The sequence below is a fragment of the Theropithecus gelada genome, chromosome 5 (assembly GCF_003255815.1).
Source record: "Theropithecus gelada isolate Dixy chromosome 5, Tgel_1.0, whole genome shotgun sequence".
Lineage (NCBI taxonomy): Eukaryota > Metazoa > Chordata > Mammalia > Primates > Cercopithecidae > Theropithecus > Theropithecus gelada.
This window is the reverse complement of record NC_037672.1, coordinates 133,788,224-133,860,312: the sequence shown is the minus strand read 5'-3', so window position 1 is coordinate 133,860,312 and position 72,089 is coordinate 133,788,224.

Genomic DNA, 72,089 nt, shown 5'->3' with positions numbered 1-72,089 from the left:
GACTTGCTCCTTATCAACAGAATATAGCAAAGGAGACGGGATATCACTTTCTTAATTAGTTTATACAAGATATGAGTTCTGCCTTGCTATTTTGTTGGCTTCAATAAAGGGAACAGCCATATATATGAGGTCTACATGGACAAGGAAATGAGAAATTCCCTGAACAACAGCTAGCAAAGAACTGAGGCTCTCATTCTAACACCTCGCAAGGAAATGAATCTTGCTAACAACTGTATGAGCATAAAAGCGGATTCATTCCCAGTCTAGAGTTCAGTTGAGACCCCAACCTTGGCTAATACCTGTATTATAGTCTTGTGATAGACAGAAACAGAAAAGCCAGCGAAGGCATACAGAGAATCCTGATCCACAGAAATTATGAGAAAACAAATGTGTGTTGTTTTAAGTACCCACATTTATGACAATTTGTTACATAGCAATAGATCAACAACATAAGACCATGTGTGACCTTTATGCCTAAAAGATATTAGAAGTGTCAGCAATGACACTTATGCTGGATGGAGCCTTTGGCAAAGGCCAATAAGTACCACCTAGTAGTAGTCACTAGAAAATAATCTGAGGCTGCCTTCATGTCTACTCTCCTTGAAAGGGAAATAATGGCCTTTTATTGGGGTTTAATGGAAACTGAAACATTCATATGAGGATTTACATAAGAACAACATTCCAGTACAGAGAAAAAGGTACAGAGGAACCCCCTCATCAGATGAAAATGGTGTATTTAAGAATATACATCAGAATTGACCACAGGCAGTATTGATCACATCTATCAACAGGTAGCTCAAAAGTCTTTGGGTCCTGTGTTAAATTCAATTTTAGATGTTAACCCCATAAATTAAAAAAGCTTAAAAGCTCTCTTGTATAATCAGTTATTAGAGGACTTCCTAACAGGCGGCATTGCTCAGATGGAGACTCCACATTCAGTCTGGAAGGCATCTACATTGTGTCCTGTGATCTGGGCTTTTTACTGAAGAAGAAAAATATGTATCTTCTAAATGAGCAGAATTATGAGGGTGTTTCCATTGCCTTAGAAAAAAATACATAATAACAATAATAGCCAGGTAAGAGTTTATACAGTTTCTTAGGTAGTAACTGAGAGACTGACAATATGGTAAGGAAATGAGTCTTGGATGACTGGAGGATAAAAGAAACTCTACCATGATGGTTAAGTTGAGGTGTCAACCTTGCTGGCCTAAGGGATACATAAATAGCTAGTAAAGCATTGTTTCTGGGTATATCTGTGGGAGTTTCCAGAATAGNAAATCTTCACTCATTTCAGCATTAACCCAAAACTACAAGTCCAACAGGTGTCTTGTTGCTATGTCCTCCATAGGGGACAAACACTGTATGCTCACGTGGTGGAAGGTGGAAGGGCAGAAGAGCCTAGCCAGTCCCCTCCCTTTTAAGACTCTAATCCCATTCATAAGTGTGCAACTTTTATTGTCTAATCACTGCCTGAAGGCTCTACCTGTTAATACTAGTGTATTTGGGATTTGATTTCAACTTGGATTTTCAAGGGAATACAAAAGTTCAAACCACAGCACTCTATGCTGAAGTTCGTAGGAATCCTTAAATAGTATCTTTACATCTTTAAAATATAAGTTGAGTATCCCTCATCCAAAATTCTTGAGACCAGACATTTTTTTGGATTTCAATTTAAGAAATTGGAAATATTTGCATTAAACTTACTGGTTCAGCATGCTAAACCCAAAATTCTGAAATCTAAGATGCTCTAATGAGCTTTTCCTTTGACCATCATATTACTGCTCAAAAAGTTCTAGGTTTTGGAATATTTTGGATTTCAGATTTTTGAATTTGTCATGTTCCATCTGTAATGCCACTTTTCTTAATCTAAGTTTGGAACTCAAAGAGAGACAGACATTGGAGTTATTCAAATGTATGTAAAAATGTCAACTTTGCTACTACTAACAGTCTGTGTCTTTAGATGTGTAAGCCAAGGAGGATCAATCATTGAATAAAAAGATGCAAACAACCAGACACTGTATTGTAATATTTCTCTTTTTGTCTAATTAGTATTACCAAAAAGTTACTTTAATTTTCCAAGGATAGCTCCTCATTATTTAACATCTATTATTTTACAAAATGCCAATAAATACTTATCCCGATCTTAACTATCAATATGTAAATATATTCAGTATTCACTTCGTTGGAATACAACCTTGAGTAAAAGAAAAACTATAGTAAAAGTTAAGTAATTCAGATTCAGAATATTTCTATTATTCCGTTATTCTCTTTCTAAGAGAATCATTCTTTTAATATTTCTATGACAATAGACATAGTTTCCTAATTTAACCCTTAGCTTCTATCTTTGTTGTCTATGAATAGAAGTTGAAGGAAGGCTTTGGTAAGATGAGGTTAAAAAGTCAACAAAAATAAATAGTTTTAGTATAAGTGTATATACTTATTATATTAAATGACCTCATTATGTGCTAGGCTACTATGTCTTAAAGAATACAACTGTAGATAAGACAAACACGACACTTACCTTCATAGAAATTAAAGACTAATGTAAAATAGACATGTAAACAGGCAACAGTAGTATTGTAAAGTTAAGGAAAGAATTAGGGGAGTTATAGGGTGCAATATGAACACATAAAAGGTGGTTACTTAATCCTCAGGAGAATTCGTTCCTTTTTTATATGGTTTATTCTATCATTTGACACTGCCATCACTTGGAATCAGAGAGATTAAAGAACAGTTTTCTGAACTAAGTTTATTTTCCTTGTGTATTTTATTCCAACTACTGAAATAGTCCCGGCAGAACACTCATACAGTACTTATCCATTCTTTAAAGATTCATTTTAATCTAGTAAACCTCCTATGAACCACTCATTTCAACATCAGTCTCATACTAAGCAGAACAAATGCCACATTGGTCACTCTTCTTTTGAGACACTACTTATCTTACACAACTTTTAGTTTCTAATGTATTGTACCTAATGTTAAGTGCTGTGCAGCCCAATGATTGAGAGTACAAACTTTATCTTATTACTTTTAATGACTAAAAGGCAGGTGCTTGAACTTGAATCCTAACTCTGTCATTAACTAGCTTGAAATTAGGCAAGTTTTATTTTAAAAAATGTGTCCAGGCCTCCCTAGCTTGAGGTTACAATGGAGGGCATGTTACCACTAAATGCTAGAATTTTTATTGATTTTGAGCTCCCACTTGACCAATTGGTAGAACACATTGCATGTTTCCAGACTTTACATTTTCTGGTACTTCTAAGGAATTCTAGGACATTTACACATATCCAAAATCAACTACAGCTATCATAACCACTTACCAGTGGAGAAAAAAATGCCAAAGTGACCCTCAAGGATGTTGGATTCCTGAACATTTCAGTTAATGTTAGTTTTCTTCACGCATATGATGCTTACTATCTGCAGATGCTAATCCAGTTTTAAGCCTGCCCGAACAAGAAATGTCAGTGAGGTTCTTTAAAGCAGACAATCAGTTTCCAATCGCTCAGAATGAAGAAACAGAAAAGAATAGGGGTAATGAACATTCAAATAAAATTCCTTGATCCCCTACATGTCAGTGCCATTCAACAGTAATGTTCTTCTTGCCACTGGGACTCGCTGGTCAAAAAGCCATGTAATTCCCAGAGACAAGCGTTCTAACCAATTCATGCCGTCTTGATGATCCCAAAGCCATTGCTGCTAATCCATCTGTAAAGTCAGAATCTACAGGGTAAAATCTGAGGTCCATATGGGTATGTTTCTCACCAAGGTATGTATATAAATGAAGCAGGTTTTGGTTGCACATACTAAAACACTCAAACTAAAATGAGTTAAATATTAAGAAGACTTACTACAAAGCCTGGGAATAAAATTATTTCTGCTTTTGTCAATTTAGGTTCTTTACATCATGATCAAGGGTCCATATTCTTTTCACTTTTTACTGGTGATTCATTCTCAGCACATTGGCTCGCTCTCATTTTGCTGAAAAATGGTTTAAGAATCCCCAGGCATTCTAATTTCACACACCAATGTTTGGAATCAGATCGTCTTTTTCTAAAGTCTTACTTATGACCTAATTAACCATTTCACCACTAGAAGATTTTTAACTCCTCACTGGCTAGAATTGAGACATAAGAACATGTCCATATCAAATAAAAAATGTTAAATATATCTATGGCCATGAGTATTTTATAACAGGGCAAAATCTACTACTATTATTTACTAGTGGATCTCTCAGGAACACTTTGTGATCTACCAAACAAGTGTCTGTTTTGTCACTCACAGGTTCTGTTATGAGAGGTTTATTATATTCTTATTGTACTATAATTTATCCTTAGGAAGACTTAAAGTTTTTAAATAATTTCTGTGGATATTTATTAATTATTGTAGTGATTTAATTTCTCCATAAACAGATCCATCTACTTCAAGAAATTACACCAACTTTACCCATAACTGAGGCCAAAGGAAAAAAAAAACTCCTGCCCACTGATATCACTCTTTGACAACATGACAACATGGCTAATTGTTTATTAAACTTAAAGCATGGCAGTTTGAGTGGGTCATGGCCCAGTTTAATAACATGTAAGTTTTGAATATGCCTTTCACTTTGGTTGAACTAAATAAAATTGATATGTCACTTGAATGTGGTGTCTCAGAGGACAGATTAGTTGAGTATATTTAATGAGTCCTGTTGGACAGTGGAAGGAAACAGCAATTTTAAAGAGCATCTAGGTTATTACATACTAAATTTCGTTTTAGTTAACATTGAAGAGGATGATTTTGTATTATTCATGTATTCACTAATTATAAGACCCCCTTGCTAATAGGAAATACATTATACTTTGGAATGTGTGTTTGTGTTTACAGCTAGCCTTGCAGTAAATATCCTTGAATGTGGTTGTTAATCTTAAAGAAAATATCTGATAATTTTAGAGAAGCCCACCACTTCAGCTACAGGTCCATGCCTTCATTATTGATGAGTATAGCTTTATAGTAGGTTTAGTGAAAGAGCTTTAGGTGTCATTATTTTAATAGCATCACTTTTCTAAAGAAGGTACATTTAGCAAAATGTGAAATGTTAGTGATCATGGGTCTCCTCTCTACTGAGGATAGAAAAGTTATCTTCTTTCATCTGAGACACTGAAAGCACTTAAAAGACATTATCTTATTATCTGTATAACATCCTCTGACAGAATTGGTTTGTAGTATAATTCCCATTTTATTGGTGGATAAAGTCATGTGCATTATGGTTTTATAATTTAGCTAGGCAGCTGGTCTGCCCTGGCAAGAGAGCTTTCAGCTTTACTTCATCTTGAAAATTTGTCTCATTTATGTCTTCACATTTCTAGTGCAGACATGACCTTAATGTTCCCAGAAACCAAGTATTTAAGTGGTCATTTGTCCAATAACTCTCTTTTTCCCTGAAGAAATGTTGCCAAATTATACTTCATTTCATTTTGACATGAAAGGAGAAATGAATAACATTTTGGATAACTGATAGAAATTGATTTGAGTCATTTTTTAGATTAAAATAAATAATAGAACTCTATAAGTAGTTTTTTTCATTTTGTTAAATGGTTTTGGCTACTTTAAAATGGTTAGTTTAAAATGTTTAAATGCACAACTTTTAAAGAGTGAAAGATTTATATGAACTGAAGAGAAACCAGAGGATAAAATGCATAACTTTTAAAAAGCAATCTCATGCAATTCTTTATCAGACATGTGCAAGTTAAATCCTTGATACATATACTTCTTGTGCATTATTCCCCTAGAAGGCAATGAAAAATATCTAAAATTTTGTCTGATAAATAAACTAAAGTCATGATGACATAAGAAGTTTAGCTGGCAGAAACATGCCAACGTAATGGAAGCCATTTCAGTGACTCAAGACAGAGGACTGAAACATGCTTTATCAAGTTTTGCAGTTTTTCTATTGTTTTTCAACTAGAAGTAAAAGATGGCCAAATCAAAAATACATTTTTATAATGCACAGGTTTGCAACAGATATGAGGGCATTTGTGGAAATCTGAATCATGAAATTTCCAGGAATGATCAGAGAGACTTGATAGTTCATATTAGATTAGCATTATTAATAGGTACATAGTATGAGGGATAAGAGAATGAGTAGAGAAAAAAGGAATATGGAGCTTTAATTATTACTCTATTCATCTTTCTTGTCTTACTATTAAAAAGAAATGTATTAAATATCTTTTTAATATGAGGTCTACTTTAGAAACTGGATATATACAAATATGTTTCAAACGTGAGCCTGTCCTTCAAATAGTTATATATGAATATTACCATAGAAATTAAAAGCGAGACCTAGAAAACAGAGTGAAAAAAAGCATAGATCAACACATAATTTTTGTACTTCAAATATTTTTCTAGTTATCAGTGTTCTCACAAATCTATTGTGGCTCAAATAAGGGCCATTGCATGCTCCAGTATGACAGGAAAATGTGAAATGGAAAAGGCAAAAGACATTTTGTTCTTTAAAACTAATGTTGGAAAACAAACCTTATGATGAAAGCTCTGGACCTCACTAATGTATGAAAAAGAACTTTTAAAAGATGTTTAATTTTGACAGATAAATTATAACAGAATTCTAAAAACTGAGATTTTGATCTATTATTAGAGAACTGATATTAATATTTTCAGTACATGATGATGATTATAATAGATCATTTTTCTAATCTAGAGAGACATCTAAATAAAGTTCTAGTTTCAAAAGATTATAAATAACATTTTGATTTAGGTTCAGAATAAGCATATTCATTTTTTAAAGTTTATGTCACAATAAGAACCATTCAATACAAAAACAGACACATAGACACATGGAAGAGAAGAGAGAACTCAGAAATCAAGCTGAAGACCTACAACCATCTTATCTTTGACAAACTTGATAAAAATAAATATTGGGGAAATGATTTTTTTTTTTTTTTTTTAGTATGTGGTGCTAGGATAACTGGCTACCCATGCAGAATAACGAAATTGGACTCCTTCCTATTACTACATACAAAAATTAACTCAAGATGAATTAAGGTTTAAATGTAAGACTTCATACTGTAAAAACCCTAGAAGGAAACCTAAGAAACACCCTTCTCAGTATCAGCCTAGATAAGGAATTTATGGCTAAGTCCTCAAGAGCAGTAGCAACAAAAACAAAAGTTGGCAGTGGGACCTAATTAAACTAAATGACTTCTGCACAGCAAAAGGAACTATTAAGGGATTAACCAGACAACTTTCAGAATGCGAGAAACTATTCAGAAACTATGCATCTGAGAAAGGTCTAATACCCAGATTCTTTAAGGAACTTAAACAAATAAATGAGGAAAAAGCAAATTATCCCATTAAAAAGTGGGCAAAAGACATGAACAGACGTTTCACAAAAGAAAATATACACACAGCCCAGAAACATACAAAAACAAACAAACAAAAAACTCTCATCATCCCTAACCATCAGAGAAATGCAAATCAAAACCACAATGAGATACGATCTCATCCTAGTCAGAATGACTTTTGTCAAAGCATCAAAAAAAAATAACAGATGTCGGTGAGGCTGCAGAAATAAAGGAACCCTTATACACCATTGGTGGGAATGCAAATTAATCTAGTCACTGGAGGGCAGTTTGGAGATTTCTCCAAGACTAAGAGTTGAACTGTCATTCAATTCAACAATCCAGTTACTGAGGGTATACCCAAAAGAAAATAAATTGTTCTACCAAAAGGCCACATGCATCCATATGTTCATGAACATCCATATGTTCATAGCAAAATATGGAATCAACCCAGGTGCCCATCAGTGGTGGATTGGATAAAGAAAATGTGGTACATATACATCATGGAATATTATGCAGCCATAAAATGAATGAAAATGTTGCAGGACTTTTCCTTAGTAAGCTAAATATGGGGTCTTGTCCATCCCACAGCCATGAAAATTTAGGCTAGCAGACAACTTAAAGGGTAAGTAAAGCAGGGTTTTATTGGGTGAAAAGGGAAAAAAGGGGAAAACTGACTCTCCCTAGACCAGATTCCCTCCACTAGGGCACTTCCTGCCTGGGCAATTTGAATCTCAGGTTCCACACAGGAAGAGGAGGGGCCAGGCTCCTCCCTGCTGCAAACGTCGTGAACTTCCAAGCCTCCACTTCAGTGGGCAGGCTGGTTGGAGTTTCTCCAGGGACACCATTCCACCTGGCTGTCTCAAAATCATGTCCTTTAAAGAAACATGGATGCAGCTGGAGGCCAATATCCTAAGCAAACTAACACAGAAATAGAGAACCAAATACTGTATGTTCTCACTTCTAAATAGAGGGTAAACATTGAATACACATGAACGTAAAGATGGGAACACACACACAAAAAAGGGATGATTAGAAGGGGAAAAGAAAGAAGTGGGCAAGGGCTGAAAAACTGCCTATTGGCTTCTATGCTCACTACCTGGGAGACAGGTTCAGTCATACTCCAAACCTTGGCATCACACAATATACCATTGTAACAAATGTGCACATGTACCCCTCATTCTAAAATAAAAGTTGAAAAAAAAAAGAATCATTCAATTTATTTCCCCTTTCTCTTATTATAAAGGTATAATTTGATCTTGTCTTTCTTAGAAATGAACCAGAATAAGGCTTTGATACAACCCCAAATAACATAAAAATAAGTAGAGCTCTGCCAGTATACAAATTTGACTTAAATTGTGCTCAGGTTTTAGGATGAGTTATATGACTTTAGTGGAAGAATTGCTTTTGAACCAGAAAAACTGAACTTTTTTAAAACAATTAAAATGCTATTCTCTTCTGTAATGTTTCACAGTATGCACAGAAGAAAATATAATATTCCTTGAAATATTCAAGTAACAAATATTCTGTGCAGACATTGCACTGAATATTGCCTGCACTGAAGTAGATGCACAATGTTACACAATGTTCTGTGTCTTAAACCAAGCCAGTTTGAAAGAAATGTTTGTTTAGTGCCCTGAGGGTCAAAACCCCTGGGATTCCTGTTCAGACAAGGACAGGCAGGGGATTCCATAGATGACTCCAGGGCTTCAAAGAGTAAATCCAGGAGCATTTTGACAGAAGTACTTCAGTCTTGACCTTAACTCCTGCTGAATGCCTTGTTCCTGTGAGAGAAAACCTCTCTTCTGCTGAACTGTTCAAAATTCATTTCCAATGTGCATTTGCTCTGCTCCATTCTGTTTGAAAATATATGCAGACAAAGTTGATTGACAGCCCTCTAGTTACCATACCATGAAGGTTGAAACCAGAAAGGCTACAGCTTTAATTCACTGACAGCTGAAAGCTACCGAACTTAATTTCTTAAGGTTCATTCATTTTTTTTTTTTTTTTTTTTTTTTTTTTTTTTTTTTTTTTTTTTTTTTGAGACGGAGTCTCGCGCTGTCGCCCAGGCTGGAGTGCAGTGGCCGGATCTCAGCTCACTGCAAGCTCCGCCTCCCGGGTTCACGCCATTCTCCGGCCTCAGCCTCCCGAGTAGCTGGGACTACAGGCGCTGCCACCTCGCCCGGCTATTTTTTGTATTTCTTAGTAGAGACGGGGTTTCACCATGTTAGCCAGGATGGTCTCGATCTCCTGACCTCGTGATCCGCCCATCTCGGCCTCCCAAAGTGCTGGGATTACAGGCTTGAGCCACCGCGCCCGGCCAAGGTTCATTCTTAAATCGCTACTCATTGTCCCAAAAGGAAAACAAATAATAGACGATTACATAGGACTAATGGAACTCTGTATAGAAGGATGCAAATATGGAAATTGCAGTCATGAATTCTCTGCTCTTCTGAGAAGAAAAGAAAGCACATTAGTCAAATAATTGTCACAAAGATGGCTGATGAAATCATTTCATTTACCAAAATATTTATTTTTCAAGTAGGAAAATAGGGTTCATTTAAAATATAAATATTTTAAATAATTTATTTTCAAATTATTTTTAAAGAATTTATTATTTAATAATTTAAACATTAATAAAATATAAAATTTTCTTATAATTAAGTATTGAAATTGTAGAATAAACTGTCAAATGGCTCACAGAAAATTAAAGTTCAATCCCATTCTTCTTTTTCTATCTCTAAAATTCTGGCTGTGCAAACTAAATTCTCGCCCTGTATCTCTTGTATCTAGAGATAGTTCCAGTTAACAAACTACACTCTGAAGATAATTCCTGCTTTTATTTTCTGCTTCCTTTCTCCTTCTACTAACATGAAATTGGATGTGACAGTTAAAATGCAACAAGTACCATCAATATGAGAGAAAGGCAGAGAGAGATGAGTGTGAACATTATTGATTCTTTGTATTCTTATTTCTCAATATGTCAAATAATTTTCCTCACCCATCTCCCAAAGATGCTCACATCGTTATCCTCAGAACCTGTGAACATGTTACCTTACATGGTAAAATATACTATGCAGATGTGATTAAATAAGAATCTTGAGATGAGAGCTTATTGTAGATTTTTAAGGCCAGCAAAATAGAATCACAGTAGGAGGCAGGAAAAAAGGATCAAAGTCAGAGAGAGATTTCAAGATGCAACATTACAGGCTTTGAAGATGAAGGCAGGGGCCATGAGCCAAGGAATGCACACATCCTCTAGCAATTGGAAAAAAAAAAAAAAAAAAAAAAGGAAACAAATTCTCACCTAGAGCCTTCAGAAGAAAACACACTTCCTGACCTATTTTAGATTTCTGAAGTCCAGAATTGTAACTTAATGAAATTTGTATTTTCTTAAGCCACTATCATACTGGCAGTTTGTTACAGCAGCAATCAGAAAATAATTCAGCCATTAATTTCTGTTACTTGCAATGTAACTCAATTATAATAGAAACAATTGCACAAACATTCTTATATCTTAAACAAACATTCCAGAAAAGCGCCCAAGAGAAAGCTTCAAAGTCAAGTGAATCTCCAATGGGAAGTGGCACTTTTGGTTCAGGGATTCATGTGTTTGATTTATTTAATAAGGAGGAATTTTTTTAAAGCAATATTGTCAAAAATGATATAACTTATTCATCAATTTTTCCTTTTTTTTTTTTTTTTTTCTTTAGCAAGAATGATAACCTTTGCAGAATCCCCCCTTGCATGTGGGCATAACCTGTGATTTGTTTCTGTCAATAGAATATAGTAAAACTGTTGAGGTGTACCTGATTACATTAAAGAAGATGGAAGCATTGGTCTGCTAGAGTGTCTCTCTTTCCCCTGTTGGCTTTTAAATGTCCAGTAACTCAGTTGGCAAGAAACTCAAAATGATTCTAGAAACTGACAGTGACCTCCTGAGGACAGCCAGCAAAAAGCAAGTTCCACAGGGACTAAAGTTGAGAAAGCGCTGCAGTGATGCACCTTTAGCCTCTGGGTATTACATACTTGTGTTTTTTTATTAGCTAAACACCAATACTCTTATTTCAAGGTCACTGCTAAGATAATAAAAGAATAGAATCTAATGCGATTATACAACCCTGACTCAAGTCCAGCCTGACTCCATTCATCCAATTATATATTAGTCAATCCATTAATCCATCGATTTATACATACATAAGGAAGATGAATTAAGTGTGTGTCATCTTCCAGGTCCCAAACCAGGTATTCTTAAAGATACAGACAAATGACCGAGCCCAGCCTCATTGATTTATCATACTCTGCCTTACCCTAAATGTTCAGGTCCAAACTGGACCTAGGGCCCCTAGTTTGGGGGGCATATCAATCAACTCTGGCCCTATATTGTGCCACTAAGTAGCCAATTACTCTATGGCTAAATTTAATACTAATGCAGTTATACAGTTGGATGCACTCACTTTAGTGAGTACTTTTAAAAAGCACAAAATAGCATTTAAAAAATTGAATATATATTATAGTAGTGAGTTTTGTCACTGATTAAAAACTCCTCTGGAGTCTAACCACCTGCACTGAAATTTCAGCTACACCAATTTCTAGGTTTGTTCCCTTAAGCAAACTACTTGTTTTACACTACTTAGTGTCTATTTCTTTATCTGTATAGTTGAGGAAACAACGATACCTACATAATCAAATTGTTGGGAGATTTAAATAAGATAAAATATAAAAACTACCAGGAACCACCCCTATGAAGTGTTGAGTAGATATCAGCTATAATTATGAAAACAGTTTCTTCACGATCACCCTAGTCTATACAAGTAGACCTTATCCCTTAAATTCTCAGCCTTTTCCTGCTCCTTTTTGTCAATGGAGGTAGAGGGAGATTTCTGTTGGCAAATGTTGGAGCAGAAAATGTGTATTCTTGACCAAGTATTTTCCTCCTTCTCTTCTCCTGAGGATCCGGCTGTCCACAGAAAGTAACTTTTCTGCTTCAATGCTTGGTGCTATATGTATCCCAAAGACAACCCTGAGCTCACGGCAGACCATTTTTTGACTCTAGGTGTTACTGGATAAATCTGCCCAATAATGAATTTCAGTTTACAAAACATGTATTTCATTTTAATAAATTATTATAGTATATTAATTTTACTATTTAGGAGTCTATTTCAGGAAAGAGAGTACCCATTGGAAGATGATTTTTTGAGGTAATAAAGGGAGGGAAATAATATTTTTTAAATTGTTCTATGGTTTATCTCAGTAAACTTTAGACATATTTTGTCTCAAAAGAAAGATAAATAACTTTTTTGATTCTCAGATAAGGAAATCTTGGTAAATATTCTTCATATGTACTCTAAAGAACCTACAGGATAATTTTGCCTATATTACTTTATGGCTAATATTAAAAACTAGATTATCTGCATATAATTAATGACTAGTATTCTGGAAGTTAAATTTAAATAACTTTTATTTTTATTTATACTTATTCATTACATATTAAAAGTTCAACTATTAAACTATGAAATTTAGATTTGAAAATTTTAAAAAGGTTTAAGTATTTTCTTTTTTTTTTTTTTTTTGAGATGGAGTCTCACTCTGTCGCCCAGGCTGGAGTGCAGTGGCCGCATCTCAGCTCACTGCAAGCTCTGCCTCCCGGGTCTACGCCATTCTCCTGCCTCAGCCTCCCGAGTAGCTGGGACTACAGGAGCCCGCCACCTCACCCGGCTAGTTTTTTTTGTATTTTTTAGTAGAGACGGGGTTTCACCGTATTAGCCAGGCTGGTCTCGATCTCCTGACCTTGTGATCCGCCCGTCTCGGCCTCCCAAAGTGCTGGGATTACAGGCTTGAGCCACCGCGCCCGGCCCGGTTTAAGTATTTTCATGCATCACAACTAACTGTGTAAATTGTTTTCTGTTTAAAAGCAGTTGATGATGGTATTAAGTATCTCAATATACTTACACACTTTAACCAAATACTTTGTAAATATATTTTTAAATTATCCTTTAAAAAATTAGAAATAAATATGGATGCTTAGAACATATATGTGTATTAAAACTTAATTTGAGCCAGGCATAGTGGCACATGCTTGTAGTACTAGTTACTTGAGAGGCTGAGGCAGGAGGATCACTTGAGTCCAGGAGTTTGAGGCTGCAGTGAGCTATGATCTTTCCACTCTACTGCAGCCTGGGGGAGAGAGGAGAGAAAAACCCTGTCTCTGAAAAACAAACAAACAAATGACAACAACAAAACATTCAATTTGAAATTGTGAGAGACTGAAAGAAATTTTAATAGTTAGTGATAGGGAAAGGCTTCATTATCTTTGCTACAGCCACAGATTTTTAATGAATCAGGCCTTAGAGTTAATGGTTGTATATTTTAGGTAATGGCATGGATTTACAGATATGTAATAATATTAAGTGAAAGCAAAGTTTGTGAAATTATATGGACAGTGTGTAGCAGCTGAGTTAAAACAATACTAATAACAATAACAATGGCAATAATCCACATAGAGAAATTACTCTAATTTCAAATAGGGATAATTTTGAAGAGGTAGTTTTTGATGTTCCTCTAAACTGTTTCCCACATGCTTTTGTATTTTCCATTTAGAAAAATCTGTATTTGTTTTACAACTACTTTTTTTAAAAAAATTATTACCTTGTTATTTTAAAAAGCGTTTTGGTTTTGTTTGAAAATTTATTAATGCATTCACTGGTCAAAATTTTACTTAGTATTTGAATATAAATTCAGGTTATTGTTATTACAAACTCTTTTATCCTAGTTTGTAATTCATTACAAATCTCCATAATAGATTTAGAATACTTAATGAAGTGATTTAATTTTGAGATGAACTGTAGTAGGGTTTCCTTATGCAACCCTCTGTCTCAACTGGATCACAGTATGAGTTCATATTGGTAATCCAGGTCACCTTAGGCAATGCCCTACTGTATACCACTCCCTGAGCACCAACTTCAATCTCATATCTAGCTGCATCTGCTGATTTGCCAAGGCATTAGGACTGTGTTCTCTCTTGGGATTCAGCTATGAACAGAAGAACCTGGTACACACATTATGGGGAGTCAGAGTCAGAATTGGAAGGAATCCAGTACAATTCACCAGACTGAGCACAGGAGCTAGAATGGAACGCTCAGTCCTCACAGCTGTGCATCGCGAGGAAGAAAAGATTGCTCATAAAACTACAAGTGTTTTAGGATCTGGGCTGTTAAGTAACTGTGCTGTGGGATCTCCCTAAAATACTCACGCACAGGAAAAAAAAAAAAAAGAAAGAAAGTATTTCTACTAGTCAGGAGAAAAGGAAACTTTTTTTATGTAAAGCAGCAGAGTATATCAGTTGGCAGTTCATGAAAGCAGCAGTGATGGAAGCAGGGCAGTGTCTGGGGCAGATTTGTGTAAAGCAATGAGGGGATGTGATCTGAGCAGGGTCCCCACACCTCCTAACATAAGTGGGTGTGGCTCCAGTATCTCCTGAGTAAAAGGAACAGCCCAGGGCAGATTTGTGCTTTTTGAGAATAAGCTAAGTGGTGCACAAGTCTGAGAAGTGTAGCGCCAGGGACTGTTCTCAATTCAACAGTGTATTGAAAATGGAATGTTTAAAAAAAAAAAATGAGAGAGAGAGAGAAATGGAAAGAAACCTCAAAAGAGAAACCAGCATGCACATTTATGAAGTTAAAATATTATCCTTCTAGCACATTAGGAATCTATTAATGTGAATTAATTAGTGTGGTTAGGTTTAGAAGCATTCACATAATATTCTTTTACTTTTTTTAATCTATCAAATATAAGTGAAGAAGTATGTGTTGTAGTTATGTGATTTTTTGCAAGATTATAATTAAAAAATTTTCAAGACATTTGCAGTTGCAATACATTAAGATAGTCTATTTGTATGATGATATAAACCTGACACAAAATACTTGTTACACATTGCATTTAGTTTCAATAATATTTTAAGAAAGATTTGTGAATTTGATAACTATCCCTTAAAATAATTCAAAATGTTCTTGAGTGTCAAAAGGTAAAATAAAGTTGGAATTTTAGAGCACATGTAAGCTATGATAGGTTGGAACTGAAAGATACCTTAGAGATAATATAATTCCTATCTCTCATCTTATATACAATATTCAAGCAAAGGAATTAATTTGACCAAATCGATAGCTGCTGACATGCCGAAAGTCACATATCTGGGCAATGACAGTCAGTAGTCCTGAATCTGGGTCTCCATTACAAAGAGCTGCCAACACTAGTTTAGTTTCTGCTTTGTGATAATACAGATAAATTTTCACTGAAAAGGAAAAATGAAAATTGACCTGGTAATGTAGGAAAAATAGGCTTCTTAATACATCAGTGAGTCAATTAAGTGAATGTAGTCTTAATCAATAAATGGAGTGTGTCAAACTGTTCTCACTGAGGTAGTCAATGATTCTGGAAAGTATACCCATACAAATCAGGCTGCTAGGCAATTAGGGATTTTATGTATTTCATTTCAATTTCTTTTTGTTGTATTTAGAAAAAGTGTTCCTCCTAAGAAATTATACCTTATTTATATTCTTGATTATAGGAAAGTGGCCCATTTTCTCTTTTCCCAGATAAATGTTTAAACATTAAATTATTTGTCAAAAATATAAAATATTGCTATCCAAATGAATATTATTTTTGTTTATGCAAAAATAAAATCCCATTTTATTGGTTAAATAATTCATGTGGGTTTTTTTTTTTATGAGTACTTTTGCCCATGTAGTTGGACATATTTCTCTGAAATTATTATACTAAAAAAAAAATTGAAAAATTACATTAACTTTTTAGGAATAAGAGTTGAGGAAATCTGGGCTATATTTCATTAAAAAGGGAAAATTTGCAAAAAAAATATTTGATAATGCCATGGTAATAAGACCTAGCATGAGCCAGCCCTCACAATGTGCATTCACTACAGCTGAGAACAAGCCATGTGAGAGAAACTCTCATTATCTTCTGATTCCCATTTTGCAGTTGAGAAAAATGAGGTACAGAAGGTTAGATAATTTGACCCAAATCAACACCTATTAAGAGATAGAGGGTAAAAATCAAACCTAAGTATAGCTAGTGTATCAAATCCATTACAATTTCCAAGCAGAAGTATTAAATTCTTTTCATGACTTTGTTATCTAAAATATTTTAAATAATATCATTTCCCCTTCTGAGGAAAACATGGTCTAGAAGCACTCTAGTCTCTGTCTGAAATATTGTTTTCCCTTTTCTTAACCTGGGCAGAATTTGGAATAGAAGTCACAGACCCTAAATTAATAAAAGGAGGAAAAAAGACACTATCGGTTATACCTGCTGCATTGCAAGAGCAAAACATAAGAAGTAGAAAGTACTCCCCGAGCAAGGCTTGGGAATAATGCAGCCAAGGTTTTTTTGTTTTTTGTTTTTTGGTTTATATTTATATTTTAACAGTTTTTTTTTTTTTTTAGACGGAGTCTCGCTCTGTCGCCCAGGCTGGAGTGCAGTGGCGCGATCTCCGCTCACTGCAAGCTCTGCCTCCCGGGTTCGCGCCATTCTCCTGCCTCAGCCTCCTGAGTAGCTGGGATTACAGGCGCCGGCCACGGCGTCCGGCTAATTTATTTATTTATTTATTTTTTTTTTTTTTATTTTTTGGATTTTTAGTAGAGAAGGGGTTTCACCATGTTAGCCAGGATGGTCTCGATCTCCTGACCTCATGATCTGCCCGCCTTCGCCTCCCAAAGTGTTGGGATTACAGGCGTGAGCCACGGCGCCCGGCCCCAGGTTTTTAATACATCAAAGGAGCAGGCTTTCTTTTATTTCTGGGTATTATCAACATTCCTTTAAATATTTGTGGCCAGCAAGAAAGGAGAAATCTCATGTTGTGCAAATTAAGAAAGATGGTACATTATACTAAGACTCAGCAGGAAAGTGGAAAGGGGACTATGTGGTCATGAATCGCCAAATTTCAAGATGAGTTTTTCAGAATGAGGGTGATAATGTACATTTGAATGAAGTCAAATATTTGTCCAATAAATATTAGGGATCTATAAAGGTGTGGTGGTATTTGTCTAGAGAATAAAATAGTTAGATCAATAAAGTGGCAATAGTATTTATCCAAGCGTGAGTTCTGTTATTAGAGATCTCTGTTAGCTATATGTAGAGATATCTGTTCGTTCAGCATTTAAAGTTTAGAGTATGTGAGATTAATTCTATTAATCATGGATGGGCAGAGTTTTTAACCATTGGTCCGCCTTGTCCTCCAGTCCTATTACCAAGACAATGAACATTTCCTTATAGCTTTTATTAAATTTGTAACAAAAATGCTTTTAATGTACTCTTTTATTTTCTTTATTGCCCACCATATTATAATTCCATGATAACAGGAATAACATACTGCTATTAATACTATTATGAATCCAGCATCTAATATGGCACCTTACAATAGTAGATTCTTAGCAAACATTTGTTAAAATGTGTTAAATGAATGAATAGTTTACTGTATAATATCAAAATATGTAACCTTTTTTAGGGAAACAAGGATAAAATGTTCCTAGGATAATGTAACAAGAAATAAATTAATCTTGTCTCTAGCCTAATGGATGATAGAAAATTTCAGATTGATTCTATTAGTGCCACCTTAGGTCTCTTGTACAGCTGAATTCAGCTGGTAGGTTGGCTGGAGGCTGTGGTCAGCGAGAAGAGTTGGGATGGCTGGGAATCTCTTTTTATCTTGTCTCACATCTTATGCTTGTTAATGACATGATGTTTCAGAGCACTGTTGTAAGGAGGGGAAATCAATGTTTAAGTCTCTGTTTGTTTCACATTTGCTGATTTTCAGTTGGCCATCACAATTGACATGACCAAGCCCTAATTCATTGTAGGCAGATAGTAAAACAGGGCATGGGTACTGGCAAGACATGTTCACCGAGAGCCATTACTATAACAAGCTACCACAGTAGCCCATAAAATCTAGCAAATGATTGAAATCTTAAAAAATGTACTTGCATAGGGAATTTTCAAGGTAAACATTTGGGATACAATTTCACCAAAAGAAGAGGAAATGGCATTCATTTTCATTTTTCCCTGATTTTGAACAAAACGTTTGATTGTCAAAGAGGTATCAATTAAATAATTCTAGCATGAAATTAAGTTTCTCTTTCAAAAGATACTATTATTGGTATTATTGATATAAGAGGATGAATCAGTGAAACTGTGAAATCAGAGAGCTTAAATGGGTGTTAGGAAGAAAATACCATCCATTTTCCTTTCTAGCAAGATATTACAGTTAACTTGTTTTAAAAGATTACAATTTATAATTTGCTTTAAGCATTTCTATAAAGGGAGATTCAGTTTCCCTTGAAAGTATTTTACTTCAGAATTAGAAATGGAAAAGTAGAAGGGAAAAGGCATTATATTATAGAGAGAAGGCATTACATCAGAGTCAATACCTTGAAGTTAGATTTGGACTTGAGTTGCAGGTTGCCCTGTATAGTACAGGTTTGCCTTCAATCAACAGTTTAATACTTCTAGGTCACAATTTATTGCTGTGTAAAGTGAGACAGTCTCACTCGCTTTGTTTTGAGTTAAATTCAATAAGCTCTTGAGAGCATTTTCACAAAATGCCTGCTATGTAGTAAGCACTCAATAAAGCATAACTTTGATTATTATTACTTGATATTTTTAATAAAAAGCAAAAATTCCAAGAATCCCTTAGGCCAAGTATTTCCTACTTAATTTTTCATTCACTTTTATGGTCAAGAATAGTGCAACACTAATATATTTCAGGCATTTTTTTTCCATTTTCGCTTAGGTATAATCATAAACATAAAATGAATACTAAACATAGTATCCTATAGTTTAAATATTAAATAATGTCTATCAACTACTTATATAAGTAGTTATATAACGTTTATTACTCTTTGATGCACTTACACATGTACATATGCACACTCACATATATAATCTGTCTTTCAAAACATTTTCGTGGATATTGTCTGTGATTGTAAATTTTATATAAATAATTACTGTTAGTTTTGAAGTCCAAAGGTATTTAATTCAAGAGAACATATCTGAGTTCAAGTCATTATTTAGTAATGTGGTTTCATTTAACTGGTAATGGTAAATTAATATATTTCTTTTTCTGTTTTTTTGTTTGTTTGTTTCTTGGGTTTTTTTTTGTTTGTTTTGTTTTGTTTTTGAGGCAGGGTCTTTCTGTGCTGCTCAGGCTGGAATGCAGTCATGCAATCATGGCTCACTGTAGTCTCTGTCTCCCAGGCTCAAGTGACCCTCCTACCTCAGCCTCCTGAATATCTGGGACTACAGGATTGCACCACCAATCCCAGATAATTTTTCATTTTTTGTAGAGAGTGCATTTGACTATGTTGCCCAAGCTGGTCTTGAACTGCAGGCCTCAAAACATCCTCCCACCTCGGCCTCCCAAAGTGCTGAGATTACAGATGTGAGCCACCATGCATAGGTCTGATTTTGCTTTCTTTGGGAAAGGAAAAGATGGGAAAGGTAGAGAATATTTAAACTTATATTAGTCAAATATTTTGGATTGCACAAAACCAGAAATTTGCTAGATTAAGTAAAATATGAAATATGTATTGTAAGTATTCAAAAGTGTCTCACTAAACATAAAGAGCAGAGATGTAGATTGGAAAGAATGGTGCCTAAGTGGCTCATGCCTGTAATCCCAGCACTTTGTGAGGCCAAGGCAAAAGGCTCACTTGAGCCCAGAAGGTAGAGACTACAATAAACCTTGATGCCACTGCTGCACTCCCACCTGGGTGACAGAGTGAGTTCCTGCCTCAAAAATAGATAAATAAATAAGTAAATAAATAAATAAATACAAAATTGTCAGCACTTTCTGTGACTCAGCTGGTTTTTATTATGTATTTCTTTCATTTTTCTTTCTCTTTGCAGGCCTATCCTCATGGTTTAAGAACAGGATGTTCCTATACCTCTCTAGTTTCCTGTTAACAATTTCATGTTGTAAACACAATATGCTTTATATCTTCCACCTGTTCATGCTGAGCCCCTCTCCAACCTTTTTCTCCCTGAATCCTTCCTAGGAAGTGGAGCTGTATAGACTGCATCAACAGAGTTCTCATCTTCTCTGGCTTTTAGTTGGATTTGGCCAATGGAGAGCATCACAGACATTTTAAAAACTAATAATAGGGGGACCATATTTTAATGCAGAGAGAATTCTGATGGAGACTTTCAACTGCTCCTGGAAGCCACACAGAAGACATTTTGAACCTCCCTCTGTTATGCATCCTGGTCCCCGAGAATCCAGAGCTTGACTGCTATTCTCCTCTTTATATTTTCTTTCACCAAGGTATAGAATCTGCTTGCTACTAGCTGGCCTGAATCTGATGATAGTTTCCATGTAGAATTTCAGAGCCAGTGTCAGCAGATAGCCTGTTTGAGAGGTTTCTGTTAGCTCTGCTTTGACAAGCCAGGATCTCAAAATGAAATCAAGTTTTTATTGATCTAAAGATGAACAGTGAAAAAACTCTACTCTTATGTCTAGAGAGAGACTTCCAAACAAACTGGTATATTGTCTTCCTTACTGCAAGTTCAACTGAGTATGCTCTGCTTTGCAGTGATAGCTGGAAACATCTAGGTTCAGCTGAGAAATTTACTTAAATAAAGCATATAGACCTGTGCCATAAATACTGTAGCCACTAGCCATATGTAGCTAATTAAATTAAGTTAATTAAAAGTAAATGGAGGCCGGGCATGGTGGTTCAATCCTGTAATCCCAGCACTTTGGGAGGCCGAGAAGTGTGGATAACAAGGTCAGGAGATCAAGACCATCCTGGCTAACACAGTGAAACCCTGTCCCTACTAAAAATACAAAAAAGAAATTAGCCGGGCGTGGTGGCGGGCACCTGTAGTCCCAGCTATACGGGAGGCTGAGGCAGGAGAATGGAGTGAATCTGGAAGGTGGAGCTTGCAGTGAGCAGCGATTGCGACACTGCACTCCAGCCTGGGCGACAGAGCAAGACTCAGTCTCAAAAAAAAAAAGAAAAAGAAAAAGTAAGTGGAATTAAAAGTTCAGTTTTTTGGTTGCTCTTGTTATATTAAAGTGTCCAGTAGTCACATGTGGCCATTGTGGTGGTGGTATGGGTTAACACATATTTCTCCTTCCTTTCACAACGTTAGATTGGTGAGTGCTAATATAGACAATACACTAATTCTTGAAATATATAGCACTGTATTGTTTCCATTATGGAGACAGATTTATTCAAAACAGTTTTAGGGTCAATTGATGTTTATTCTCTAAATATGCTGGAGGTTCTTTGAATTAATAAAGCAAACCAAAGATAAGATCTACAATGGAGGTTCTTTGAATTAATAAACCAAAACAAAGATAATAATTGGTAATATTTATTGAATACCTATAAAGTACAGGTACTATGCTGAGTTCTTTTCATGCATTAGCTCATGTGATCCTCAAAAATACATAATACTCGCATACTATTAGTATCTCACACTCTGGAGTCTTACAACTAGGCATTGGTAAAGGCAAAATTAGAATCCAGCCAATTTGGCTCCAAAACCTATGTCTTAACAGTCATGCTCTACTGCCTTCCTAATAGTTGGGGAAATACTGAATTACTTGGACCTTTTTTTTTTTTTTTTTTTTACTGTGAAGGAGAATGAGCAGGTAACTATCATCAAGGAAAATGAGACCTTGTTCATTACCCTGTAGTCATACAATACTTTTCAACAATATTTTTAAATGCATCTGCCATATGAACTGAGTATCATATGAACTTGTTTTACATTTATAAAAAACTTCTAGAATGTTTTGTTTCCTTTTATTCAAAGGGATTTGATCATTATTAAGAGCATACAGTTAATTTTGAACAGATTTCAAAAAATATACTCCTAATACAGCATTCTTTCATAATCAGTAGAACATATATATGTTGTTTTCTTTTCTTCTGTCTTTTTTTTTTTTTTTTGGAAACTAGCTGTTTTAAAAACCATCTCAGTGACAAAAAATAGTAAAGAAATATATTGAAATACTAGTGGATGGTTTAATTCCCTTAATCTCAGTCAGTTCAACCAAAGTCTTTACTAGAGAAAGTTAAAGTATATAAATAAAAATTTATGCCTACAGTATTTGCATAGCCATGCTGAAGAAACTAACATTTTATTGATGAGTTCTATCTTTAGTACAATTATTAACTATGTTCAAAAATGTATTTTTATTTTTGAAAAATATATATTTTTATTTCACAAACATGACATGGAAGCACTTCAATGTCCATTATATTCACATAGTATAAAAACATACAAGGGAAAAACAAATTAAGTAAGTAAATATTTTTTATTTAATGTCTTAGAGCACAAACATATGAGTTAAATAGCTGAAATGCATTTTACATTTTGCATACTTACAAAGTGTGAAAAGTATCTCAGCATATTTACAAATATATATTTAAAACAATGAAACACCTCTTGACAATAATTGTGTCTTTTGCAAATACAAAACTCCTCAATTTTTTTTTTATTGGCAGCAGTTTGGTTTGCATAAGTTAGTAATTCCTGCTGTGCTAAACTAATTCAGAAAGGATGATTGACAGCACCTTAGGTATTCAAAGGCCAAATTGCATAGATCAGACCAGATTGACTTCCTCACTTCCCAATATTCAAATAGGATATTTTCCTGATACCCTCAAGAGGTTTCTGAAGATTGCACTGCATTATTGCGTCTACTAATTGCTCATCATGTTTCTCAACTTGTATGGAAAATGACAAGTGAGATTTTTTTCAAAATATGCCTTCTCTACTGTTGGAGAAAATTTGTTTTTTAAAATATCAGGGAAATAGTGAATTATTCACTGTGGTTTTGAAATTTGAACATTACCCATGATTATCCTTTCAAATACTTTTTATAAATTTATTTTAGAGCATTAAAAAGTAGAAAGCACATTTGGTTGGTTTTTTGGTTTATACGTTTATTTGTTTCACAGTCTTGTTCCTAATTAGTATCTGTGTAATCACCATTTAGTTGACAAGCTATGCACTGTGTAGCTAACGATTTTCTCTGCAGGTCTGTGTTGTGTAAACTCTGCACATTCCAAAGAAAAGATTAGTCCTTGACCAGTTTCTAGGAAATAACTTCTAAACCCTTGGAATATCATGCTTGATAAGAGTATTCGTGTTTACTTGGGACCTAGGGCCACACCAGGTAGTCTATGCTAACTGTGTAATTTAAGGTGGGGGTCTTGGTTCATGAGGTATCACTTTGACCTTTGGAGGGACAAGAGACTGAGTAAATGAAGCCAGCTGTGCAGACTCAACATGACCAAACCCACAAACATCTGGTCACCAAGCCTTGGATGAGCTTTCCTGGTTGGCAATACTATCTATGTGTTGTCGCACACAATTGCTGGGTGGATTAAGTGCTGTTTATATGACTCAACTGGGAGAAGGCGCCTCTGTGCCTTTTTCCTTTCTGATTTTAATTGACTTCCTTTTACTGTAATAAAACATTGCTGTGAATGTAATAGCTTTTCTGAGTACTTCTATTGAATCATTGAACCTGAAGATGGTCTTGGGGACCCACTCAATACATACAGGGGTGTGTGTGTGTGTGTGTGTGTGTTGAAAGCACTTGTAAGATCTTTGTGTACTTCACCTCATAGAATCCTAAAATCATTGATTTAAGGTCACATAACATGAAAACAAACATATTCTTTTTGCCAAAACTTAATAACTCTAGCATGAGATCTTCACTTTTTAAGCATGTAGTCTAAATTACATTACCATTTCTTACTCAGGATTGTAATATAGATCCATGTTAGGTGCTATGAAGTAGTTTTATGTAAGTTACACTGACAGCAAGAAAATCTGTGAAAATGTTGCATTTTTTTCTAATAGATTTTCTATAAAACTGCACTCCTGCTCGCACTTAAAATCTCAATTATCCAAACTACAATAAGCTATTATTATTGTTTAACCTAAAAAAATCTTGACATAATACAAATCCTCTTACTTAATTTAGAGCTTAACAGTTGTTTTAATCATATTCAGGTGAAAAGCTATTACATGATAAAGGTAAAAATTTAAATCTGTGCAAAAGGAGTGAACTAGAAATGAGAAATGATGTTCAGAAAATAAGCCATTCTTTGTGGGAAAAGAAAGAAAGCAAACTAAAAATAATATTCTACTTCACCTGGTACAAAAAAATCTAGGTGACTTAAAAAAATATATATATATAGTTTATATATATAAATTATATATAAGAATATACGCACACATATACATATGCATATATACATATATGTAAAAAAATTAAAAATAATATTTTATCAGCTTTAAGTAGGAAATGGCTTATAAAACAAGCAGTAGCCTTAGAGGAAAGAATGATAACTTGATCCTGTAAAACTAAAACTTTTTATAATAACAGGACCATGAAATATACTTCTAATAAAATTCAATTGACAACGTAGGCAAAAAATATTTGCAACAGATTGGGAAAACAATAAAGAAGCCTTGACACTTAAAACTGAAAGTAAGCAAAAATTATATATAGCTGTTTCACAAAAGAATCACTGCTAATGGGCAATAAATGATAGGAAATTTGCTTACTGTAGCTATAATTAGGAATCTTGAACAATGTGTTATTTTTCCATCAAAGAACAAAATGTATAACTCCCTTTATACAGAGGAAAATATGCAGGTTTACATGGACATATATATACTTGTAAATACATACAAAAATCAGTTTGAACAGAATCATAGCATATGGTTAATAGTGATTCTATCTAGAAATGAGAAAACAAGAGCAGGAGTGATAGTCATACTGGGTAGCTAGGGATGGGGAGTAAAGTGTATTTAAACCTTTTACTTCATATATTTTGTTATTGTTTGTATATATTACAGTAATTACATACTTGTGCTTTTTTTATTTTTAATTTGAATACAATTTATACTCTACTATCTATTTAATGACAGTCTTTAAGTAGATCAATTTGAAATAGAACTTAAAGAAAGTGATAGTATTTTTCTTTCACCTGCAGGTGAGAAAATAAATTTCAGACAAAGGTGAGATACAAATACAGAGTTCATGTTGATCCAAGAATAAGTTTTCTACATAAAATTTCTCAATTAAACTTTAGTTCTGTTTCATGACTTCTGTTGATGACTGGCTAGATATGATCTTCCTAATCTCAAGAAGACTGCTACTTTATGATTGGTAGATATTATTGTGCTTTCTTAAATTTTATGAAGCATAAATTGCAGCACATGGAGCAAATTTTATAGTATAATACTCAAAAGTGTCTTCTATTACATTATGAGCCTTCAAGCACTATTGAAGTATTTAAATGCCTTTGCAACTTACACATATATACACACACATATACACAACACTCCATCTGATTTTATGGACTAGGAAATTGAGGTTTACAATTTACAACTTCCAATTTGCTGAAAGTCATATAACTATTTCTATAAAACTATAATTATCATTGGTACAGTTCACTCTCAGTCCAGTACTTTTTCTAATACAAACATTGTAATTCTAAAGTGCCTCATGAATTGGCACTAAATATTTAGTATTGGTGAATCACTAGTTTTACTTCTGAAAACAGGAATTCACTTTAAAAAAAAAAAAAACCCTCTATTTGAAATATCAGTTAGCTAAAATGTTATTCCTTTTGGAAAATGTTCATAATACATGAAAAATAAAACATTACACCATTTATTACATACCGCACAGTTCTAAGTATCTCACATTTCTTAGCTAATTTTATCTTTACAACACCCCTACCAGGTAGGCACCCTTATTATCATTTCATTCCCTTTTCACACATGAGGAGGATGAAGCAATGAGACATCAAATGTCTTGCCTAAGGTTAAAAGGGGAAGTAATGTCCAAACCCAGATACAAACCGAGGTTTGAGTGATCTTATTCTTAACCATTTCACTCTGCCTCTTGGAGAGTAGCAATCTCTCTGAACTCCCCATGTGCTTTTCTAAGTTCTGTTTTATGCCAATGTGTCTTAGAATTACTTGCTTTACACAATGTTCATCACATGGTAAAAATTCAATTTTAAAAACTCATGTTCATTTGAATTTTCTCCTGTTTGTAGTCTTGTCTTTTCTGCTATAAAGGAGGCCCCACAAAGATACGAGCTAGGTCTTACTTTCCTTTAGATCACCTCCTATTGGCTACAAAACTGTGGTTTACTTAAAGCAGGTGCTTTTAAAATATTTGTTAAATGAAGAATGAATGAATGAATGATGAAAAGATGAAATGAATTGTCCTGACTGAATAAATAAATGAATAAAGTATCATTTATAAAAAATAAAATACACAATTCAATAATAGAAGATAATTTATTAAGAGGTTATTCAATATTTCCTCTGAGAAAATAGCATCAGTGAGTTTTTTCATTCTTGCTGAGTGAGTGTGTGTGTGTGTGTGTGTGTGTGTGTCTAATGAAACTTGGGATGTTTGGTCAGTGCTCAATGTGTTTGTGGCTGCTTCAAGATTATCATATTCAGAGTTTAGTTAAACTAATTGTCTCCCTGAATTTAAATGTGGATGCCTTCTTTAGGTATTGTAAGTGAGGTTAATGAAACGTTAACTTCCAAGCCTAGTTGAGACCATTTATATGCTAATTATTAAGCAAAGACAGTCTAAGAAACAAATATACAACTGCAAAGCACTTTTAAAAACTGTTGTCCTTATGGTCACTGTTATTTCCTCACTCATCTAGAATGACTTCTTTTATCCAGTTATTCCCTATGCCAATTTTTCCAACTTAGATGACATTGCAAAGAAAGTAGGTTATCTAACCTTCTCCCTCTAACTTTATGGCATTTACTTCAGAATACCCCACATTTTGTATGACAAAGTCAAACAGAGGGAAATATCTGGTGGTTAATGTTCTAAGAATCTGTCACATAAATAACATTGAATAAACAAGCCCTTTGTAGTTAAAGCCTTCATAATAATCATAATCATGCTCCTAATCATGGCTATTTTACTTTTTAGCAGGCATCTTCATTTTATATAGCATTTTTAGGTACCCGTGAAAGGCATAATATTGTAGTCCCTTCTTACCCTTGGTTTTGTTTCACTTGATTTCAGTTACCCACAGTCAGCTGTGGTATGAAAATATTACATGGAAAATTCCAGAAATTAACAACTTTTCCTTTTTAAATTGTGCACTGTTTCGAGTAGCATGATGAAATCTCGCATCATCTTGCTTCATTCTTCCCTGGACCTGAATCATGCCTTTGTCCAGCATAGGTATGTTGCAAATGCTATTCACCTGCTGGCCACCTAGTAGCCATCTTATGGCTCATGGTACTGCAGTGCTTGTGTTCAAGGTCAACAGTAGCCTAAGACTATGTCACGGTGCCTACATCGTTCACCTCACTTCATCTCATCATGCAGGTGTTTTATCATCTCACATCTTCATAAGAAGAACCGTAAGTACAGTATAGTAAGATGCTTTGAGAGACAGCATATTTATATAACTTTTATGACAGCATATGGTTATGTTCTATTTTATTGTTAGTTATTATTATTAGTCTTTTACAGTGCCTAATTTCTAAATTAACTTTTATCATAGGTAGGTAGGTATGTATAGGAAAAAACAGTACATATAGGTTTCAGTACTTTGGCATCCACTGGGGATCTTGGAACGTATCCCCTACAAATAATGGGGAACCAGTGTACCAAATACATTGCAATGCCTCTCAAAACAGATGTACTATTAAATCATTGTTATGATTGGGGTTTTTTTTTGAGAAATTTCTTCTTTAACTAAGAAATGTCAGTGTTATAATGTCTGTATTAAGAGAGCTGCTAAAACGGAATCACTGAACACTATTCTAGTCACAGGCAGAAACAGAACTTTACTGTGGTTAAGACGTGTCTCATTGCAAGTTTTTGCTTAAAAGCTATGTCTAGCATGGTCGTGTGAATAAGAAATTGTTGATTTCAAGATAGACATTAATTTCTTTCTAAAACTTGCCCCTTTTCTTTAGCCTCACAGTTTATTGGTGAGGTTTGTCATTTCTTGTCCATAGCAGTTGGAATATATTTTTTCATTAAATGCTAGAGCCACTGATAACTTGATAACACATGCTTGCTCTATTTCTTCACTCACTCAGCAAACCCTTTATTAAGCAGTGATCATGTGGCTGGCTCCAAAGCAGCTGCACTACTTTAATGTGTCTGTAACCGTGGGACCAGCCTAAATTTGATCTGCTCTGTTAAAAACAAAATGTAGAGTTACCTTGTAGGTATGCTGGAGTAGGCAGATAGCCAGCAATGGAAACTGACCCAGTAGTTTCATAGGCAATTATGATTATTCTTTTGTCATTTTATTATTACATGACTCTTTTGACGTCAATATTACTCAAATTGACATTTCTGGTGTTAAAGCTTAAAACTCAATAGATCCAGACAATGAGATATCAGGCTTCTCAAAGGATATAAAAGAACAGAAATTCACCAGATCATCACATCCAGACAATGAGATGCCAAGCCCCTCATTCATCATGATTGCTTCCTTGCCCCTCCCAAGTTCCAGTTTTCATATATAGTTACATTTCTTTTTCTTCTTTGCTATATAAACCCCTAATTTTAGTCAGTCAGGAAGATGAATTTGAGACTGAGCTCCCATCTCCTCAGCTGCAGCACCCAATTAAAGCCTTCTTCTTTGGCAATATTCATTGTATCAGTGATTGGCTTTCTGTGCAGCGAGCAGCAGGATCTAAAACAAATCCCTGGTGTGTAAGTAACAGATTTTGATTCCCTGACTTGGAACCCACCTTGTGGCTTGGTTGTCATGGGCAGGGAGTCTCAGAAGCCCTCCTAAGCAGCTGCTTGCCCAATTTTGATTGGAGGTGAGTTTCGGTATCTCTCTGTTCCTGCTGCAGCTGGCCCCAGACACATTCCTGATTGCCTAGGAAGAACTGCCTTTGAAATCTGGCATCTGCATCTGTTTAGGTGAGCATCCTTTGTGGGCCCAGGCACATGAACTACTCCCATCACCTTGAGAAATTTTTTAAAAATTTTCCATTAGTTGGTTGAACAAGCCCAACTGACTGAGAGAGAGAAGTGCCCAACTGTTTCAGTATGAACACTATGTGGAGATTGTTTGCAGTTGTGTGTCATGTGTCCAGGAAAGTGAGTGTCTTTTGTGGGTACCAGACAGTGGGATTGGCTCCTCTCAATCGAGAAATTTTGAGGGAATTTTTGTTTGCAAGTTGATCAAGCCCAACCAATGGAGAGGGGAAGCACCCTGACTGTTTCAGTTTCGACACTCTTGAGGTTACTTGTTGCAGCAGTTGGAATGTGTTTTGGTGATTGATTTTATATGTGCTATGGAAAATTAGAATTCAGTAAGCTGATACTCCTTTGTAATACTGTTTGGCCCCAATACTTTTAAACAGTGCCAGCCCTGGTTAGCATGTGACATTCTTCTTTGGTGCTATTTGGCCCTAGTGTTCTGTGTAACCTGGGAAGGTTTAGCCTTTAAAAGTCAAACTGCCATGGAGACTGCTTTACCCATAATTTTGATCTACAGTTTCATTGGATTAACTCTCAGGGCAAACAAAGTGTAGCCATGCAAACTAGTTAGTTTGTATTGTTATCTCATGGCTACAGCTCTAAGTTAAAATCTATTGGATCTTTGCTTACGTGTATGTATACATGTCTAGATGTGTTTATGTATTTACATTTATAATGTTATATGTTGTGTCTACCAAATTGGCTTAAAAATAAAAGTGCAGATATAAATTAAGCCCAAAGTATTTCTCAAATTCACATGACTTAAGTAAACCTTTAATAAATAAGCTGGCTTTAAAATTGTTGGTAAAATAAAAACAGAAATTCTTCAGAATTGTTAGCACACATTTTTTTTCTGGGTTTATTTTTATCTCTGCTAGATATTTTGAGGTATCACAGTTTAGTATAAAAGGTTATAAAACTATGAACCCAGCCAAACAAAATAATCTTTGTGTAATTTGTTTTTGGATAAGTAAAACTAACGTAATGTTGTTAGTTTAATGAAAACAGCTGAATCTTCTGAGTTATTGGTGAAAATGCCCATGTAGTGAACTTTAAGGGTGTTTCTATGTTCACTGATGTTCACTGGCTATGAATAAGATAAATAAATAAAGGTTAACAGAGAAATAACTATTTTTAAATGATGGCTAGCTATGTCTAATATATTAGTTTTTAGAAATAATCTAATAAGCTGTTAAAAATGAAAGCATTGAGAACATATAAGTGAGATAAATGCTGTAGGTAAACTTTTTGTGTAATTATACACTTTAAATTATTTTTGATGCTCATTGAATGTCTGAGTCATTTCCAATTAAAACATAATTATATGGGGAAATGTGTTTCTAAAAATTATGGAATGATTTTCATCTATAAAATGCTAATATCTGATAGGCAGCTGAGGATTTCTTGCTTCCTACATTTTCACTAAAATTTGAGTTTTCTAAGGATAGGAATTATAGATAATATAGAATTCTGTATATAAAATGGGCCAAAGAAGATGCGTTTTTAGTGAGAAAAAGAACAATTTTGTCTAATTCAGAAGTTATCTAAACATTAATTCAAATTACAGACTGAGAAAGGTTATTTTTGAATCAAGGTAGAAAGGAACCAGGGAGTAGAGGAGAAAGATGTGAAGAAAGCTATGGATAGGAGCTTGCATTTTTAGTAAGGCAGATTATAAAAAAAAAGAAGATTTAGGTCAAAATAGAAAGTCCAAGCATGTTATAGTTAATCTGGGTAAGTCATACACAGTTTTTTCTTGTTTCTCTGTATGTTTACTTTGTGCACAAACAGAGAAAAACAGAAAGTTAAAAATGTTTACATAGTATTCTTTAAAACATGATAGAAAATTAGAGAAATTAGATTAATTAACGTGTCATAGTTAAACTTCTTAGTCTTAATGAAAGTGAAATAAGAACTATTTTTAAAATGCACTGGAAGTTTGGTAATTATGTTTTTAAATATAGTTAAGCATGAAGCCAGATTTAACGTGGAACCAAATTTCACATACATGCTTGTATTACTTCACACTATATTTACTATTCTGTATAGATAGTACTAATACTAAAGTACTTACTGGTCATGTACCTAAAGTGAGTTTCTTAATTGTACAAAATGTTAGGGGTATTGATGGATTTAAAGGTATTACATTTTGTATCAGGAACAAAATATTCATCCTGGGTTTTTTTTGTTTGTTTATGTGTTTTTGTTTTGTTTTTGTTTTTGTTTCAGGTTCTGGTTGACACTGTGGCCTACAAGGTAAACTAAAGAGGAGAAAAATTTGGGGTTGGTTTCTCATTTATTTGTAGTTTTTTGTTTGTTTGTTTGTTTGTTTTGAGATGGAGTCTCGCACTGTTGCCCAGGCTAGAATGCTGGAGTGCAATGGTGCGATCTCAGCTTGCTGCAACCTCTGCCCTCTGGGTTCAAACAATTCTCCTGCCTCAGCCTCCTGAGTAGCTGGGACTACAGATGCCCACCACCAAGTCTGGCTAGTTTTTTGTATTTTTAGTAGAGATGGGGTTTCAGCATATTGACCAGGCTGGTCTTAAACTCCTGACCTTGGGATCCTCCCGCCTTGGCCTCCCAAAGTGCTGGGATTACAGGCGTGAGCCACTGCCCTCGGCCTGTATTTGGTTTTAATTTTTATTTATTTGCTGTTTGTTCCCCTCTCGGTTTTACCTATAAATATAAATATATATATATATACCATTGATTTTTACAGTTTCTAATGGAAGGCTTTTATTTCCTTCTATGAGTAGTCATTTTGTTTCCTATGCATTTCCAACAATGTATTATTTCTTTATTTATCCGAAGTTTCTAAGCTACCTTTGTCAAGCCTCCAATAATTGATAGAGGACACCAGCCATTTAAAATTTGATTGGTTTTTGCTTACCTCTGATATTCTTCAGAGCTATGAGAGATCTAACATGTCTAAAAAATTACATAGAAGACTTACCTTTATAAGTTCTGAACGAAATTTTGCATTATGTACTTCGTTATTTGGAAAAGTACATGAGAATAGAAGTTTTTAAATGTTGTTTATTCCCAAGATAATTCAATTACATCTATAATTTGAGTTCATTTCAGATCTTTTCCTTTAATGAATGAAAAAAAGCTGTGATATGAGAACGAAGTTTTAATGTTCAGGAAAGACTGGTCTTGTCCTTAAGGAAATGATATTGATTGGGATTTCTCTCAAACTGCTTTAATTGTGTTTACTGTTATTAACATTAAGTGACATTCCCTTGGATTAGGTAGTTCATTTGTTTTTTAAAATGTGAGACTTCCTAATGATTTTTGACTCCAAGCCATTTATCACTGATGGGCCTTCATGTAAGTATTTGAAAACAAAATAAGTACAATTGTTGCACCGATTTGAAGATTTTACTGATGAACATTACCAGTCAATTGTCAGTTCTGTATCTAGAAACCAATCTTGGAAATTTGTGATGACGCTGTTTTAAATAGCTGAAAAGAAATTATTGTGTGTTTGTTCTTACTTGTCCTTGTTTTATTGTACACTATTTAAGTGAATTTAAGTATATTACTTATCCTCATATTAAATTTCCAAAACTGATATTTGCATTTACCATTTTTTGATGTTGGAGAGAAAAGTTTGTTGTCTTACTTTGATAAGTCTGGAATAGGATGCTTTTGGTCACAGTTCTGTCACTGGAATGCTAGCAATTAGACATATGGAATGAATAACCTAACTACTTGAATATAGTGATTTGAAGTGCTGCAGGTAGTGACAGCTAAAGCCCAAATTACAGTGTTCTAATTTGTGACATGTTTGAGAGAATGACAGGGCGGTAGTATAAATATTCTATTAAGTAAACTGTGTGCTGGTAAGTTATAGCGCTTTGAGTGCTGGGTCTGGAGAAGGCACTGACTTCTGCTCAATTTTGAGCATTGACACCAAAGTCTCATCTTCAGTCACAGGAGAAAATGAAAACCAAAATGAACTGATTTTGTGAGACACAGGGCCGGAAATTAAAACCATTCCATCTCTCTAGGCCCAAGGACTATCCTGGAAGATGTGGGCATGTGAGATTGTAAGGATTGATTTTGAGGGATAAGATTAGTTCAGAGTTTTTGTATAAATTAAACATTAATATCAAAAACACACTAATGCAAGGCCAGCATCTAGTTCTATGTGTCAGAATAACAGGGATTTCTTGGATCATTGATCTGCTCTTTAATAGAAAATTATAATAGGTTATAAAATGTTTATGAAAATCTTATGGTCAAAATGATTAAAATTGGATAGATTTGTTCATATGGTGTTATAAAAATTAGCTTTAACTTGAATAATATACCATAAAAAGGTAAAATAGATTTTTGTTTACCTTTTGAGTAAAGTACAGGAAAAATATGCAGTAGAAAGAGACTGATTTAGTTGCCCTCATGCTTTCTGAAGTATTAGGTCTTCTTATTTGGGAAATTGAGTATCCTCTCTATCAAAAAGTAAATGTTTTTATTTTAATTAATGATTAGTTTATAGTGGCCTGTGATCCCATTTTATGATAGTAAATATCTTAAAACTTTGATATTTGCCAAACTTTTCAAGAACAAAATTTTAAGTTCCAAATTAAGTCCTTTGGACCTCAAACTAGCTTTTTTGTATATTACATTTCCTGAAGTCCGAGAGAGACATATTTGGCTTATTTGGCTTGTTATGTTAGAATTATGCAGGAAGCATTGTCAAATCTGTGGTAGTGTTTAGCTTCCTTTGGGTTATATTTATATAGATATATCGTTAATATGTTTTCCAGGATTATGTGTGACTCTTTAAGATTCTAATGTCTTAATATAGGTTGTCAGTAATAATAATTTTGAGCATTAGGTTAAATTGTTGTATGCCACAGAAATAACCAAGTTTCTTTGCCAACTGTGTCTTTAATGATGATTGTCTTAAGGCTTTTGTAATTCATGACTGTTGTTTTAGTTTGATCCTTCTCAAAAAATGATTTACAATCAGCTACAGTCCAGGGCTTATTTCTTTGGAAGAGTACAAGAAAAGGGCTCTTGAATGCAGGTTTCTGGTAACTTTGGAGATGGTATCCTTGGATTAGAGTGAAAATTTCCAGGGGATTAATTGTAAGGCTGATGTGTTCATAAAGATTGCTAACCCAATATGAAGCAGAGAGCAGCAATTTCTTGCATAGACTGAACTAATAAAGGACTAAATTTTTTTTGTTGTTTTTTTTTTTGTTTGTTTGAAATATTGCTGACTGGTTTGTTTTGTTTTTCAAAGTCTGGGGAATTTTTTTATCTTGAGGTATTTATAACCTTTAAGTATACTTAAAGTATATTGTGTAGAGTATACTTTTGAGAATGGAATTTGAGGCATATTTCTCTCTCTTCTTAATTTCTCCATAATTTGTAAACTATTTGTGAGTATTCTTAATTCATGGCAATATGTTTTTTTTTGCATATGTTTACTAACAACCTGTTTACTTTTATCACAGAACTCAGTTGAAGGAACTGGTTATTTTCTCAGAGCTTTGACTGAAATGTCTTGTGAGAGGTTCTAGTGAAGCCAATTTAGATGAGCCTAAGTGGACAATGATTCTTGATGCACTTTGTGTGGATAAAAGACCAAGTCTATGGAACTGAAGTTTATCTTGCAGGTTGATTAGTCCTGCTGTGATTTGTATTTGATGAAAGTGGGGGACTGGAGAGAGAAATATTATGTTTTAGAAGAGAACTATAGTGCTGGATTAACCTTTGATTACTGGGTGGCCATGTGGTCACCATGGTAATGAGCTGTCCATGATGCCCCTCTTTAGCAGGAAGAAGCCAGAAAGATTGAGGACAAGATTCCCCATGATTGAGGAACTGATAACTTGAAAGGGGGGACTGAAACCAGCCCAAAAGTCCCATAGACAGTTTTTTTAAAGATAATTATATAAATTGACCCCCCCACCTCTGGTCTTAAAGCTTAAAACTCACCAGGCCCAATGAGGTACCAGGCTTCTCAAAGAGCATCAAAGAACTGAAACTCACCAGATCATTACATCCAGACAGTGAGACACCAGGTCCCTCCTTCATCATGATTGCTTCCTTGCCCCTCCCAAATTTCTGTTTTCATATATTTTGTTACATTTCTTTTTCTTTCCTGCTATTAAACCCTTAATTTTAGCCAGCCAGGGAGCTGGATTAGAGACTGAAATCCCATCTTCTCAGTTGCAGCACCCGATTAAAGCCTTCTTCCTTGGCAATAAGCATTATATCAATGATTGGCTTTCTATGCAGTAAACAGCAGGACCTAGACCAAATCCCTGGTGTTTTGGTAACAAAAGAAGCAACAAAGGAGACCCTGGGAAAAGAAGTCCTAAAGATGCTGCCCACTGATAGACAGCAAAAATGACAATGACTATTTTGGCTACTGCTGGCCTTGTGAATGGTCTCCTCCAGCTCTAAAGGAGACTTAGGCTGTATCCAGAGACAACCATGGTTGGGATTTTCCCTGCTGATGAGCATGTACCCTAAAGTAACTTTGCTCATTATAGTAGTACAAACAGTATTGAAAAAATGAATACTGTTTATTACTATTTAAAATTTCTGCCCAGGAGATGTTAAATACTAATAAGATACATGACATATTTACTTGCACTCGCAGGTAGGACTACAGGGCATATATGCCCACAGAGACCTCCAAAAACATGCTTGCAAGGAACACTCCCCATGACCCTTTATGAATAATCATAATTCTCATAAAAAGAATCCCTCAGCACTAGCTGTTGCTGGCTCATTCTTTCAAGCATTCAACTCTGTTTTATCTTTCAGAATATACTGTCTCTTTAAACAAACACTGCTACTATCATTTTTCCAGCAGAAATAGCCATGAGCTGTTTTCCAGCAGGATCAGCCCAGCCAGAGCTGTTTTCTACTCCTTTAAAATTTTACTTTATCTTCCTTCAATAAACTATACATCTCTTGGCTGAATTCTTTCTTTCAAGTTAGAGAAGAACTTAGAATCCCCACACTCCCCAGTAACAGGTAACAGAGACAAAAACTGCAAGTCCTGTTGCCTGGGCAAGCGCAATAGAAAAAGCTTTGACCTCTAATAACACCTGGAATCAAGGAATCCTTTCCTTGGAACCAAGAAGACTGGAATATGACCAGAACCTGAACACCATAACTCTTTCAGACACAAGGAATCCCTTAACCTGGAAGATGTGGAGCTAAAATTTACCTCTACATACTTTACTGTAAATGGCCAAATTTGAAGCTTTTAAATCAGACTCTGCCAAATCAAAATTCCTAAATCCTTTCCCTTGCCCTCTGAATCATCAACTTTCCCCAGACCCAAAGTTAGGGAGACAGATTTCAGCCCACCCCACTCTCCTTGCTGGCAGATTTTGCTATAAAGCTTTTCTTTTCTTAAAAGACCCCATGCCATGGTGTTGGCTTCTGTTTACAGGGAGTAACAGGCCTATTCTCTGGCATGGCCAATAGCTTAGCCAATGAGGGGTAATAGGACAATTCCTTAATGAAGTGACTTTGTATTTTTTCCCATCAAAATGTAATTATCATATCTGTTTTTAAGTAGTTAATGCATACATGAACAAAATGTAAAAGATACACAAGTAAATTTCAAAAGTAAATCTACCTCTCTCTCATTTCTCTTAGTCATCCTTTCCCTTCTCTAGATACAAACACAGCAATCGGTGTGTCAGGTCCAGGAACTGTTTGTGGAAGGGCATTCCTGAGATGAGGGAAGGGAAGCAAGCATACATATAAATGTACATGGCCATGAAGAATGAAGATTTTAGCAATTACGAATAAATATTTCAGAAATTCTTGAGGAAAAATTGCACATGTGAGGAGAGAAAGAAAAGCTGGTATGAGAGTAGATTGGAGATAACGTATAGCTGTTTTTGAAGCAGAAGCTCTTTTCTGTTTTACAGTATTTCAAATGTTTCTCGTCATACATACATTTGATATATCTCCTGAACACAACAGGATTAAACCTACCTTAATTGAATATCTATTGAGTACTAGGCATGAGTATGAAAAATATAAGCAATATATGGACTTTGCCTTTCAGGTATCCACGATTAGTTGAGGCAAATAAAAATATGACACCATATGTTGGTGATAAATAATTAAAAACAAAATCTTCTCCCAACCTGGGAAACTTCTCTGCAACAGAAAAGAAAGAACAAAGTTGTATTATTGAATAAGCATTAAACCAGATTGTAGGTCTGCTAAGATACTGCAAAACAGAAATAAATCTCATCCTTTTATATAGCCAAGAAGATACAATCTATTATGTACATTTTTTCAAGATAAACAATAACTAGTCTTCAAGTGCTAGTTAGGACTTGACAGCACCATTTGTTACACACAGTTCATCCTAAATTCACTGGGTAATTGGAATGATGTTCTGTGTGTTATCCAAAGGAAAAATAAATTATCATATCTTTATAACATAAGCTAGTTTTGCAATTTTAAGCTAAATACCTTCTGAAGTTAAGTTTCTACACACCCACAGATTTTGGGAGATGGGCACTATGTTCCTTGATGATGAAGATATTTCAGTGAGATGGTCTCCAGTTTGTTGAGTAAGACATTCCTGAGCCTTTCACCAGGCAAGAGGCTTATTTGACATTTAAAAAGATTTACACACATTTTTAAAGACACACACACACAAAACTTCCATCTACAAGTTTTCTAAAGTAAATGCTCTAAGAAAGGGAGGGGATGGATGTCTCTTCCCTTAGTTTCAGCATAGGGAATTGTTCCTTTTCCAATTTTATTTACCCAGAAAATACACTCTTTGTTAGTTTAAAATAGTGACACTACAAATTTCTAACTTCATTGCTATTTTCTTGTTTCTTTGGACAAGTTGCAGCCCTCTAAATAACCCGAAAGTCAATAGTAAAATACAACACAATGCAATTGCCAGAAATCTGATGAAATAACAAAACAAGTACATTTTAAAAAGTCTCTACACTATTGGTTGTAGGAATAAGCTTTGAATTTATCATATAAATAGATAATGGTTACATCAGATTCTTAACTAGTGTAATGGTTAATTTTATTTGTGTACTTCAGTGGACCAGGATATGCTGAAATAGCAGCTTAAACATTATTTCTGAGTATGTTTGTAAGGCTGTTTCTGGAAGAGATGTCTTTATGTTGGACTAAGTAAAGCAGATCCTCTCACCACAATGCAAAGGGGCATCATCCAATCCCTTGAGGGTCTGAATATTAGGTTGGTGCAACAAAAAGACTGGGTGCAGTGGCTCACGCCTGTAATCACAGCACTTTGGGAGGCCGAGGAAGGTAGATCACGAGGTCAGAAGTTTGAAAACTGCCTGGTCAACATAGTGAAACCCCATCTCTACTAAAAATACAAAAACTAGCCGAGCATGGTGGTGTGCACCTGTAGTCTCAGCTATTCGGGAGGCTGAGGCACAAGAATTGCTTGAACGAGGGAGGCAGAGCCAAGATTGCACCACTCCACTTCAGCCTGGGGGACAGAGTGAGACTCTATCGCAAAAAAAAAAAAAAAAAAAAAAAAGGTAGAAGAAGGACAAATTTGCTTCTGTTTGAACTGGGGCATGAATCTTCTCTTGTCCTTGGACATTGGCACTCATGGTTCTCAGGCCTTCACACTCAGCCTGAATTACACGACTGGTTTTCTTGGTTTTCCAGCTTGCAGACAGCTAATAGTGGGATTTTTGACCTCTATAATGCGATAAGCCAATTCCTATAACAAATCTTCTCGTATACATACATATATCCATATCCATATACTATAAGCTCTGTCTCTCTGGAGTAGACTGAATAATATAATTAGCAATACACAAAAACTTTTCTTAGTTACACAATTATTTTTAAAATTGTTTTGATGACCTTATTGCTTGTATTTTCAAATGGGTACTATCTACGTATTATTTGGCAGTTCCCTGTAAAGCCTTATCCAATCTAAAACTAGAAAGTAGCTTTACATTGGAACCTGATGTTCTGAAAGTTTTCCTTGCAATGCCACCCCCCCAAAAGTTTTGAGTTTCAATCACATAAGTTCCGTTATATTTTTATGAAAATGTAGGCCCTTTAGTAATTGTTCTGTCTTCCCAAATAATAGTTCTCTGATGTGTGACGTAAAGATATGAATAGCCTTCTTCTACTATGAAAGCCTCATTATGAGGTAGCTGTTGAATGGGACAGAGTCAAGTTCCAGTGCTTCATGTGTAAGGCTCTCATTAAGTGTTGAGGACAAACCTGCCTTATGGGCCTTTTTTTTTTTCTTCCACTAGGTCTTAATCAATAGTCATACTTTTATAACAGTTGACTAAATCTACATTAATGGCAGACATTCACCTTTGTTTATTTAACTATTTTGAGATTGGACACAACTTGGATCTCAAAGTTAATTGAATGACATTAGACCTGTATTTTCAACCTCTATGTGTAAAATGCTAGATTTCTGTTTGTCTACTATTAATTTTTTTTTCTACCTCATCTGCCAATCAATCAAATCATTTTCGTGTCAAATTTAGGGCCCAAGTACTTGGATGCATTTTAGCTACTTTTACCTAAATAGCTAAAATGTTATTATCAAAAATGACTAATGAAGATGTTTTCATTTTTACTTTATGAATAATCAGAATTTTCAATTTGTAAATCAAACCCTATTTATATGGTGTACAATTTGGAGCTGATTGGAAATGAGATTGTGGGAACCATTACTGGGAATACAGAAAGGAAAAGTAATATAAAAAATAAATTTGTTTGTTTTCTAGAAAAATGTGATCCTTAAAGTAACTGAAACCATCATGCTATGAATGGGACAACAAGGCAGTCTATGAGACTAGTAATATATTTTCAAGAATACCTCTTCAGTTGAGTTCAGTACCAATATCAATAACTTCTGAAAATTTCAAGTCCAAATTCCTTGTGGAATTCTCAGTCTAGTCACTCTAAGGAGTTGGCTTCTTATGAGAAACACAAACATAGCTTTCAAGTTGTTGTTGGTTTAAGGTCATTATTATTTTCACACTGATAGTCCTGTGGGTGATCATCAACATTTCAAAAAGTCTGTTCCAGTGCAATTCTCTTTATTGGGGGACATATTTACGTAAATAAAATCTCCTGGTTAACGTAGGTGGCTGACTTCTTCCAGCAGATTCTTCTGGGTCTTTGTCACTTTAAGTCTCATGGTTCCTAGGGAAGAGAAAAGTCCTTTTAAGTATTGAAGATGATTATTAAAGGATTCAGTTAAATGAAGTGCAAAACATGATCCTAGACCTAAATTCACAGGTCTTCCAAAGATAAATTCAAAGGGAGAGATTCTGTGTTTATAGAGATCACTCTAATTTTAAACAAGGCTAGTGGTAAAGCTCTAGGCCATCTTGATATACCAGGTTTCAGAATCTTAGCTAATGAATTTTTTAAGAGTTTGATATATTTACTCTATTTTCCAGAAGACTGAGGATTATAGGAATCTGTAAACATTTGCACAATTCCTGAATGACACTACAGATAAAATGACTTTGTCATTTAAATGCTCCGGTAACCCAAAAGTGGAAATTATGTCTATTAAGACAGTCTTTACCATTGCCCGAACAAGGGACTTTTTGAATAGGGAACGACTTCAGGACATCTAGACATCATATACATTATAGCAAGAAAAAATCTCTGAACTTTTATAAGCATTCCTTTTATGAAATGTAACTGCTACCTGATTCCTGGTGAAGTTTGTCAGGGACAGCAAATGCTTATCTTGGGAGCAGTCTGTAAAGAATTCTGCTGACAAATAGTATATCTCTTTAATATGGTTTGCAGTAATTTTACCTTTGTGGTAAGCTTCCAAAGAGTCTAGTGTTTTAAAAATCTGCCTTTTATTTAGATGATTTTATTAGTGATGCACAATATTAGCTAAGCAAATAGGGACCATGACATAGGAATTATTTTCTTAGGTCATTTCCATAGTTCAGTCAAGTTTCTTTTAGCTTCTTTTATAATCCATCTTCTTTATGGAAGCATATTTTTGAAAATTAACAAGGATTTTTTTTTTTTAATTACAGTAAAAGTAGTGCTTCTAAGTTTGGAATCTGCAATGTTTTACCGGTGACTTTTGCAACTCTTGTCAGCAGAATGAATTATGAACATCTGAGCAAGCAGTGGTAAATCCTCTAACAAATCAGCAATCAGTTTCTGTGAGATATTTTTATTCCAATAGAAGAAAAAAATCTTCTAGTTAAAAAATTTTTTGGTTGCATGATATATGCCAAACATAACTTTATTAGTAGCAGATATATTATATATTCATTTTAAATCCAGAACCAAGTGCTTTTGTGATACCTATTAACTTGTCAGCTTGTGCAGATTTATTTCCAGACAAAAAGTAATTGTTTCACTGATAAATCACCACAGCTTAGGACACCTTAAATTGGTCATCATTATCCCAAGTACATAGCCCACCAGTAAACATTAGTAAACATGCAATATCAAAAGGAATATTAGATAAATCAAGTTGAGTATTTTTTAAAAATTGTAATCACCAAAGCTGGGGAAGACTATAGCCGATTTCACTTGTTCAAAATCCCTTCAGATTCTAGGGACCAAACCAGAAGATCTGGATAATTATCATGCAGATTTTTTACAGCAGAGGTTTCGTCTCCTCTGCAAAATGAAATCCACTGTCCATAATACTGTACTATTATCAAATAATTATCTTTTTAAGTTTTTATTTAAGCCATTTTCTGCAAAACGGACTTCTAGATTATGAAACTACTAGATGTAACTACTATATTCCATGGCCTACGGCTCATAACAGACACCCTAAATATTTTTATTTTGTTTAGCAAAATTGCAATTGTTCTATGAAACCTTATGTTTTTGTGAAGCAAATAATTATTTCAAAGCCAAATTATCAATTTTATATTGCTTTTAGCTTTTTATACTACCAGCAATCATCTACATATTAAATAATTACAGATCCCTCTGGTGGGACACATATCTATAAATTTTTTTATTTTTATTTTTATTTTATAAATGACTGGAGAATATAGTAGATAGAGTTTCAAAATCCTCAAATAACTCCTTGCCATAAATATTGGACTCCTTTATAAGCCAAAGCAAATAAGAATTTAGACTTGTCTGCTAGAGGAAAAGAAAAAAGAAAGAATGAAAGAAACAAACTATAAAAAGAACAGAAAGAAGAAACAAAAGAACAAGAAAGAAGAAAAGAAGAACAGAGAGAAAAAGGAAGGAAAGAAAAATAAAGGAAAGCAAGCCAGCCAGCCAATGGAGATGAATTATAGTTGAATTATAGACAAAAACTTTGCAGATTATTTTACTAAATCAGCATAGTTGCAAGGTTGGGAACTATGAGGTTTAATAGAACAGTAAATTTGTTTCTTTCCCTAAAATAAGGTACAAATTTATGCAGGGTCAATGGTCTTTTTCAAGCTGGCCTTTCTTCTTTACTGGAAGTATGGGAGCATTAAAGGGTGAGTGTTCTTTAAAAAGTTATCCTTTTTTTTTCCTAATTCTTTTATAACTGGTTTCATTCCTGTTAAATAAGATCTCAGCAAAGGATATTGTTTTTTGTTTTACACATGGCCATAGTTTATCTTTTTGGTAAACCATTTTTATTGGTTTTATATCTCAGATTAAACCAGTATTATTATTTGCTAGAGGCCAAAGCAAAGCATCAATCTGTTTCAGATCTGGGTGCTTTTCCAGAAGAGTATGAAATTACCACTGTCTACTGTACTCTTTTACTTCCTTTCTTGCTTTCAGCAAGCACATAGTCACCAAATCCACTGCCTTTGTGTGTCTGTCTGTGTCTGTGTGTGTGTGTGTTTGACGGAGTCTCCCTCTGTCACCTAGGCTAGAGTGTAGTGGCGTGATCTCGGCTCACTGCAACCTCTGCCTCCTGGGTTCTTCAAAAAAATAGTTCCACAGATACTCCATCAGATTACAGAATATGATAAACTGCTATGGTCCAAATGTTTGTGCCTCTACAAAAGTCATATGTTGAAATCTTAACCCCCACGGTTCTTGGAGGTAGGACTTTTGAGAGGTGATTATTAGGTCATGAGAGTGAAACCATCATAAATGGATCAGTGGCCTTATAAAGGGGGCCTCACAAATCGTTTAAGCTCAGGAGTTCCAGAACTGCCTGAGAAATATGGGAAAACCTGTCTCTAGAATAATTCAAAAATTAACTGGGTGTGGAAAGTCACTTGAGCCTGGGAGGTGGAGACTGCAGTGAGCTGTGTTTGCCTCACTACACTTCAGATTGGATGATAAATTGAGATAGTGTCAAATAAATAAATAAATAAATAAAAAAGGCCCCTGAGAGATCCCTTTCTCTTTCTACTATATAAGATTACAGTAGGAAGAGAGCTGCCTATAAACCTGGAGGAGGGCTCTCACCACATACCGAATCTGCCAGCTCTCCTCGATCTTGAACTTTCCAGTCTTCAGAGCTATGAGAAGTAAATTTCTATTGTTTATAAGCCTCCAAGGTATTTTGTTATATATTTTTATTTTGTTAAGGTAGTTTGTTATAGCAGTATGAATGGACAAAGACTGTCTTTAAGTTGCACAGCAATTCTCTCACCAGTGCATTTATAGGAGAATGAGGGCAAAGTAAGCACAGGTTCCTCAGTAGGATTACCTATCTTTATGAGAACCATGAAAGAAAAGAAAGAAGAAGTAATGGGTTAACCCCAAATACCAACAATCTGTGTTGATTTATCACCAAACGGAAAATGAGAATCCCTGAGGAAACTGCAGAATAAGGAGCACCAGTATCTCCAATTTCCACCTTCAAGATTAGCTAATTCTGTCAATTTTAGATTATTGGCTAATTGTTCTCTGGCTGTCTGGGCTTCCTGATTTCCTTATTCCTGCAATTTCTGCATTGTCTAGAGTCTCTTTCTACATTCTGTCTTCCAATGTCCTGGTGTCCCACAATAATGACATATAGTTTTCTCTTCTTCCTTTGTTCCCTTTCTAGGTTAGCCAATAGGGATCTTTCCCTTTAATAAAGAATTCTAACAGAGCAGCCGATATGACATTTATTTTCTTCTTTATGTATATCTAAATTTTCCCCTGAGTAGCTATTCCTACAATTTAAGTAACAGTTGTTTTTGCCTTCCCATCAACATTCCTTAATGTGGGTTTTAATAATTAGCAAAAGAGCCAAGACATATGTTGTTAGGGTCAAAGGGCAGTTTTGATTGACCCTTGGCTCTACGGCAATGTTTTTTGAGAAAGTTTCAACAAACTACTGATGAAATCAACCGGGGGACTCACCTACCTTCTGGGTACATCAGTGTAACTTCTCCCAGCTGAACTTTAGAAAAAAGGCTTCAAGTATTGCTATCAAACAGCCCTTTTAGATGGGTTCCATTGTGGGGTATGGAAAGTAGTTGGCTTCCTTTGGCCACAGTACCCTTTGATGTGGTATCTTCTGGACCCCGATGCATTTTATACATAAAAGAAGCAAAGTCTGCTATTTGCATAATTCCACACAGTAGCTAGTGCATGTCCACGTTCACGAGGTTTAGACCGATAACATGCTCTGGTATACGTCTGTACGTTTCTCGGTCACAGAGAAAAGAAACCTTTAAATTAGTAAAATCAGCTGCTGAGAAAGGCATGTGAATTATTCAGGAGTCCTGGGTCTCAATGTCATCAGCTTTGTGGGCAATCTATACAGGAAAGGCTAATTTTTCTTGCACTGAGACAAGAAGAATGTAAATTATGTGGCACTTTGGTCTCCCTCCACATGCTAACATCCATCAGCTTAACACCTGGCTTGCCTTTTCTAAGTGACTAGTGCAGCTACTCTCCATCCTGTTGCCTTTATATAGGGATAGTCTATTATCCGAGTTCTTAATTATTCCCTGATTATGTCTCTTTCTTAGCCATGTGGTGTGTGGATGAGACGGGATTCTTGGAGGTGGGATTTGAACTAAGCTATGAAGTTGACTCGGTGTTAGGCTATGAGTCATAGAAACCTGTGCCCTTAAACAGGACAGATAATTCATTATTGGATAAAGAAACTGTGCCCTCATCTCTTTAGGAACCTTCGCTAATAAATAAAACTACTCAATTAAAAGATCATCACCTACCCTTCCAGGAAGTCAATTTGAATCTGAGTGAGATAAAGACAGGGAAATCAGAGATTGAAGATGTGTGGAAAGAAATGAGAGGAGGATGGTGCTGTGAAAGAGAAAGCATTTTTAATCCTCACATGTCCTCTTCTATTTTTCTCAATCTCTTCTTCTAACCATCCAAATCATCTTATTTTTTTTTCCCTTAGAGTTATATTAATCTCATAAATGCCAGTAGTTTATTTGCTTAGAATGAGGCCTAAGAACCCCAGGAAATACGTTAATTCATTCATCCAAATCAAAATAATTGCCCTGAGGCAACTGAAAAACTGGATTGTCATTTATCCATTCCAAATATGACAGAGTGGTATTACTTCCTTATGAGAAAGACCTGAAGATAACATTCTGGGCTTCACATATTTTCCAACCATATGGTGATCCTGACAGAATTTTAGAGCCTGGATCATTCATGTCTACTCAATAGCAGTATCTTGAATTTTGGAAGGGTGGTCTTCCATCTTGTATTCCAAAAGAGTGGAAATTTAGAAGGGAGACTTTTAATAATTTGAGGACTTTTACTTGACTGTTGCATGGCCACAGACCTTCAGCTCATCTGTTCAGTTCAGGAACTGTCAGTCATCTCACCCTTGTCATCAGAACTGTTGGGGAAATATATTTAAAAAAATATTCTCCCAACACAGAAAACTTCTTTACAAAGAAAAGAAAATTTTTTTTAATTGAATGAGCATTAAACCAGAATGTTAATTTGCCAAGAGATTGCAAAGACAGAAGGATGTCTCATCCTTTTATACAGCCGAACAGATACAACCCATTACACATGTACTCTCAAGATAAACAGTAACTAGTCCTCAAGTAAGAGGACTTGACAGCACCATTTGTCACACATAGTTCATCTTAAATTCACTTGGTAATTGGTGACCATCTGTGTTAGTTAATTAGCTTTGTCCAAAGGAAAAATAAACTTCCTACATCTTTAGGACAAGTTTTGTAACTTAAAGCTAAATTCCCTCCAAAGTTAAGCTCTTAACCTCTCACAGAAACTGGAAGATGGGGCACTATATTTCTTGATAAGATTGCAAGAAGATAGTTCTCAAGTATTTGAGAAAAACATTCCTGAGTCTTAAAGCTAGGAATAAGCTTATTTAGCTTTTAAACAAAATTTACATACATTTAGAAAAGACAGGAAAATAAATTTCACTTACAAGTTTTCTAAAATAAATTATCTAAGAAATAAGAGTGAAAGTCAAATTTTTTCTCTTAGTTTTAACAGGAAAGTTTTTTTTCCTATTTATATTTTTCCTTATACAGACAAGTATCTTAGTGCAGATAGACAAGACATGCTATGGAAGGGTAAAGTCATTCTTGAGAATAATGAAAGTTACTAAACATTAAAGCTAGGTTTTAAAATATGAGTTGGAGAAAATCATTGAGCAGACATGTAGGGCATGACAAGAAATATTGATCGATGAAGATTATCAACATCTAAATATCCCACAAGTTCTTTTGAATACTCATAATTCTGTATTCATTTCTTAAAATGGTTGAGACCTATCATCACAAAATATTTCTAGTTAGATATGAGTCACATACTTTTTTTGTTGTTTGTTTGCCTTGGTTTGTGTTTTTCTACTCAGTACTTCTGTCTATCATTCTACTGGGAATTTTACTTACATTATCTGCTATTCTCAAAATACACATCTAATTTGGGAGTTATTAGGGATGATTTCCTTGTGAGTGTTTGCACGTGTTTCTTTAGGAGAAGTCATAAGTTTGTATTCACAATGACACTGCTTAGCTTCAATAAAAATTTGAGTCAGCATCTGCTTTTTGTGTTGTTGTTGTTGTAGTTTTTTTTATTTTTATTTATTTATTTATTTTTATTTTACTATACAACTCTGAGTGAGGACAGTTCCCAATTTAGCTGGGCTTCATGGAACACTAAACTTACTCTAACCCTAGCTAACATGAGCAACATCCTTTGAACCACTCTGACCCTTGTAGCAAAAGAAAGATGGAAGTAAGCATTGCTGCTTAATTGTAGAGGAGTAGAAATGAAGCAAATAACCCCAAAGGAGGTCCCTGTTTTTCTTTTATCAAATATTCTGCCTCTGCATCCTACAATTGGAAACAAAAGAAAGAATGTTCTCACTGTTTCTATTCAACATTCTACTACTTCTATTTAACACTATTTGAACTAGGACAGTCAGGTAAGCAAATAAAAAGAGAGCAGCAAGACTATAACAGAATGAGTAAAACAATTTGCATATGCAGTTGGTGTAATTTTCTATATAGTAAATACCAGGAAATCCACTGAAAACTATAGAACAAATAAAGTAGCAAGGTTGCATGATATCAGATCAATATATAAAAATAAATCTTATTTCTTTTCTTTCTTTCTTTTTTTTTTTTTTTTTTTTGAGACAACGTCTCCCTCTGTTGCCCAGGCTGGAGTGCAGAGGTGCGATCTCAGCTCACTGCAACCTCCGCCTCCTGGCTTCAAGCAGTTCACCTGCCTCAGCCTCCTGAGTAGCTGGGACTACAGGCATGTGCCAACATGCCCAACTAATTTGTTGTATTTTTTAGTAGAGATGGGGTTTCACCGTGTTAGCCAGAATTGTCTCCATCTCCTGACCTCGTGATCCACCCGCTTCAGCCTCCCAAAGTGCTGGGATTACAAGCGTGAGCCACCATGCCCGGCCAAATGAATCTTATTTCTGTTTAATAGCAAGGAACATTCTGAAAGTAAAATCAATAAAACAGTTACCTTTACAATAATATCAAAAAGAGTAAAACACTTAAGAATTAGTTTAACAAAAGAAGAGTGAAACTTATACTCTGCAAACAACAAAAAACCATTGAAAAAAATTTAAAAGACCTGAATTAATGGAAGACATCCAATGCTCATGGACCAGGAGACTTATTATTATTAAGATGACAGTACAATAGTACTGTCCTAATAGTACTGTACAAATGAATCTACAGATTCAATGCAATACCTAACAAAATCCTAGTTTCTTTTGTCTTTTTTTTTTTTTTTTGGTTTTTGATGTTTTTTTGCAGAAATTACCAAACTGGTTCCATATTCATGTGGAAATTTAATAGACCCAGAGTAGCCAAAACAATACTGGAAAGGAAAAGCAAATTTAGAACACTCAAACTTACTGATTTCAGATCTTACTATAAAGCTACAATAATCAAGACAGTGCAGACTGGTGTAAAGATAAACATATATATCAGAGGAACTGAATTGAGAGTCCAGAAAAAAATCCATACAATTATGGTCAATTGTTTTTTGAAAAGGATGCCAAGAACATTCAACAGGAAAAGAATACAGTTTTCAACAAATAGTGCTAATACACCGGGAAAGCAATGAAGCTGGATGCATTCTTCATACCATAAATAAAAATTACTTCAGAATAAATCATAGTGCAAAATGTAATGGCAAAAATTACAAAATTCTTATAAGAAAATATAGGAGCAGATCTTTGTGACCTTGAATTAAGAAAACATTGATTAGATATGATATCAAAAGCATAAATGATACAAAATACACAAATTTAACTTTATCAAAATTAGAAATTTGTTTTGCAAGTGATGTCATTAATAAAGTGATACCACTCACAGAATAGTAGAAAATATTTAAAAATCATATCTGCTAAGGAATTTATATTACATAAAAACCAATAAAAACACTTATAACTCAAAAATAAAAGTTAAATAACCCAAATAAGAAATGGGCAAGGGATCTAAATAGCTATTTCTCCAAGAAAGATGTACAAATGGCCAAACAAGCCCAAGAAAAAAATACTTAACATCACTAACCATCAGGGAACTCAAATCGAAACCATAGTGTGTGACTCTTCACCAGCATAACTATAATAAAAAAGACCGACAACAATGTGTTGGTAAAAATGTGGAAAAATCATAACTCTTACACATTGCTGATGGGAATGTAAAGTGTTTCAGCCTCTTTGGAAAATGAACTGGAAGCTCCTTAAAAGTTTAAACATAGAATTACAAAGTGACCCCGAAATTCCACTCCTAGGCATAAAACCAAGAAAAATAAAAGTATTTGTTCACATAAAAACTTGCACACAAATATTCATAGCAGATTTATTATAATAGTACCAAAGTAGAAACAACCCAAGTGTTGATAAACTGCTATATAGATATATTAAATATGGTACATTCATACAGTGGTGGATATACCACTTTCATCTTTAGCAATTGGGGCAGAGGCAAGAGGAACATTTCCTAGTATTAGGGGGTCTTGATTATGTGCAGACTATGTCTAATTCTGTAAGATAATACATTAATACAATTGCCCACTTGAATAATCTGAAAATTTAGAAAAGTTTTTAGTATGGCATAAATTGCAGAGTATGGTTTGGCTTTCTCATTTTGGTCTATATAATGCACACACAGATTATCGATTTTCAGTTAATTAGCTGAATATTTTATATAGCATATCAAGAGCTCTGATGAGTGATTTTTGACTATCTTCATCTTGACTTTTCCCCAAATAAAAGTATGTCTTATTTTTATTTACAAAATCTGTTTAGAACTATACACCAGAATAAATCAAATTGTTAATTGATGTGTTTAAATATTAATGGATGATTATAGTTGGTTAAGGAATGACTTTAGAATTTTATTCTCTGTGGAAATATATTTGGTAGTTTGATGGAATCTTTTAGTTTTTCATTAGGGGAATATTTTTACTGTTACAATATGTATCTCCCTTATGGAATGCCAAATTTATATAATTTGTATGAAATTATTTCTCTTTTTATTCCATGAAAATTTTATTCTCATCTGACAGGTTTTACAGTAGAAAAGTTTTTTATAGCAATCAAAATAAAAGTAGAATTTTAATTTGACAGAGAATGTATAAACTTGATTCAAAGAAAAAAAAGATTTCCATAAAACAATTAACTGCCTTTTATAAGAGTGAAGTCAGTTTCATTATAGTTTGATTTTAACCCTCTCTTAAATTTTGGCTTTCTAGGCGGTAATTCTGGAACATTTTCTAAAACTGTGTTTTCATGATTGCAAGCGTAGACTGGGGCCCATCATTATGACCTATGGTAAAGGTATAGGATTTGAGTTAAAAAAGAAAAAAGAAATTAAGTGTGAAAAGTACTTTGTGAGAGTCAATTGTAGATGTCTACTCACTAGCTATCTTCTTCTCCCTTTTTTCTTGAACCACATTTTCTTCTGCATGTGTCTGTGGTAGCAGCCTGCTCTAGTCCAGTAAAGTCATAGAAAAGAACACAATAGGAAAAAAAGTCATATGTGACAATGTAATGCCGGAATTTTCAAACAGACATTTTACCATGATATAACAGGTCTTTGAAAAGTATGTTCCAGCAAATGAGGATGACAGAGCAGAAATGTACAAAAAATATGCCTCTTTGACAAAACAGTGAAGCTTCTGAAAGAGCTCCTTGCTGGTACGCACCTTCTGACTCTGTTAAGCACTCGGTCATTTTCTTATTATTTAACTTATGGTTAAGCAGATATTCTGATACTAGCCATTGAAAGAGCTGCTAATTAGATAAACTTCATGTATCCACATTCATCTTTGTATACAAAGTAAGAAAAATAGTTTATCATCCTGAAAAGCAGTTTCACATGATCTCAATGTTTGCTACTTATGCATAACAGAAAGGAATCTATTATTTTAGCATGATTCAAAATGTGTTTTATTAAATTAATTTGAAGGCAGTCACGGAGAATACATTTGGTCAGATTTTGAATCTATATTTTTTAATATAGTACAATATTATTGTTAAAAAAGGATGAAATTATCCTCTGGGTCAGAAAATAATCTTACACAAAATGCAAGCCATTTATAAAAACAGAGTTGCTTTATGAAAGATAGAAAGGGATATTGTACCACATTCAAGTCTGACTTTTTCCATTTTTCTTTGTGTAACACAGTTTGAAATTATGTCCTATAATATTCTATTTTCCTATCTAGCTTCTATTCATTCTCTGAAATGAATTTCAAACTTGGTCTCTAATTGTAGGTAAAGTTTCATAGTTCAATGTTTTACATGACTTGCAAGCAAGTTTCAGCTATGCCTAATGTGTATTTACTGTATGGAAAAATATATCAAATGTTGTGTAATATTGCTTGAAGCCTCATTGACTTCTCACTGTCTTCTCCTGCCCTTCCTTGTCTTTCACAACAGCACATAATATTTTGTCTGTCACTTGATGGCTTAGGTCTATTTATATAATGAGCCAGTGCTAGTTTATTAGAATACATTTTCCCATTAGTGAATATAAGCTAGAGAAAGTTACCTACAAAATCTCAGTATCTGATAATTCCTTTCATATAATGCTCTCAACTTTTGTGGTTAGTTCAACTTATTGGTCTTATTTCCAGTCTCCTAATTCCTGATTCTCACTCCAGGTACTTGTGTGGATTTGAGTCTGTCTTGAGCCTCAATCGAATTCACTTGTGCAAAAGATCTGTCCACTGGTTACGGTTATTTTCTTTCCTGAGGCTGAACCTTGATTCTCTTAAGTGGTGCTCCCTTGAAAACCTTGCAGTTTTAGAGGCAGAGAAAGATGGCAGAGTAGAAGGCTCCACCGATTATTCCCGCCCCCACCCCCACTACCTCCCCACAAGGATACCAATTTAATAAATATTTACAGAGAAAAAACACCATTATAAGAATAACAAATCAGATGAGTCCTCATAGTACCTGGTTTTATCTTCATATTGCTGAAAGGGGCACTGAAGGCTTAGGGAAAACAGTTCAGGTCTCTAAGTCAACCTGAAAGTCAGTGTAGGCCATAAGGTTTGTAAAGGGAAAACATTACATTCAGCTGTTTAGTTTATTATTAAATGTCTGCAACTCAGGCAAGTCCTAGCAATGAATTGGGTCCAGAGACAGTGGATTGTGGAAGGGGGGCATGCAACCTACTGAGACATGAGCTGGGGCAGCTAAGGGAGTACTGTCATCACCCTTCTGCTAGCCCCAGGCTGCACAGCTCATGGCTCCAAAAGGGACCCCTTCCTTCTGCTTAAGAAGAGGAAAGAGTGGGGAGAACTTTGTCTTACAGCTGGGATACCAGCTCTGCCACAGCAGGGTAGGACACTGGTCAAAGTCATGAGATCTCTATTCCAGGCCCTAGCTCCGGGACATTTCTGAACATACTGTGGCCTAGAAGGAAGCCAATTGTAATGAAGGAAAGGACCCAGACCTGGCAGCATTCATCAGCTGCTAATTGAAGAGGCCTTGGACCCTGAATAACCAGCAGCCATACCCAGGTACTACATCAAGGGCCTTGAGTGACCTCCTAAGACTTGCTGGCTTCATATGAGACTCAGCACGTTGTCAGCTGTGGTACCTACAGGAAGAAACTCCTTCTGCTTGAGAAAAGCAGAGGAAAAAGTAAAAGGAATTTTGTTTTTCACCTTAGGTACCAGCACAACCACAGGGGGATAGAGCACCAAGTGAGTTTTTGGGGTCCCCGATTCTAGGACTTGACTCTTGAATGGCATTTCTGGCCTTTCCCTGTGCCAGAGGGGAGCCCACTTCCCTGAAGTGTGAGTACCAGGCCAGGTAGGATTCACCACAAGCTGACTGAAGAGCCTCAAGTAAGCCTGAAGAACTGTAAGGAGACATTGATGGCAATCAGGCAGTACTCCCTTTGACTGATGGTGGTGGTGGCTAAGGGGCGAAGTTCCCCTGCCTTTGGAAAGTGGAGGGAGGAGTGAGAAGGATTGTGTCTTGTGGTTTGAGTGCCAGCTCAACTACAGTACAATAGAATACCAGGTAGACTTCTAAGGTTTCTAGCTCTAGTTCTTGACTCCCAGATGGAACCTCTGGAGCCACTTGCATCCTGAAAGGAAGGACACAGTCCTGGCTGACTTTGCCACCTGCAGATTGTAGAGCCGCAGGGCCTTGAGTTAACTTAGGCAGTAGCCAGGGAGTGGTTACAGCAGATCTTAGGTGAGACTCAGTGCTGTGCTGGGTTCAGGTCTGACCCAGAACCATCATAGTAGTGGTGGCCACAGATGTGCTTTTGTCAAACCACGTCTAGCTTTAGGTGGGTCAGAACAAAGAGAGAGACTGCATTTGTTCAGAAGAAAGTAGGAGAAGAGAACAAGAGTCTCTGCTTGGTAATTCAGAGAACTATCCTGGATCTTATCTGAGACTATCAAGGCAGTTACTCTACTAATCTGCAAGAACCACAGCATTACTAAACTTGGAGTGCCTCCCAAAGCAGATAGAGATTACATCATAACACTCAAGTCCTTTCAAACATCTGGAAAACCTTTCCAAGAAGGACGCATACAAATAAGCCCAGACAGTGAAGACTGCAATATATACATCAGTCTTCAATGCACAGACATCAAAGAACATCTACTAGCATCAACACCATCCAGGAAAACACGACCTCACCAAATGAACTAAATAAACCATGAGGGATCAATCCTGAAGAAACAGATATATGTGACCTTTCAGACAGAAAATTCAAAGTAACTGTGCTGAGGAAATCAAATGAAATTCAAGATAACACAGAGAGGACATTCAGAATTCTGTCAGATATATTTAATAAAGAGATTGAAATAACTATAAAGAATCAAGCAGAAATTCTCTAGCCGACAAATGCAATTGGCATAATAAAGAATACATCATAGTCTTTTAATAGCAGAATTGATCAAGCAGAAAAAAGATTTAGTGAGCCTGAATGTAGACTATTTGAAAATAGAGTCAGAAGGGACAAAAGAAAAACTTGTGTACAATTGTATGTGTTTTGCTTAATAATAGGTACTTTCCTTAATATTGACTATGTTACTGGTTTATGTATTTACTATACTATACTTTCTACCATTATTTTAGAGTGTACTTCTTATACTAATATTTAAAAAGCTAACTGTAAAACAACCTGAAGTGAATCCTTCACGAAATATTCCAGAGGAAGGTGTTGTTATCATAGGAGACAACGGCTCCATAGATCTCATTGCCCTAAAGTTTTTCTCATGGGACAAGATGCGAAGGAGGAAGACAGTGGTATTGATGATCCTGACCCTGTGTAAGCCTATGCTGTATGTGTTTGTATCTTAGTTTTAACAGAACAGTGTAAAAACACACACAAAAAAATTTTTTAAATTAAAAATAGAAAAAAGCTTATGGAATAGAATATAAAGAATGAAATATTTTTGTAGAGCTGTACAGTGTCTTTATGTTTTAAACAGAGTGTTATTACAAAAGAGGAAAAAGGTAAAAAAATGAAAGGGTTTATAAAGTAGAAACATTACATTCAGCTGTTTCATTTATTATTAAATATGTATATTTTAAAATAAATGTAGTGTAGCCTAAGTGTACAGTGTTTGTAAAGTCTACATTAGTGTGCAGTAAATGTCCGAGGCCTTCACATGCACTCACCATTTACTCACTGACTCACCCAGGGCAACGTCTAGTTCTGCAAGTTTGATTCATGGTAAGTACCCCTTTAAAAGTTTAACACTTTTTTTGGCCTATTATACCATACTTTTATCATTATCTTTTCTATGTTTAGGTATGTTTAAATATACAAGTATTTATTATTGTGTTACTACTACGAACAGTATTCAGTACAAAAACATACTGCACACATTCGTAGCCTGGGAACAGGGTATACCAGATAGCTCAGGTGTGTAATAGGCTATTACACCTTGGTTTGTGTAAGTACATTCCACAAAGTGCACACAACAAAATCACATACTGACACGTTTCTCAGAATGGATCTTGATTTTTAAGGAATGCATGACTGTATTGAGGATAATTTATTTCCATGTGAACATCCAATGTTAGAGTCTTGTTGAAATGACTAACTTTCCCAATTGAATCACGTTGGCATCTTTGTCAAAAAAAAAAAAAAATTGGCCAAATATGTATGAGTCTCTTTGTGAACTCTCTTTTCCATTCAATTAATATATGTGTCTATTCTTACATTATATATTAGTTTATTATGGCTGCTGTTAAGAAGATACCACAAACTGGGTGGCTTAAACCACAGAAATTTGGTGTTTCACAGTTCTAGAGGTTAGAAGTCCAAGACTGTTAGCACTATGTTCCTTGAAAGTAGTAGGAAATAATTTGTTCCAGGTCTCTCTTAGCTACTGATGGTTCCTTGGCTTGGGGAAGGATGATTCCAATCTTCAAATGGCATTCTTCCTATTTGCAGATTTTACCAAATGTTTCCCTTTCATGAAGATACCTGTTATATTGAGTTAGAACCTATCCTAATGACCTCATTTTAAATTGATTACCTATGTGAGCAGTCTTTTTTCAAAGAAAATCACATTCTAAATTGTTGGGGACACAATCATATCTTTCCTTGAAAGGAAGGTGACACAAATCAACCTATATCGCACCATTACAATAGTTTTAATGACTGTAGCATTACAGTAAGTCTTGAAATCAGGAAAATGTCTCCAGGTATGTCCTTTTTTAACAACATGACTATAATAAATTAGTTTGTATTTACATATTTTATTAAGATAGACTACATTTACAAAAATAAATGTTAAAATTTGAATTGGGATTTTACAAATTCTTAACTCAATTTCGAGAGAATTAGGATCTTAATAATATTTTTTTACAATTTATGTACAAGGACTATCTCTCCATGTATTTATAATTTATATAGTTTCTCTTATTGTTCTTGGATTGCACATAATTTGTTACATTGATTTTTGAGAATGTCATCTTTTTGATGCAATCCCAATTAAAATTACCAACCTTTTAACACATCAATAAAATTATTTTAAAGTTATTGCCTGATAGTTACAATATCATTTCTGAGTCTGACTGATTTCACTGTTTTATTTGCTTGCAATGGATAACATTTTTTTGTGTGTATGTGTCTTGCAACTTTTGATGGAATGCCTAGACATTGTGTGAAAAAGAATATTAGAGTCTGAGGTTAATAACATTTACATGCAGTATTTTTATATCTCATTTTCTGTCAGGTCCTTATTGTATGGGTTCAACCTAGTGTGCAGCTGAGCTGAGTTTCATTACTATTGTTGATGTAGTCATACTCAGTATACTACAGTCTACAAATACTTCTAGTGATGATCTACTGTTACCTTGTATCTAGTGTATACCCTGGAGTACTAGAAAGCTTATCTGTTCTTTTTCTGCCCTCAAGATTTTGCCAAAGAGAGGTTTTCTCTCTGTACCTCTTTGCCATCTACATCAGTGGAATCCTTTTGCTGCAAGAACTGTGGTGGTTAAGTGTTCTCTTTATTCACCTTCATTCATCATCAGTGTTAGACAGATCTTGTGCATGAGAAGCTCAGGGGTTATGTGTTCTTAAACTTTCTATCCCTGCTGTAGTGTCGGATAAACTTTGCTCATTACCCAGTGCTGGATCTGAGCTCAAGCATATTTCTCATATCCTCTGTCCATTTCCCACCCCAGACAGCTAATCTCTGCCATGTATTGGTGGCGGGAGATTTTTTGTACAAACCACATTTCTGCCATTTTCCTGGCTGATGTGCAGGATCCTAGACATGATCAGTGTTCTTCCCTCCTCTACTGCCAAAAGGCCTTTGCTTTGGGTCAGTGCAGAACTGGAAGTAGCCTACCCTTTCACCAGTGGCAGATATGCCTGATGTCAGCCAGGAACAAAGAGTAGGTAAGATGGTTTCTGTTGCCCTTCTAAGTAGAAGAAGCCCTTCTCCTCATGTCAAAGAACAGTTAGTTCCTCACTGATGGGTTTCTTGCCCTCTCCTCGGGTCAACTCCAATGAGAGTAGACCTGGGTCCCAAACCAGGTTTATGCTTTATACCCCAGTGGCACCCTATCACCACCTTCTACTCATGAAGGGCCTAGAACACAGATGGGGTTCTGCGGATACTCGTGCTGCATGTTCAGTTCTAGGCAGGTCTTAAATACCTATAACCCCCAAGGGGTCTCTCATGTCACCTTTCTTATACTCAACGTTCCTCACTAGGTAGTCGCTAACAGCAAGAATCCAGTGAGTGCTTGCAGACTCTCTTCATAGGTAGGATCCCAAAGGATCTAATCTGCCATGATAACCCTCAGCTAACATCTAAGAATGTATTAAAATGTTAGTTTTTCCTTTCTTATGTGCCTTTATTGTAACCAGCTCTTACTCTTGTTCTCTGCCAATGATTAAATAGCTCTATCTTTCATTGAGGGAACATTTTGGAAATCAAAAAGTTTTGGAAATCAGTTTACTTGTTCAACCTAGGACCTCAGCTCTCTGATAGGGTCGAAATTATGATTTTGTAGATTTTTGACTTTTCTTTATTGATAGAACATTAACAGCATTCTCTATGGCTCTCTATGCCATAAGCCACATTGTTAATTTTAAGATGTTTATTAGACATACAAGTGTAGAATCTGAACAAGCATCTGAATAAGTCAGAAATTCAGGACAGTGGTCTTGCCTGGAGATATACAATTGTGAGTTATCCTCATATTGGTGATTTCAAGAGCATGAAATGGATGAGATTACCAAGGAAATTTGTATAGCAAGAGGCATGAAAATGACCAAATATTAAGCTCTTGAGCACTCTAGTGTTTCGAGTATGGAGAGATAAGATGAGGAAATAGCAAGAGGAATGAAAATAAAATAAGAGTGTAAAGAAAAGAAACTAGAAATGTAAGATATTTTAGAATGTTGAGTAAAGACAATATCTCAATGAGAAATGGCCAATCAGGTCAAATGCTGCTGATAGGTCATATAAGAGGATTAAAAATTAAACCATTGGATTTAGTATCATAGTCTTCTCCGTTGGCTTCAGTAAGTGTAATCGTGGTGGACTAGATATTCTGATTGGATAAGGTCAAATGGAAAACAGGAAGTGAGAAAAAGAAACTGAAGTGTATTTTTAAGTAATTTGTGCTAAAAAAAAAAAAAAAAAAAAAAAGAAAAGGGTTTTTAAAAAAATTAAGAAAAAAAAAAAAAAAAAAAAAAAAGAGAAAGGGGTGGAGAAACAAGAAAGTAATTTTCAGAGAGAAATAATATCTAGTTTTGAGGGTTATGGGAAAGATCTTATCAATCATGAGAAACTAATGTTGCATGTGTGAGAGAAGAGCATTTCTGGAGTAATATTCTTGAATGGATGAAACGTAGGTAATATAATACACTAACGAAAATGTGGCCTTTGCGAGGAACAGAGAGATAATTTACACCAAATATGAAGAGATAGAGTACATAGGCACAGACACAAGCAGATGAGAAGTTATACGGTGGTAGGAGTTTGTGACTGTTACCTTTTCATCGCTTCTATTACTTTTTTTTGTTTCTCTCATTATTTAATTGAAAATAAAAGCAAGGTTATCAGCTAAGAATTAGGGAAAATAAAGAGGTGTAATAGGTTTAAATGGGAGAAAAGTATATGAAAACCCAATAGGCAAATGATAAAGTAAGTAGGCTTGGGAAAGATAGCTACTTAGCAGCCTTCTAAATCAACTTCAGGTTAGTGGTCACTAATTTAGAGTCAGGACAATCAGCCTGGTTTTGTGTCTTTCTCCAGCCACAATAAGCTATGCAGTTGCAAACATGTAACGGATGAAGATTTGGCACAGTCAGGATAGTACTTTAGTAAAGGGAGTTCTCTTAAGTAAGAGATCAGAATTAACCATTTATGTAAAGCAATAATCCTAATGATTGACTGTGGAATTTAAACCAGATAAGAAGAAAAGCTTAGAGGTGAGATACATGGAAGCCTAGAGAAAGTGATAGGGTCAGTGTATTGTAGGATCTCAAAATTATTAGAATTGAGAAGTTAGAGAAAGGGAGCATTAGTATATTTCTGCTGCAGGACTTCCTTAATTCAGCTAAAGATGGGTTTCTTTGTCCCATGGGAACAAAAATTCAGACAATTTGAATGGTAAGTAAGACAGGGTTTTATTGGGTAAAAAGGAATAAAAGAGGGGAAACAGGGACTCTCACTAGGCCAGAGTTCCTGCTAGAGTGCTTCCCACCTCCCAGTTCGAATCCCAGGTCCCACACACAGAAAGGAGGGACCAGGCTTCTCCCTGCTGGAAATGGTGCAAACTTCCTGAGGCTCCACCCCAGTGCACAGGTTGGTTGGAATTTTGCCAGGGACCCCCTCCCACCTGGTAGTCTCATTCCCTCCTCTAAAGAAGTACCTTTAACTGCCATTAGAAGAAAGATAAGGACAAAGACCAATCTTAACTGCTTCCTGCTGACAGGGGGTGCTGTTTTGGGAAAACAGCAGTCAGAACTCCCTCAGAGGCCTATTTAAGGGTTCCTGGCAGAAGGGGCCATCGTCAGAGGTTCCAGTTGCATGACCGTTTGGAGTTTGATGGCCTGAAGGCAAGAACAGACAAACTGGGTTATTAGAAAACATGTATCAAAATGAAACAAGGGGAGGAGTAACAGCAGTTCAAAATACCAGTTTGCACGTGGAGAGGAAGGCCAAAACTTTACCTTTTTGTCAGCCTGTTGGGCTTCTGCTTTCCCTTCCTCTGAGCCCAATCCTAAGCCACCATTTCAGGGTTTGGAAAATTAAGTTTTCCCAGTTTGGAGGATACATCTGAGAGGAGTCTCTTATAGTACAGAGACAGATTACCTATTAGTGAAGAGAGAATGGAGGAGGAGAAAGAAAAAAAGAAGGCATTGTTTTAAAAGGAGTCCCAAGGATTCAGGATGCATTCAAAAGGGGTACAGACTGAAGATGAATGGCTACCCATGTAGAAAAAGGGGAGCAGGCATCTTTGGTTCCCTTCTCTTCCTAGCAGATACCCATGGTATGTAAGAGAGAGAGGAAAAAGCATCCTCTTTCCCTCATCCGTCCTTGCATCCCCAAGTCCCAACAACCTTGGCAGGTCATACCATGAGTGCCAAAGCGGCTTGCATCCATGAAGCAGGGGGGCCTGGGGAGTAGGAATCATCCACTATTACCCATGTACGACCTATCTCCCCTGCTGTCTCTAGCCTTGGAGTTCCCTAGACCTCATTTATGCCATGGATACTAATGTGGTCTTTACCTACGAAACAGAAAGCTTAGGTTTGGATTAATTGGCAGCAGTCAGCCATGCTCACCAGTGCTATGCATTTAAACTTTCGTTACTATTTGCCTCTGGATCCCTCAGATCCGGTTTTCTTTCCTAGGACTTTGACCCGAGGTTTGGAATTGAATTGGAGACAAAAATTTGTCTTGGGGGGTTGCATGGACTCCTTATAAGGAGTCCTTATAAGCTGAATGCTAAAGTGAAACTGTGGAATTGGGTCCTCCAACAAGGGAGAGAAAAGGATGTCTTGTGACACACGCAGATAGCCAGTGGCTGTAGTTATGCTTCCTAAAATTTGGGTGCATGGTGTTTGGCTTTAGTTAGCTACCTTGGTCTCAGTTTCCCAAAAGGAAACCTCTGAGTGATGGGCATCCTATTTATTCCAATTGCCTGGTAGGATTTGCAGGACGATTGCTCAGAACTGTAATATTGATCCAGATTTTTACATGGTCCATCCCTCCGGTTTTTTTCTGCACTGCAGATGGAGATTGCTGGTTGGTTCACAGGAACAAGCAGAGTTATTATAAAAGGGTAGGTAAAATCTTAAAAACAACTAATGAGTTTAGAATTTAATGAAAAATGTATGGTAAGTTTTGAAACCTAATTTCTTTCTCTCCAGTCCTCAATTTTGTTAAAAAAAATCATAACAGGACTGAGTTGTTTGCAAAATAGACTTTAGTCTTATACTTGGCCTGATTATTTGCATAAAGTGCAACAAGAATAATTATTTCTACATAGGCCTTTTGGATTAGCTTTAAGAGAACTCTGTTCCATAAAGAGTCTCAGATAAGACCTTTTTAAGCTGAGTCCAGACTCATTTGCATCCTCAAATACCTTTGAGTTGGGTGACCCTTTCCTCTCCAGGTCCCATAATAAACTTGGAGCTCGTGGACCTGTTAGAAAGTGACATTCTGTATTGACTATAGGTCAGGAACCCTATGCAGGAACTGTGTAGGCAAGGGAATGAGGCCATTCTCCCTGTGGTGCTTGTATTGGCTCTGCAAGTCAAACTTGACTCCTTAAAGGGACACATACACTTCTAGTCAAAGCCTTGGTAAAATAACCAAGTTTTCCAATTCTGTCCTCTTGCAAAAGAAAAACTGATTTTTATTGCATTGATGCAAACAACTATATTGCCATAAGAATACTCTTTGGAGAAACAGATAGTTTCCAAATTCTAGAGGAACTAGGCAAAGAGAAACAAACATGCGTACACACCCTCCATGTAAGTCTATTTCCAGTAGTCTCAATTACATGTTGTAATAATAATTCCTAGCAATTTTTAACTTTAAGGTAAAACTCGGTAAGTTGCTTTAATTGTGTGCTAAGTGCAGCCAAAGTTTGCCTTCTTAATTAAGGATATGGTTAGTTCCTTATGTCCCCAGGCCTTGCCAATTGTGAAGCTGGCCAGTAAAATAATTATCAAAACCCAAAAAGCTGTTTGTAACCTCCAAATATTTAGCATATTTTGCATCTGACCTGCATAATTTGGCCCATCTATTTACATTTTAATTACACCTGCTTTTTACCAATAACACTTAAGGCCATTTTTATTTCTCAAAGATTAAAGTCACGCGAACTGAAATGTACCACAAATTTTATCTTCCCTTTAAAAAAAATATTAGATCCAAGTGCTTGTCCTTCTTTAGGCCAAATTAATTAGAGCTCTTTTTACAGACATCACACACAGCACACACACAGACAGGAAGGAGAAAACGCAGTCCCCCAGTGGGGTTCTATAAGAGACAAGGTTAAGAGAATATGCAGATATCAAACCAGAAAGGAACTTATTCCTTAAGTTAGGATTGCTAGACGAAGCCTTGCCACCAGAGTTATTAGACATGCTCTCAGGATACAAAACAAGATGGAGGCTTAGAAGTGTGCTAGAAACCATATGGACATCCAAAACACACCAGATTGGCCACAGCCCAAGACCAGCCCCACAAACCCTTTTTCATAATTAAAGCCTTATATAGAATATAAAGAGTAATAGCTGGGGGGGCCTGACCTAGTAAAACATTTTCTAAAATAAAAAACATAAATAAAATAAAAACTTGCATAAAGTTAACTGCCAATGGGGTGGAGAAGGGGAAAGAAAAAAGGTTTAAAAATGCCTGGGGAAGAATCTCTTTTTTTTTTTTTTAATTAATTTATTATTATTATACTTTAAGTTGTAGGGTACATGTGCATAACGTGCAGGTTTGTTACATATGTATACTTGTGCCATGTTGGTGTGCTGCACCCATCAACTCGTCATTTACATCAGGTATAACTCCCAGTGCAATCCCTCCCCCCGCCCCCCTCCTCATGATAGGCCCCGGTGTGTGATGTTCCCCTTCCTGAATCCAAGTGATCTCATTGTTCAGTTCCCACCTATGAGTGAGAACATGCGGTGTTTGGTTTTCTGTTCTTGTGATAGTTTGCTAAGAATGATGGTTTCCAGCTGCATCCATGTCCCTACAAAGGACACAAACTCATCCTTTTTTATGGCTGCGTAGTATTCCATGGTGTATATGTGCCACATTTTCTTAATCCAATCTGTCACTGATGGACATTTGGGTTGATTCCAAGTCTTTGCTATTGTGAATAACAGACACATGAAAAAATGCTCATCATCACTGGCCATCAGAGAAATGCAAATCAAAACCACAATGAGATACCATCTCACACCAGTTAGAATGGCAATCATTAAAAAGTCAGGAAACAACAGGTGCTGGAGAGGATGTGGAGAAATAGGAACACTTTTACACTGTTGGTAGGATTGTAAACTAGTTCAACCATTATGGAAAACAGTATGGCGATTCCTCAAGGATCTAGAACTAGATGTACCATATGACCCAGCCATCCCATTACTGGGTATATACCCAAAGGATTATAAATTATGCTGCTATAAAGACACATGCACACGTATGTTTATTGCAGCACCATTCACAATAGAATCTCTTATTCTTATACAACTGGTTCCTCTACCTGGAGAAGAGCTTAGTTACTGTCCGAGGGAGTAAAGCACCTTGACTGGGGAAAGGGAACGTGAAGGCTACAGCGGCATGTGGTGAAAAACACCAGGTAGATGGCTGTGCGAGACCCTTGGGCCATGCAGGGAGGGGAGGGCACAGGGGAGCCACTGCTCGCCAGTCTGTCCCAAAAAAGGAAAGAAAAGATCATAGAAAGGCTGGGTTGGTTCCCAATCCTTTGGAGCAACAGGAGGTGGGGGTGAAGTTTTCCATAAGGTCAGAAGTCCAGGGATGAAAAATGACAGTGAAAGGTGTTGAGTCCCCATTTCACTCACCGCTTTTTGAGCCCTATGTTGGAAACCAAAAATGTTGCAGGACTTTTCCTTACTTCAGCTAAAGATGGAGTCCTTTGTTCTTAGTTCAGCTAAAGATGGTGTCCTGAAGACATCCACAAAAATTCAGGCTTGCAGTCAATTTGAATGGTGAGCAAGACAGGGTTTTATTGGGTGAAAAGGAAGAAAATGGGGAAACAGGGACTCTCACCGAAAGGGCACTTCCCACCTGGCTCACACCTGTAGTCCCAGCACTTTGGGAGGCCAAGGCAGGGGGATCACTAGGTCAGGAGTTCAACACCAGCCTCATCAACATGGTGAAACCCCATCTCTAATAAAATACAAAAATTAGCCAGGCGTGGTGGTGGGTGCCTGTAATTCCAGCTACTTGGGAGGGTGAGGCAGAAGAATTGCTTGAAACTGGAAGGCAGAGGTTACAGTGAGCCGAGATTGAGCCACTGAACTCCAGCCTGGGCAACAAAAGTGAAACTCCGTCACAAAAAAAAAAAAAAAAAAAAATCCCAGGTTCCACACAGGAAGAGGAGGGGCCAGGCTCCTCCCAGGTGCAGAGGGCATGAACTTCCCCAGGCTCCACCCCAGTGAGCAGGCCGGTGGAGTTTTTCCAGAGGTCCCCTTCCACCTGGCTGTCTCATTTGCTTTTCCTATACTGTTTTAAATCTACTTTTTATTTCTATCTTATTTTATTAGGTCTTATATTTGTATGTTGCTTGTCTTTATTTTTGAAAGAAGTCAGTTATGTATAAACTCTATGTAAAAATTCATAATGTTTTCTTAAATGTATAGTCTTTCTTGAGTACTTTAGTTTTCATTAAGATTTCTACAATTTTATTTATATAGCATTTCAATTTCAAATTACAAATTCGCATTTTCTTACATTTTAAAATAAATAGTAATATTTGTTTTTTCACACTTTTGTAAAAGTGTCTTGGGAGTAGAGAACAATCTTCCACTTATCTCACTAATTTTAATTGAAATTGAAATTGAAATTTAATTTCAATTTAATTTAAAACGGACACATACATGCCACTATACACTAGAAGTATATAAATGCAAGTTTTATTGGCCTATAAGGCAATGATTCATTTTTCTTTTAAGAACTATGTCTGTAAAAAAAGAAAGAGCATATCTTGAGAAGGAAATACACAAGAAATACTATTTAATTTTTAAAAACATGTTGAATTGCATGAGGCATGCAAAACAAAGGGGTTGAAAATTTAGTAAAGATGTGATAAGCCATTCCTCAAGGATCCTGAGGACTTGGGAAAGAATGAGATTACAAACATGAGTGAAAGAATCTTTGAAGGAAATGGCATTCTTCTTCTAATGCATGGATGAAGACTGTTGGGGTAAATGAAATACAATTTTATTTTGTGGGTGTTATACACTGAGTGTGAACCTATTTGATAACTTTCAACATTGTAAAACAAAAGATGACTTCAACTTCTAAGAAAAGATTTGGATGGAAGGGATGGAATTTTGGAGACAGTAAAGAAATTTCAAAAAAGTCAAAATGAAGTTAGAAAGGAAATAGAATCAGAAAGCGTAACTCCATATCTATGTGGAGTGAAAAGCACACTCTAAGTTTGAATTCATGGAGTTATATTGGGTCAGTCTAGCAGCTGTGTGACTTATATAGAAGTAGCACTCTATAGGTCAGGCCCACTAATAGGATGGTTATTGGGGTAAACCCATTTGGATATTAAAGTTATGTACTTGCTGGGTGAGGGTAATCGGGTGAGAAAACAGAGTATTACCAAGAAAAGACATACAATGATGCATTCTGATGATAGATTTGAAAGTGAAGGCCAAAATCGAAGTGGAGTTTGATAGATTAGATACAAAAGAACTAAGGATTTAAAGTCTCAATTAGTAGAAAAAAAGACAGTAGAGACAGACTGTGGAGGAGGACATTAGGAAAATACAAGACTGCTATGCAGAGTAGAAAACTTGATTTTAAGCTGTTAGGAAAAAAATCATCGTAAAGGTAATAGGATCCAGTTGTCACGGGTGTAGATATCCAAGGAAATTGGCAATAAAATTAACATATGAGCATATTGTTGCCTATCGGTATATATTCATTGATTGATTATCAAGTGATGTTCAACAGACTGACACACAAATTTAAGTGGCTAATAACCCAACATATTAATTCCATTCTAGATTCCACATCGAAATATGTCACATCTATCTGAGATTTGAGTTGGCCTCCTATATTTTTTTCTCATATTTTCTATCATTTCTCATTGACATCCTGTAAGCACCAGTCCTTCTGAAATGCAATGGGAGTACATTTTGCTCATCTTTGTTAAACTTTCATATTACCATAGATACGGACAGTAAAATAACAAAAGTATACTGTAAAATTTTTAGGACATTTAATCATCTGAAGTCAATAAGTTTAGTAAATCAGGATATATAAATACAAATAAAAACATTGATGTTGTAATCATTCAGGTGTGTTACAATAAAAAACTTTAGGAAATTGGCTGCTTAATTTTATAGCATATAACCTAAATTTCTAATAATCTGATAGACAAATACTACCCACTTTTCTCATTTTTACTTCTTTGGTTAAAGACTTCAATTTTGACATTTTTAAAATATCTGTTAGATTGTCAATTTTATTGAACTGAAACATTTCTATTTGCGGCAAACTTTTTCTACTCAGCTTATGAAATTGCTTTCACTTTAAATTACTGATACTTATTTATTCAAAAGTGAATAACAATAGGAAAGAGTGTTTGGTGATTAACTTTAATCATCTTTTACCCCAAATGTAAATCTATTTAAGAGAATAAGAAGATTTTTTAAATATTACATTTTTTAATGAATTTTTGATCATACAGATGAACAGAATGGCATAATATGTTGATTGCTAATAAAGTCATTTAATATTCTACACATCTGCATATTTATCAGTTCTAAGTGCAGTCTAGCAATCAGCAATATCCCCATGATAAGTCTCCTGTGGTGCTTGGCAAGATAATATAATGCCTGATGAGCAGTAAGGCACTCTCGAACCAAGAGGCAGTGAGCTTTCGATTTTGGTACAAAGGAAATGAGCTCATCCTGCTTCCCCAGGCAGTGGAGTCAGCAAAGAGCAAGGGCACCCCCTGGGCAAGAAAAACCCAAACAGGGCTAAACATTTAAAAGAAATCTACAACACTTCTCAAAATATTTGAAAAACATGAAATAGAGTGTTATGCTCCATTAATAATATATACTTAGCATTAAAAATACCTTTTTAGTGAAATAGGCTTATAATTTAAAAGGTAGAATTCTCAGTAGGTGTTGTTTTATGCATAATAAAGTACTGTAATAAAAAATGTATCTCCAAGGAACTTCAACTCACAATATATTCTTGGTGCATGATGATGCTTTGAAGAGGGTATATGTTACTTGCTGCCATTACCACTAATGGAGTCACATTTGTTTATATATTTTACTATTTATAATACAGTGTACTGTATGAAGATGATGCTATATTTGCTTTTCTATTACTAAGCCAAGAACTAAAAAGCAAAGTGAGCACTTTGAGGAAAGTTGAAAACACAGCACGTTTGTATCATAGCCCTAACTATGCTTTATTGTAACCACCTGTATAATTACTTTCTCTAAGAATACAGAAGATCTGCAACTGGTTCACCTTTCTCTAACCACCTAGCTTCAGACTTGGTATATTGTAGATATCTTATCTAAATATTTGTCAAATGAATAAGAAATGAATGGTACATTTTAGATTCCTCTTAAATTCCTCTTTTAGATTTCAAAACCAATTAGTAATCTGTTGATTATATATATTTCACTAAAAAACAAACAATATATAAAACAAAGATGAGATAAAATAATGCAAGATGACTTCTTTCATGAAAACACTTGCATTAGCTTACTCTACACATATTATCAAATACCTACTTTTGTGCTTGGCACTTGTGATATATCAGTGGGAAAAATGCATAAATTATTGGTGTCATGGACCTTATGTTCTCATGGGGAGGGAGAGTCAAGAAATGTATTAAAATAGTAATTTGTAAATTAGATTATATTTAATGATGATTAAGTTTTGTGGGAGGTGGAAGTGGAAAGAGAAAGTAGAGCAGGATAAGGGATGAGGCAGGCTACTTCAGAAGGAGAGGCATGTTGAAAATTTTCAAATAGCATAGACCAGGAAAGATTCATTAAGGAAATGACATTTGAGCACAGTGTAAGAGAGTGAGCCCTGTGAATATCTGAAGGGCAACACACAGCAGGAAGAAGGCTTGGACAGTAAAAATACGCCAAGGGAAGAACACGTCTGCCATGTTAGGACAATGTGGCTGGATCATTTAGGGAAGAAACAGAAAAGTAAGTCAGAGAGGCAAGGACGGACCAGATTAAGTACAACCTTGTAAGGCATTGCTAAGGACTCTGAATTTCACTCTAAGCTAAATGTGGAGCTATTGGAGAGTTTTGGAGGAATGAACTGATTGACAATTTTAAAAGATTCCTCTGGCTTCTTTGTTAAAAGTTGACCGCTGGAAGTAAGAGTGGAAACAGGTAGAGCCCATAACATGACTGTACATATTCAATGTGGTGTGTAAAATAAAGAGAGGAGTTGAGGATGACTTCAATTTTTATATCCCAGGTAACCTGTAGTGAAAATATCATTTTAAAAATATACATATAGGGAGAGTAAAATGAGCTCAGTTATGCCCTAGAATCTGGGTAGTATAAGTTACATATTTATTGATTCAAATAAATACAAGTTCAATAAAATTAATTTCAATCCAAAATAAGAAAGGATCTTGTATCTGTCTTTCTTTGCACACATCTTGGCTGTTCAAGGCAGATTAAGTACATTCCAGGTATACGGAATGCCTCTTGGCCACCTGATGCACGCAGGCATCCTCTTTCTCTTAATGCACCTATCTTTTGTTTTTACAAAACAAAGCCTTATCTGAGTATATTCTGTGAAGTCTGTTCAATCATTTCACTTTTCTGAACTGGGAAAAACAATACAGGTGCCAGTGTAAGAAGAAGAGATATCACATCACAAATGAGGTTTACACTATATGCACCTAGATAGATCTGGGAAGACAGTAACTTGGATCTAGTTGTCCCCAAAGTAGAAATCAGATCACTCCAGTCAGTCCAGAGGTCTTCAATTTGAGATACTCTTACAAAGTCTTTGTCAACTGATGCACACTATAACATAAACTTAAGTGTTGAAGTATACCAAAACATTGAGTAGGTATAATTTTTAATAGATATTCAGGGTATTTAATAAATACTAAGGGCATTTGTAGCTTACTGATTGTGAAATAAATAAATCAACATATTCTGAGAAAGCTGTCATTACACCAAAATGTCTTTTCATTAATAATGAAAGGAATTTTCATTTGTTTTGTTCACTGTAATGGTGGCTAATATATAGAAGACATTTAATAATCACTTGTTGAAAGGATAAACCACAGTGCTGAATTTAAATGCAGTATTTTATCAGATATAATGTGTATCAATTAGTGGATTAGGTCATTTTAATTAGATCTCAATGATATATAAAACACAGGAATAAGAGATGACATAAAGATAAGAAGTCTGTCAAATTATAAAAAGAAATGATATGAAATTAACAGCAAAATTATCAGTAACTGTTCATAAACCAATCTGGAACTAAGGTAGTAGAATGTTGCACTAATTTGTAAGTCATGATGAAAGCCTAAGCTTGCACATGTGTAAAATTGTTCTCCTAGGCAATGTCTCACAATTACAGATTGATAATTTTGGAATAGTTGAACATGTATATGTGTAGATTGCAGTAGATATTTATTGCTTTTCAGTCACCCAGTATACATTCACATTTCCTTTGGAAAAACATACTAAAATCTCTCTTGCTGAATTACCTCTTTTTTTTTTTTTTTTTTTTTTCACATTGCATAAGGCCATACTGGACTGTAGAGAAATGTGCTCTATTCGTCCTTAGCTACTAAAACACTTCAGTTCTGGTTCATGTCTTTTCTGGCGTTGGGTTTTAAAGTTTCTGTTTAATTATTTCATTCACCTGAGATCCTTAAAATAAATTTCAGCTTTATTCAGAATTGCCAGAATAAATTTCTTTTGTTTATAACCAACCATACATGTTAGAGAAAATATACTATGTAAGATATACTATGGGACGTAGTTTTTCAGCTTTAAAAATAAAATAGAGGAAGGTGTAGCTTATGAGTAAGGGAAAAACTGTAAATTTTAAAAATTTTGCACGGCTTCTAAGAATTCGTATGGATTATATCATGCATCACAACATGCTTCAAATAAAATACAAGGGATTGAAAGCATAGAATTTCTTCTCCTGAGCCCATTTATGTTGTTTACATTTCTCCCTCTTTCTCTGTTTACTATTTGACCTCAAAGAGTCAAATATAACATCAACCATCATGACTTGAACTTTCCCCAACACCAAATGTTAATTGAAGCAGAAAATTACACATGGAACTTTTTAAAATAAAATCGAATCATTTTGGTTTTGTATATTTCTGATATTTCAAATGTCTTTTACTTTAATTTTGCACATTTATTTTTTTAAATTAAGATGCTTTTATTTCCTGACAACCATTCAAGAATCATTTAAATTTTTAATATGTGATTTCCTTAGTTATTAAAAGTATTTAATTCTATACCTTTAAAATGCATTACAAACTTTCCACCCAACTTTTTTATTTCTCAATTCTTTTTACAAATTGAATGATTGTATTTCATATATGTCCTTTTAAATCAATAATTTTTACTCAAGCAAAAATTTCTATTTTAGTAGGCAACAAAAAGTGTTTGAACAAACAACTTTGAAGTCAGATCTTCTAACTCCCAGGACTGGGTGTTCATATTTCCACAAAAACAAAACACAAAAATAAACTTCTAATGTTTAGGGCACAACATAGCACATTATAAAACTGATAATATAGATTCCTTATAAGTTGGTAAAAATTAATTTTCATTTTGCATTTTTAGCAGGATCATTTTAGATGATGACGTTTAGAAAATTTTTTTATTATACTATACATAACTTTTACTTTGTAGCTAGTATATACAATTTTTAATACTCAATTATTCCCAAATTTGCAAATCCAACATCAGAATATTTTCTACATTATCGGTTTGGCTTTTTCATGCTAATTAAGAACTAGCTTTTCATGTTCTTCAAAAAACATTTTAAATCACTAATAAGGTGACTATAACACTTTTGTGCCCAAAGTGGGAAAGTAGAAGATGGAAATTATTTCCAAAGAAACCATTTACCAGCGTGGGTTTTTATTGCATGGATTACTTTCTGCACAGATTCACATGTACAGCCAAAATAACTTAAATGGAATTTCATTTGTACTTAAGTCTCTCAAAGAATACTAATCCTATTCATTACAGCAACAACATTCCTCAAAAATCTCTCCCCTTCCCAATTCCTGTGTCCTCTGTAGTCATTCCAAAGGATGTTAATTGTCAAATTCTTAAATTCTTCTTTCACTTCAGCCTCATCTGGATTTTCTCTTTCTTTGCTTCACTATTTTCCATATCTCCTTAGTTAGCAAGTAGGCTTATATAAAACGTTTTACTGCGGGCAGGAGTTAATAGAAAAGATGTGAATATTCATTTTTGCCCTGTGGCAAAATAATTCACCATTATTTTAAGGAGGCTGCTTTTGTAAATTATTATTATGGTCAAATATGGTAATCTGCTTTTTGTCACTGAGTGTTATGACCAAAGAATCACACATGAATACCGACTCTAAAAAGGAGTTGAATGTAAAAAATCCCAACATGTGAATTGAATATTTTTACAATGTGTATCATTGAAATATCTCCCATCATCACTTCAAATTTTAAATGCATATTTTTCTTGACATTCTGCTTTACAAGTCAGGATTTTAATTCATCTGAGAAATCTGATCTGGAAATTCTCACTAATGCAAATATTAAACTGCTAGATTTAGAAAAGAGTGGCATAGGGCAAAAATTTTTGTTAATTTACAATTTTCCAGGAAAAATAATGAAATCCTAGTTTACATGATTTCTGTTTTATCTTTGAACAACTCAGCTTTTCCAGTGAAAGAACACCATACAATTAGATTAAATTTGTCTAAAGATTCTCATTATGGACTGAATGTTTGTATCCTCCCCAGATTTATATGTTGAATCACTGTTCCCCAGTGTGAGGGTATTTGGAGGTGCGGCCTTTGGGAGGTAATTAGATTTCAGTTAGATCATAAGGGCGGTGACTCCATTCTGGGATTAGCGTCTCTGG